The sequence below is a fragment of the Pipra filicauda genome, unplaced genomic scaffold (genome assembly GCF_003945595.2).
Source record: "Pipra filicauda isolate LSUMZ 115617 unplaced genomic scaffold, ASM394559v2 scaffold50_size3627746_pilon, whole genome shotgun sequence".
Taxonomy (NCBI): Eukaryota; Metazoa; Chordata; class Aves; order Passeriformes; family Pipridae; genus Pipra; species Pipra filicauda.
This window is the reverse complement of record NW_024104654.1, coordinates 3,001,733-3,073,821: the sequence shown is the minus strand read 5'-3', so window position 1 is coordinate 3,073,821 and position 72,089 is coordinate 3,001,733. Positions and strand designations below refer to the sequence as shown.

General features: G+C 39.8%; 1 protein-coding gene and 1 long non-coding RNA gene across 2 annotated transcripts; one reads left to right on the top strand and one right to left on the bottom strand.

Moving 5' to 3' along the window:
* Positions 1–29,527: 29,527 nt before the first annotated feature.
* On the bottom strand, positions 29,528–53,823 carry USP12 (ubiquitin specific peptidase 12). The gene is made up of 9 exons (XM_027727173.2): positions 53,756–53,823; positions 51,151–51,218; positions 48,001–48,214; positions 44,001–44,227; positions 38,886–38,962; positions 38,621–38,704; positions 36,016–36,213; positions 34,193–34,271; positions 29,528–32,165 (listed from the first exon to the last, which is right to left on the bottom strand). The coding sequence occupies exons 2-9, from the start codon at positions 51,178–51,180 to the stop codon at positions 32,064–32,066; spliced, it is 1,011 nt and encodes a 336-aa protein (XP_027582974.1). The 5' UTR covers positions 51,181–51,218; positions 53,756–53,823; the 3' UTR covers positions 29,528–32,063.
* Positions 53,824–64,552: 10,729 nt separating this feature from the next.
* LOC113991094 lies at positions 64,553–67,379 on the top strand. Its single transcript, XR_003541825.2, has 2 exons — positions 64,553–64,710; positions 66,326–67,379. It is a non-coding gene; the product is annotated as an uncharacterized LOC113991094 (long non-coding RNA).
* The last annotated feature ends 4,710 nt before the right edge of the window (positions 67,380–72,089 follow it).

Sequence of the window (72,089 nt, the reverse complement as noted above, 5' to 3'; positions counted from 1 at the left end):
TCTTGCCCTTAGGCATCGTGGTGGTCACAATAACTAAGCTGGGTACAGGCAGTAGAAACGCGTGCACCTCTTCATGTTGTGTACTGGGAGCACCTACAGTGCTCGCTTCCTGGGGGCAGAGAAAAGCGTACACATCTTTCTACACTCTACCCTCTGTTAATAAAAGTTACCAGTTGCATCGCCTCCTTACAGATCTGTATCAAGAGAAGAGCAAACCTGCTTTCCCCACACCCTCAGAAGTTCAGCACAGTGTAAATTATCTTCTAGCCTTCAGGAAGACCCCACAAAGACAAACATAGACATGTGCATAGCTGTCAGCGCCTTTGGTGCACACTAATGCCCTCTCTCCACTCGTCAGGAAGCTTGTTCTTCAAGATCTAAAGACAGCTCCAGGGACAGCTGGGGCAAAGTTTTGTATCCTTTGCATCCCCACTGGACACATGCTGCCTTTTCTTAGGCACCAGAGAAGCTACAGAGCAGAGAGCTGCTGGAAGTGAGCTTTGTTCTTGCATTCATAAAACAACTCTTAACTCCCCTAAGCTGTTCTTTCCTGGGCACACAGTACCTTTATATCTTATTGACTGTACAAAAACAACCCTTTACTGAACATATATATTTTATACCTTTAAGAATACTGCCTGTGATGTAGTTGGTAAAATGGAGCAGGACTACAAGTGAATTATGTTCTTTTCCCCTAATGAGTTAAATTTGCTCACTGCAAAATCCTGAGTACAGCTGAGGAAGATTACAGATAAATGCAACTAAAGTAATTCAGTCCCCAAAATTTAAAAGGTTTACAGGAATATGCACCCAGACTGCTGGCTGTTACTGACGAAAAGGCTTTTGTCAATAGTGTGTGGCTTTGTCCCATTAGTTCCAAGTTTCCTGCACAGAACTGTAATTTCTGCAAAGTGCAGGGATTTGTACTGGTGATAAAGCAGGGGGAGCTCAAAATTGTACTAGTCTTTCAAACATGCAAAAAACCCAATAGAGCCCTTTCCTGGTCTCATGAAAAAGTCACACCTTTCCACATTTTGAAGAATTACTGTAGATAGCGCTCTGATTGCAGCACACTTTTCTGCAGAGTCTCAGCCTCCTGGAGCCAGACAAACCCCTTTGATCAGCTCTGGCCTCACCAAAATGTGACCCTCAGCAGCCAGGATCAGGTGCTATGCAACCCCCTGTGCTCTCTGGAAGCTCCTAAAGGCTTTGATCAGCTCAGGCAAAAAGCAAGGCTGCCTGGTCCGGCTGACAGGCCTGGCTGGTGCTGATGCTGGGATTGCTCTCTGTTACACTGTGCTCGTGCTTGCCCATAATTCTATGCTTTACGTAGGTGGCACGTAAGGCAGGGGGCCATAAAATCTGGATGTATGGAGATGTGCCAAATCCAGCTGAAGCTTTACCAGGGTAATGATGGGAAATGAACATCCTTCTATTTCCTAACGCCTTTTTGGTAAATGCAAAAGAATAAATCTCTCAGCCTGAACAGCTTTATTACTAATCAGAATAGAGGAAACAAGCTTTTCAGAAGAGCAGACAGACTCTTGTGTTGGAGATAGATATCCATGTTCACTCCTTTCCACTCAGTGGAGGTGTCTCCTCTGTAACATGGCTGGTCCCCTTTCTTAGAATTGGTGCAGAGGATTTTATTAAGTTTCTGATACTGAGAAAAAGGAACCATTTTCTTCACTTATGCCCTCCTGGGAACAAAGAGGAACTTCCCTGAGTGACTGCATGATCATGCACGTATTGTAGACTCACAAACCCATAGGGTGGTTTGGTTTGGAAGGGATCTTTAAAGATTATCTATTCCATTTTCAGTAGCAAGGCTTCTGGGTTTGAACTCCTAATTCCACTTCTTTTTGGATTTTTTTACTGTGTTACTTTTGTGGGAGTTGAAGCAGATGCCTACCCTGAGAGTCACTGACCAGAAATGACACACAAGAGTCAGCAAGATACTGGCCAATCAAAATGATTGACAAGATGGTTCTGATTCCTCTTTGGTTTACATTATTTACAATTTAGGGGAGTAGGAATAGAACCACACCTAAATTCTTGAATTAATTCAAGTTTGAATGAACCTCTTGCTGAAGAAGTAAAGACTTCAGGAAAAGCTTACAGAGACCTGGGGGGAAAAAAAAAAGATAGAAAGAAACAAAAGAGGAAAACAAAAACAAAAAGAAAAAAATGGACTTAAACAAAGACCTCCACAAGAAGTCTTTTCTGTATGCATGAATCTTGTAAGATTTGAGACTGAGATTTCATGTGTTTGGCACAGTTCATTGAAGACTGGGGATCTCCTTGAACCGTTCCTTTTTACACAACTGCTCTTCAGTCCCAAATCCATGTTCTTGCAAATACCACATTCACATGACCTCATTATTATCCAAGGGAAATTCACCTGGTTGTTTCCTCCTCACCCTGTATCCCTTGGGCTGCCCACTCCCCCTTGGGTGATGGAAGCAGGAGTTGCTCCCTTTTCCCAAGAAGTCAAGAAGTACAAGTGAGCAGTCTTGCAATGCTCCATATCACTGAGCTCTGAACCACGGCCAGCTGGCTGCCTGTCAGCACACAATCCAAACACCGGCCAAGGCTGTGCTGGCTGCAATAAACCCTTCAGGGCTGCAAAACAGGTCAGAGATCTCAAAGAGTACAGCTCTGCTTTGATAATGATTAACAGGATGGTGGCAAAAGTCCCTGAGGCTTTGGCTGGCTCTGTGTGTGTGTGCAGACACACATGTGCATGTGTCAATGGGAAAGTTTATCTGTCCTAAGCCCAGAAAAGCCTTTGCAGAGGCAAAGCTTCTCTCCCAGTGGGTTGTTTGCTCAACCCATATTATGGCCCAGTATTCCTGATTTTCTCTGCACTGGCATAGAATTCCCTACTGGTGCATTTTAAACCAAAAGCAGAAACAAGCATAAGGAATAAGTTTAGCGTTTCTCTAACTTCTGTAATAAACAAATATGTAAGACCAGATTCTAGTCTCTGGTTCATGAGTGTAAATCTGAAATTGGAGACAACTGGAGTTTTTGTTTGGACCCCATGAGAGTAGAATCTGCAATACTGATCTGAATGGACAGAATATAATCTTGAGTGTTGTGTTCTGTGCCAGTGAATGTCCTTCCAGCCAGTGGTGTCTGTTAAATTGTTACTTTCCAAAGTAAAATAACTTTCTGATTACCTGTGCATTTTTTTTCCTTGTTCCTAATTTCGACTTGTTATTTTTTAGAATCATAAATTATATGTGGAGATTTTTTCACATGTTTCATGAAGATGGACAATTGTCGTTACAAAGAATAACACTCATCATGAGATCTGAATCATCAGAAGTACCTATTGTCACTTTCTCTAGGCTTCATTATATTAAAAAAATTGTTCCAAAAGGTGAAACACTGGGGCTGGGTGATGGGAGCATGGTAGAGATGCTCCTTCTACCCTTCCTGGTTTCCCTTTGGCCGAAGGGAGCAAGGGGACCCCGCAAGGACACTGCTGTTATTCACGATGAGCTCTCTTCTGAGTGGTCAGGACCACTTTGACTGCTTTTTGCAGTTGAAATTTCCCAAGCATGGTCATAACAGACAGTCTGCAAGCTACACCAGACTCCTGCTGCCAGCCCTGGGCTCCTCACTGCTGGGGCACCTAAAGCAGCCAGCAAAGTGGCAGCAAGCCTTGCAGAGGGGCAGAGAGCTCTGCGAGGAATGCCAAATCAGGTCCCTTGTAATCCAGGGCTGTTTCCTTCCTTTGTCAGGATCAACAGGCAATCTGATTTTTAAATGACTTTCCCCTTTCCCAATCCAGTGTTAATAGAAAAGCAAATGGATAAACTGTAAATGGAGACCACAAAACTCCTGAGTAAAAGCAGATAACACTTCTTGACCTTCCCACTCATAAAGCTGCATTACTTCCTCCTCTACAATGAAGATTAGTTGTTATATAGTATTTACATTACTTTATAAGGCTCCATCCTCAAAGCCTTTATTCAGCTACATAAGGCTCTGCCAGAGCCCAGGTGTGGATTTGCAGAGGCAGTGGGAGTTGTGGCCTCCAGTTAACACAGCCAGCTCTGGTTCATGCTCTCCCTCATGTGCTCCCTGGAAATAAATGCCCAGCTCTCAAACAATGATTGGTGGGCTGGGAGAATTCAGACCTGTGAAAGGCCACTTCATCTAGCTTAGGCAAGGTGCATGGGGTGAAGAGAACGGCAGCTGAACCCAGTTTCAGCATCAGAATATTTTTATGTGCATTGTTAAAGTTCTTTTTGTATGCATATGAAAGAGGAAGACCAGAGCTAAAGGAACAATCACTGGCATTAGGACTCCAGCTCTCCAGGTGCTTACACCAGCTGACAAAAAACAATGCTTCTGAAAACAAGGGCTGATGGTGATGTAACATGGGAAGGAAAAAAAAGCTTTCCAAATGAATGCAATGCAGCCCTTCCCTTTGTTCTGTGCTCATCAGTTGCAGAAATATAAGGAAATTTCTTTATTCTGGAGAATTAAATTAAACACTGTAATAGTTTCCCCCTTTAAATAACCATTCTACTAGAGACCTGCTTTTTTTTTTTAGCTCTACCTACTAGTTTATCTCTGAGGAGATAAACATTTTAATTTGATTTATGATGTTACTTAGATTAATTAGCTAGTGATTACATGGCACGCTAAATATGTAGAGTACTATAAATGCTCATACCTTTTGTAGAAGTCATTGCATGCTGCTCAGATCACCTTTGGGGTATTTGTTATGAAAGGTTACAATGTTCTGGACTCCCTTCTTTCCTTTGCTGAGGCTCAAACAGCTGTTTCAAAGACCCTTCGCTGACCTCTTCGCATTATCCAAGAATAACACAGGAAAAAATGTAACAGTGCCTTAGAGAGACTCTGTCCCATGTTCACCCATCTGACTTCTCTCCCCAGCCTTCCAGGAAGCTCTGAGAAGAACCTGCAGGCCCTATCGAATTGTTTCTTTCAGTTACTTGCTAATTTCTGCTTCACTATTAAAATAGTCTTGATGATGACACCTGGCAGCTATGCCTTCAAATAAAAATGGCTCTAGGACCTTTCTGAAAGCCAGGTTTTAAACCCTGCAGTATCTGGTGCTAGGGAGCTATGAGTAACAGCTTCTTCCTTCCTTCCATAGCAGTGCTTGTGTTTTCCTTTGCTGCCTGTATTTCAGCCTCTTCATTTGCTTCTTAGCAACATATTTTCAAGACAACAGTGCCTACACTTTTGTCTCTAAGCCTCAATATTCATTACATAAAGACGCAACCACACAGTTTTTGGTTCAGCTGATCTTGCTATTGCAGTAAAGGAAGCAGCCAAGGAGGAAGTAACAGCACACCAAGGTGCCAGAAGGGAGAGAAACATGTGGCCAAGGACCAGAAAGAGTGTCCCTAGCTTGTCTGATTCCTACCAGCCACCTACAGTGGTGACCTTTTCCTCTGCCTTCCTTGAAGTCAGTCCACTGGGGCTCTGGGGAAGGGCTTGCCCTGCAAGACAAGGATCCTGCAGTGCATGAAGAGAAGCAATCCCACCTGGAGTACAGCTAGGCTCTGCCCAGAGCAAACATCTGCAATGAGTCATAAAAATCACTCCCAAAGAAAGCCCTTCTCCTCTTCAAATGCTCAGATGACCTAGACCTGTGTTTTACAGTCTTTTCCCTTCTTATGTACACTGTCTAGCTGCACAGCAGGCAATACAGACCTCTTCTGGCAAGACAGAGACTTGAAATGGATTGAAATGTGTTCAGGCAGGGTATGTACTCACCATTCTTGAGGCCTGTGCTACCCACAGAGCTGGGCAGGCAACCTTAGGGAAAGTGTTAGAGGAAGGTGCTGTGATGGCTTGGTCTGTAGTTCATTAATGCTGGTGTCACCAGCACATGGGGTCTGCAAAAGCACCCTGAGCAGCAGATGCCACTTCTAGCTCTAGGAGGGGAGAGAGGGGCTACGATTTGTGTCAATTTTTACAGTTATATGTTTCAATGATGACCATTAAAGAGGAAAGTCACTCCTCCAAAGACCATGCTAAGAATCTGCGAGAACGCCATGTTAGGATTCGGGCTGCCACATCATATGAACAGTGAGACCAGACTCTACTTCACACACCTGGAGACTTTTCCTTTTATAACCCAGACCCTACTGTGAATTTAAGACAAGCACTTACCTGTACCTGCCAGCACAGGCTCTTTGCATTTCATTGCACACACCTGGATACTACAGTGGCTTAGTTCTTTCACTCAAGTAGATCTCCATTGCTTGGTTCAAGGGAGACCCCAAAATGTGGTTTGTCAGTCTAAGGATATGCCCAACCCCTCTCATGTTTAAAACATTTCCCTCCAGGGATTTAGCAGGCATTCTGCTGTTTTCAGTATAGAGAATTTTGCATTCGTTATCAGCTATTTGAGGCTGCGGCAGGATGCCATGTCTCTGTAGGGATGAGAATTTCCTCGCTCTCTGGTCACTCAGATTTTCCACCCTTCCACACTCTGGTGTCCACTATGTCCTGTCTGCTCTGAAACCCCTCTCCCATCTACAGGCCCATGCTATGTGCACCTCAGTGCCATGGGGCACATACACCTCCAAAGATTTCTCTTGGGCTTAATCATTGCCATACCTTGGCTTACTTAGCATTTACACAGCGTTATTGACAGGTGACAGGGCATATTACTTTATGGCTCAAAAGATATGGAGAAAGCTGACAGAGGTGATCAAAGGTACAGCAAGTACCTTCTGTGTGTGGATAAAAACTAGTAGAGATAACTCCTTAGCCCCCCAAAAAGACAGGAGGTTATACCAGCAGGTTATAAATTACAAACAACATGAAGAAGAAGGAACCACCCATCTAATACAGGAGCTGAGGCAACTCACACAAAATCAGCAGGCTCCAATTTCAAGAAAAACAAAATGAGATTTATTTTTATACAGTGCAGAATGTATGCAGTTGCACAATATTTAAATCTGTGATGCTCCCTGTGAGAGGACTTTATGGTAAGGTAAATGTGCATGGGTTCACATATGTTTGGACATCCTCAAGGAGGTGAAAACCACTGAGGTGTCTTAGGCCCCCTAGCCATGGATTACACGGATGTGGTAGAACAGATTTCTTGGAAACTTCTCAATATACTTGCTTTGTCCTTCTATTTTCTCTTGAGCCACTTCTGTTCATTTTCTCCATTGGAAATGGGCATCAGTACAATTTCACCTAAATAGCCTCCTTCTCTCTTCAGCCATCTGCTGGGGAGAGGGTGCTGGGCTGGCTTGGTGCAGCTGCTCCTATGATCTCACCGTCATCCTTGTGCCATCCTGGTTTAGTGACTAGCAGTGCTTTTCCAAGTACTTTGAGAACTGCTCAAGAACCGAATCAGGTAACTCCCATCATACTCCAACTGCTGGATTTACACACAACTAATTGCAAATAATCACACAGTTTAACATGGAACTGAGTTGCTCTCTTGGAGCTGCTCTCCTGCCAAGGGTCTGGCAGTGCTTCTTGAACTGATGATGCTGAGAAGGAATGCAACCCCCTCAACCTTCCCTTCCACCTCCTCACCCCAGGAAAAGGAAGGGTGAGTTTCTGACTTTGCCATTTCATCTTTGCCACTCCATCACCTGTTTTTCTCATCCATATTGCTTTTCAAAAGAGCTAGGCAACAATGACAGACATGGCAGAGGTGGTAGCCAGAGGTAGGTAGCAGGTTTTAGAAGCAAATGATCAGTGATTGGTATTGGGAAAGATAAAACTGCTCTAACTCTTCCCAGTTGACTCATCACCACAGAGTTGAGTGCTGTTTTCTTTCTTTCCCATTTCCCCTGAAAGCTAACATCTCATTACAGCACCAGCAAAATCAGCAACCCTTTAGTATTTTTACCCTCATAGCAACCCCTGAGCACAAAGTTTTCAATCATTATGGCCACTTGAATCTGGCCTCTGGTCCTGGCTTTACAGTCCCGCTGTTTAATACAAGTGATCAGATGTAATCGCTGTGGTGCCAAAGCAATACCAGCACAGCTCTCACTGCAGCTGCACAGCAAATGATTGCAAAACCGTATAGCAAAAGCAAGGATGAATGCTCTGAATAAAAAGAGGGGTCGTGTGGCAGCAGCTACAGCACAGCTGGGAGCATGGAGGCTTACTATATATCATGGAGAATTGGGCAGGAGGATGAGAGATGGTATAAGAAGGTGGTGAGATGTGCCGTGTGCTGGGTGACCAAGAGGGATGAGGCTGGAGCACAGATTGCCATGGTAGTACAGTTTAGGGAGGCCTTGGCTGCAATCAGTCCCCCAGCATGACAAGGTGCCTCAGCATGAATGCTGAATGCTTTGGTTGGACTGTGGTGGGCAAGGATGTGCTGAGCCGGACAGAGCCCAGACCTCTCTGAAGGGGTGTAACAGCCCATTAGCCATTGGTGGTGGTATGGGACACAGCCTGGGCTGTAAAACAGCTCTTACTCATTCACTTGGGCATTATGTGGACACCTCAGCAGCAGAGATACACAGCTATGGAGCTGGGTTTTCTTCCCTTAGGATTTGGTTATGATTTGCAACACTGGCCACCCAGCAGCCCACATGCACTGGCCAACAGAGCCATCAGCATCATTGCCTTGTTGCAGGATGCTGCTGCTTTCTGTTCCTCTGGACCAATAAGCTGCTTTTCACCCCAGCTGAGCTGGGGTTAACCCAGCAAAGGAGGCAAAGTGGTGGTAAGGCAGATTAGGAACTGCCTCGGGAGCTGTGCTCAGTCCTGTGTCTCCAGAAGCCTGCTTGCCTACAGACCTGCCTTGAGACTGACTTCAGCATCAATGGCAATAAAGCCTGACTCCAGCTCTGCTTTCGTCTGGATGGTTCACAAGAGCTCTCACTTGTGCGGATTCCTTGGTGTCTGGCAAACCACAAGGTCAGCTACAGATGTTTGCTCAGAAAAGTTACTGAAGAGGGTCCTTGTCTCCATCTGGCTACATCCACTTTCATGACATTTATACAGACATAATTTTCTTTGAAAGCTCTGTCCCACTGCCAGGTCAGACTGAACTCGAACAACATTTACAGTCAATGTGGAGGGGACATTGCCAGCTCAACCTCCCTGCGTGCTCAAACCAAACAAGGCAATAAGCAGTTACCAACAATTAACTTCCCATCTTGGAAGACATGTGGAGAGAAGCCCAATATGGGTCTACTCTGATTAGATATCATTCCATGGGGTCATTTATAGGACAAGGGGTAACAGTTTTAAATTAAAAGAGGGTACATTATAAGAGGCTAGATATAAGCAAGAAATTCTTTATTATGAGGGTGGTGAGGCACTGGAACAAGCTGCCTAAATATCTGAGTGCACATCCCCTTCATTCCCTGAGATATTAGTTTTAGAAGGATGGCCAGGTGCAAAGGACAGGGTTGGAGATGTCACACACTCCAATGGCTCCTGTGGAGAAGGCCCTGGCCTCACTAACTCCTACCCAGCCTGGTGCACAGTGAGGCTTTTCTGCAGAGCAAGTTGCTTTTGAAAATAAGACACTTTTACCCAAAGTACTGATAACTACAGGGAAATTGTAGAATACCTACGTAGATCATAATAAGTCAGTTTGAAAATTTTCACCTTTGAAAACCAGGAGAGACAAGATTCTGTCAGCAGGCAGACAAGCCATTCTGTCCAGGCAGACAAATTACACTAATTAATCTCCTTCAGCATATTATATTTGATCTTTAATTGATAAAAAGCAGAAATCTTCACACTTTTTTTTTTCAGAAAGGGACATTTTATTTATCAACATATACAAAAAAATCCAACCCCACTTCTTTCAACTTGACTTCGACTTCAGGAAATCATGATCATGCTGGGAACTTCTCTGATAATTCTATCAGTGCCTGGAAACCAAATACCCTGGGGCCTTAAAAATGCCATCATCAGACGGGCTAAACAGGTAGGCAGACATTCATGAACCAGAGAGCCGGCAGGATGCATTGGGTAGAAAAGTCTTTAAAAGAGATTCTCTTTAATAAAAGACAATTATAACAATATGTGACCATAGCAACAGTGAAGCTGGATGTAGAATGGAAGAGGTAAATATTTCCTTTAGCAGTTGGATGTCTCTCCTGTCTTCCATTGAAATTACGTGCTGAAAGGCTAACATCAAAGACTTGTTCAGCAAATTGTTATCTCCAAACGCTCTGCATACACACAACTCCCCTGAGCCTTGGAAAAACCTTTTTTTTTTTTCATTTTACAATGCAAATGCCGTTTCATGGGACGCACTTGAATTAGTTTGTAGAGACCAAGCCTGGAAAATCTACAGAACAGCAAGGTTCCCTCCCACTGAATCCCCTTTGGCAGTGATGCGGATCTCCCCGTCATCCCCGAGGAGATCCCTGCCGTTCACTCCTTCAAGTAGTTTGGCCCCTCTAAGATGTTGTTAAAGAGTAAGGTTATGAAAAGAGGGACAGAGAATTCTTTGAGAAATAAACAACATAGCTGCCTGTTTTTCTTTGTGCTGCATTTGTTCCTCTTGGAGTGACAGAGGGCACAAGAGTTTCTCTTCCTTGTGAGATCTAGAGCCACCAGCCAAGAGTCTGGGTCCACCACGGCCACACAAGCAGAGAAAAACTGTCCCACTGGCAAAATGAGGTCCTGATGGTCTTTTATTTCAGTATTTACTCTTCCCTTTTGATTCCCTGTGTGGAGTATTTCCAGGTGACCCTGTGTGAGTCAATAAATAATATATCATCCCTTGATGAAAAAAAACTGGCTATGTCAAAGGCGCCTTTCAGTCTGAGGCTGGCTGTAGTTTATCTCTTACCTTCAACTGGCAGTTTAGAAACATTACGACAATCAGATAACCAGAAATGAATAAGCACTTCGATGGTTCAATATCTCACTCCACAAGTGACAATAAAAAGCTCATAACTTTTCCAATGGCATATTTGTATGTGCAGCAGGCAGAGCAGGCACAGTTTCAGAGTCTGCTGACGCCAGAGAGGTGGTATGCACTGCCCACCTCCGGGTCACACGTCTGCTGCTTAAAGAAGAAACCACAAGCACAGTTCTCCACAACATGTTTAGGACTTAACTGTAGAGCTTCAGACCATGCTTCTATACAGCCCAAGGTTATTTTTCCAGGGAGCTCATCAGGCTGCAGACAAAAAGCACTCCCTTTGTCTTAACATTTTGCAGGTAGAAAAAATGAACATGTTGTACAGATGTGGCAGGACAAGGTTAGAATCCACAATTTGTGAACCCTTCCTGATGTCCCGAGCTTGTCCCTCTATCTGACAAGCCTGAATTCCAATGGGACACACAGCAGAAGCTTTATAAAGCCTCAAGGAAAATGCATGTCTGTTTCTAATGGAAAAGGGAGGTGGTGAGATACAATAGGCTGCATCCCTGATATAAACAAGGGAACAGATCTGCAACAGCTCTGCAGTGGTGATTTTTATTTGCCTCTGAGTGCAAACGTGATGTATACAGACAGCAAGACTGGAAGCAGAAAAAGTGGTCATCTCACTGCTCTCCAAGACGCCTCCCCCAGAATTGCACAGGATGTGACTTCAGCCAGTTTTTCTGGTGGTAGAACTTCGTTGATGCCGGAGGAACCTTTTGGCTGCGTTATTGCTCATTCCATGCTAATCCTCCACTGAGCCACCTGTATGGAAGGAAACACTGTGCATGTTCTGAAAGCAGAGACATTGTTTTCCAAGATATTTTCGAGGTTTTCAGCCCTTTTTAGTCTTGAGGGGTGGGAGAGGCTGGTAACTGCTTGAGAGGCAATAGACCGCAGATCCAGGGAGGAATGAGCAAGCAGCAATGCAGGGCTTAATTGCCCACTGGGGGTTAAACCAGGACACCCCATAGAGCGTGCCAGGATGGGGTTCATTCACCAGTGTTTGCCGGAGCGGGGAGGGCGCGGCGGGCGGTGCCGGCAGCGCCAGGCGCCTCTGGGCTCCATCAGGTGGCGCTGCGGCACCGCCGGGAGCCGCTTTCCTGGGACGGGGAGAGGCGGACACCGCGCACACCCCGAACTGCGGCTCCCGCGTCGCCTGTATCCACAGCTAATGCGAACCCTCAGCTTTTGCCGAAAGGGAGAAGGGTGAAGGAGACAGAAGGAAAAAAAAAAAAAGGAATTGGGAAAATGTGACCGAAAGGAGAGGTCAGAAAATGTTTCCCAAAAGTACGGGCTGTTGCCAAGGCTAGGTGGGCACGGGGAAGCTGCAGGAAGGGCAAGAGCTGGAATTTTTGAAGAGGGGTTTCCTAGGGATTGAGGAGGGAGGGGAGGAAGCGAGTGGCTACTGTTGGTAGATCTGCCCTCTGCCAAAACTGTGATGCTTCTTTGGCAGAATGAAGTGCCAGGGTGTGGTGGTCTATAAGGATTGTGATACTCTTCTGTCACCCTGGGCAGAGGTCCCCATGCACCCATCTAGGCTGCACTGGCACAAAATTAGACCAACACAACTGCAAGTGGGAGTGCTTGAGAGCATCCATTTTTCATTCTCAGGAACTGGGAGTCTTTTCTTTGAAATTGCAAAATCTTGTTGGAGAGAAGGACCATAGACGTCTTCCTGCCAGTGCTGAATTATTCTTAGTGAACATTCTTATAGCTTTATTTAGTTATATGGTATATGGCAAATAAAACAAATACACTGTCTTATCCATCTTCCAGAAAACTCTGTGGATATACAGCTTAAACCCTCACAAACATTTTTTGTTCTCTTTGAGATGATTTGGGCTAAAGTTTAAGCAAAACAAGAACAAAAAACAGTAGGCTCATAGGTCGCAGTCAGTTTGGACTTTTAATATTGGCAGTAGACTGCTACTGTTTAAGTTCAGTCTTGTGCAATAACTCTAGCTGACATACAGTAATATCTCTAAAAACATTCAGCATTACAAATACAACCAAGAGAAGAACAAGCAATAAAAGAAATCAATCATACTCTGACTGGCAGGTTGGTGCTTCTCTGGGGACTCATCTATTAGCATAGAGATTGCCCTTTACATAGCATGTGATGTACCCCAGACTTTGAAAAGCCTGAGAATAAGTGGACTTAAAATTGATAAATTGAGGCTAGCAATCAGAATTTGAAAAGTGATGTGAGAAGTCAGAGCATGGGACAGAGTCTTCCTGGACAAACAGTCTCAAGCTGATGACTTGAATGACTTACAGAAAGGATGAAGAGCTTGCCAGCTGTGACAGGAGGGGATGTTCTGTAAGACTTTGCTCCTGGAGCCTCTTGGGTTAGCCGATTAAAGCATAGGGTTACTCAAGTGAGGAATAAAATATGAAAGGATTGTTCCTACTCTCTGAGAATGGAGAGGAGACTGCATGGGTGGTAGCATTTCCCAGGTGCTCTCAGCGTTCTCAGCAATATCTACTCTGTCATTGCCGAGAGTTTGTAGGACAGCAGTGTGTACACTCCACTCCCTCCTCTGTCCCTTCCTTCCCTCTCCAGAGCACAGACAAGCAGTAATTCCCTTCCACTGAAGCCCAGGTACCTCACACAAGCTTTCTTTGGGTATGTGGCAGCTGACTGCAAGGCTTTGTGGCCAAAAAGCTGCTGCAGAATCCACAGGGATGCCCATGTGCCAGTGCTCGTGCATCCAGACTGCTAACCCCACACCTTCTCCACCAGCTGATGGCAGAGATGTTGCTGGTTGCAGAGGAATGTGGAGACCTGCCAGTGCTGGGTCCTGTTCCAGGTTTTAAGAAAGGAGTGTGCTGTACTGGTTACAGGATGTTCCTCATCTGCTTATCCCCTCTGAGCTAATTTGACCTCTTCTGCCCCTGCTGTCTCCAGTCTGTCTTCTAAGGCCTGCCACCTCCTCCCCACATACCTTTTATCCTTGAATGAACTTAATTCTGTTTGGCATTCAAACAAAGACACTTCCTTTCCCTCCTTGCTTCTCTGTGCCGATGGGAAAAGTATCAAAAGCAGAGGGCTGAGAGGCTTTCTAGCCTCTGTTCTGTGGCAGACAGGAGCTGAAATAAACTGTTACTGAGAAAGTTCTTCTGTGACATTGATCTGTGGAGGAAGCATAGGTCATTGTTCCCTAGAGATGGCCAGTATGCAGGATGGGCAGCACACCATGGATGTGCCAGGGCAAAGCAGGCTCAGTGCTGGCATAAAGCATCTGCAGAGATGCAGAATTTGGAGAAGTCTCTGGGGAACACATGAGATATGAGAAAGCAGAGGCTGATAAATTTCAAAAGCATTGATGACCTGTGGTGTTTTGAGACCAGAATATCCACTATTATGTCCTGCGATATATAAAACAGTGATCTGCAAAACATTTCCGCCTAATTTAGTTCTTGGAAATAGCTGAAACACCACAATCCTGTTACTAACAACGAGCTCAAGGCAGACTACTTGCATGGGAAAACTCAGTTCAAATGGTGCCTACTTGGCAAAATTGTGAAGCCAAAATCACAGGGATGCCATAAATGAAAGCCTAAGCTACAGGTGGTACCAAGTGGAGCATGTTTTGAAGTGATAGCTACAAGTCTACTGGATAAGCTGGAATCAGTAACAGCAATTCTTTAAATTTAAAAATCCAAAAATTAAATCATGTTTTATTTATTGTCATCAAAAAAGCACATTTCCCCAAGCTGAGTCACCCCAGCATGACTGTCCCTCTGACTAAAAAGGTTCTCACGCCACAGTCCCTGCTCCACTGATCTTTCTGCTGCCTTGCTCATTACTGCTTCATCCTTTGCCGGCTTTCATGTGTGAGGATGACTGAAGCAAGGCAATGATCTGCCTGCATTTAACACTGAACGTGGTGTGCTTTGAGGAGGTTCTTATCAGTCAGATGAGCTGCGCCCAGATTTTCTGGGTGTGACTGAGAAAGAAACAATAGAAAGAAAATAAACGTAGTGCCAGCCTATGTCTGGATGCTTCTCCAAGATGAAATGCATCATGGTTAATGACTTCAACCAAGGAGACAGGGCAGAGTGACATTGCTCCATATGCATCAGTGTAGTTTACTTATCTTCCTCTTGCTCATTCATGGAGAGGTGCTCCCCAGCTCAGGACAGCTCCCCAACTCCACTAACCCCATCTCCTAGGAAAAGGTGATTCACTCAGTGGATGCGGGAAAGGCTGTGGAGCAGGACCTACCTTTCAAAAACCCATGCTGGCTTAGCCTGATCCCCTCATTTTCCTGCATATGCTGCGTGATGGCACTCAGGATGATCTGCTCCATGACTTTCCCCAGCACCAATGTCAGGTTGACAGGTCCCTTCTAACCCAAATCATTCTGAGACTATGATTCTGTGAAAGTGACTCAGTGAGCACTTCCTGCTTTCTCAGAACCTGAGAAGGGCAGTGGCACTGGGTATATCTGTGGGATACTGAAAAGTACTGAGAGGCACAAGGAGGAATAGGAGCTGCCAGGAGCTATTAGCATAGACAGCCCTCAATGTGATGGCTGCTGACTTCTCAAGAACCTGAATGTCCTTTACCTTGAGTGGGTTTAGTACATGTTTTTGCATAACAAATTTTCCCAAACGACCTCTCAGGGTATTTGCTGTCAGACCTGAGTGTGGTGGGCTGAGTGCTCTTTAATAGGACCAGCTTTTTAAGGGATAAGATGTACTTTCAACTAATTGCCTCTGTGTTCAGGTTCTCATTTACCAACTTCCTGAGCAGTGGCCTTAGCAGGAGGGCAGAAGTACTTGCTGGAGCTTTCAGGAAAATGATACAGAGAACAGACTGAAAGTTCCCATCATAGAGAACAATCTGTTTAAAATAACATTACTAACTACACTTTATTAGTTGGTAGACATGAGTTTTCTGAATAAATAGCATATGTAAAGCTACTGCTTATACCAAATCCACAGCATGAAGTGTTTATACAAGTGTTGTGTTTTGACACAAAATATATGACTGAAGGTTGTCAGTGGCTACTGGAAGTGTATCCTTTTCTGAAGACAGATAAACCTTCTTGTTCTTTTTCACCATCTTTTCCCCCATGTAGTGGAAGCATCAGTAGCAGTTAAGGATACAGACACTGAGGGCTGCCTGAAGTATTGGAAAATGCTGACTGGTGCAATGGCTGGTTATTGAGCGTGCTCTGTCCTTGTATGAATTAATAGCATTTTTTCATACAAGAGAGAAGTGTGCATCTTGCCTGTTGTGCAATCCCAGGCACTCACGTTTGTTTTCTTAAGGTTGTGGAGGTACGGAAAGGCTGCATCTCACATCCTTCATGGGACCTGTGTCTGTTTGTCTGTGGGAAGACTCCTGTGTGGGGGCTGCATTCCCTGGCTGCTTGTGCATCCCTTACCTTCTCCCTGTGGGCTCATCTTGTGGGGCGATGGGAGGCAGCAGCATGGTCATAAAGGTGGCTCTGGTTCCCAGGACCTGGGAGAGCCTCATGGGAGGTTTTCCTTTCCCTGAGGGGATGAGGGAGAAGGTGGTGTGGGATGAAGAGAGATGTGTCCTACCAACAGCTCCTGGAAATCCCAGCCCTTGCCCACTGAAGGCTATTCCCCATCCTCAACTCCCTCAAATATGTTCCCCAGCATCTCCCTCACACTCCTACCTCCCTACTGCCTGCCTGTTGCCTGCAATAGAAATGGGTTTGCCTGTGCAGCTTTGAGCAGCTCTTGCATTTCCAAAGCTGCTGAGAAATGATTTCTTACTGAATAGATGTGCTTATGAAAGCAAAACTATTACCTGGACCCTCGAGAGCTGAGAGACACATGCACAGTTTAAAGTCCACTGGCTTGCGCATGATATACTTTGCACCCCTAAAGAATGTGACTTTAAGCTTATTTCTGAACCCAGGAAGCCCAAAGGAATATTTTCTCAAAGGAATATATTCTCAAAATATCTACATGCCCCTCCATCCTGGTCTTTGCTAATTCCCTTTCATTCTGCTGGTGAAAATCATTATTTAAAATGCAGTTCAAAAAAACCTCTAAACAGATGAATGGAAGAAAAAACTACCCATGATGTCAGCAAAATAGATACTAATAGACAGATATCAAAGGGATACTGCCTTCAGCTACACACTTGAAATACTGCTGACGTCAATCTGGAGCACATTTTAGCCTCCTATGCTTTGCCTTTAGGAGGCTGAAGTACATTACATATAATTGGTTCCACCTACATAGAATTTGTTGAGGAGAAAAGCAACAAGATTGCAGGTTCTCACCATGTCTGTAAGCACAAGACATATTCCTGACACCCCAGCAGCAATCCTGCGCCCACAGGGGAGTACTGCCACAACTTCCAGCTGCCACCTCCTGATCCTTCTCCACCTGAACTGCAGACAGGGAGCGGTTATCGTATGTGCACAAGAGAGACCACAGTCCCAATACTGACATACCACAAAGAGCAGATGATAAGGGGAACATGATGTTTTAGCAGTGCCTGTAGTGACAGAACAAGGAGGATTGGCTTTAAACTGAAAGAGAAGAGATTCAGGTTAGATATTAGGCATAAATTCTTTACTGTTGAGGGTGATGAAGCACTGGCTCAGGTTTCTCAGAGAAGTTGTGGATGCCCCATCCCTGGAAGTGTTCAAGCATGAAACCCTTCCCTGTCATTCATGGTTAAGTCTCTCCCAGACTGGGAGACTCAATTAGCCAGGACAGGCTCAGGCCCTTGAGGAGCCACTGGCTGGCAGGGAGGGTCCAATACAGCAGCAGCCAAAGGCCAGAAGCCTCCTGAGCATCACCAGTGCCTCAAGGACAGATCTCATATGCTGAATGGCTGCAGTGCAACCCAGCACCTCTGTGCAGCCCTGCATTTGGCAGGTGTGCCTTCCTTCTGGAAACACAGAAGATGGGAGTGTGATCTAGAAAAGTGAGGATTTCCTAAAGCAAAGCAGTCACTTTACCTCTTTCCATGATCTCAGCAATAAATAGTCTGCAACCTTTGCAACATGGCCTGCCAAAACCACAGGATTCCCCCTGAGATGGAAGACAGGGATGGGGAGCAAAATGAAGCCATTATATTCCAAGGGGAAATGTTTAGTGACTTAGACCTGCTACACCATTTAGGCACAAGTCTATCGGGCTGGCCAGGATTCATCCAAGGGCACTGAGTGGCCTGGCTGAAGTGTTCACTGAGCCACTTTCCAACAGAGCGACCAATTAGATATTAGGAAGAAGTTCTTTGCTGTGAGGCTGATGGGGTGCTGGAGCAGGTTGTCCAGAGAAGTTGTGGATGCCCCATCCCCAAAAGAGTTCAAGGCCAGGTTGGATAGAGCTTGGAGCAAACTGGTATAGTGGAAGGTGTCGCTGCCCATGGCAAGGGGTTGAAATGAGGTAGTCTTTAAGGTCCCTTCCTACCCAAACTATTCTACAATTCTGTGATTTACCAGCAGCCCTGGCTAACTGGGGAGGCCCCAGTTGACTGGAGGTCAGCAAGTGTGATGCTCATCTAAAAGAAGGGCCAGAAAAAGGATGCAGAGAACTACAGGCCTGTCAGCCTGAGCTTCGTGCTAGGGAAGGTCATGGAGCAGATCATTTTGAGTGCCATCACACAGCATGCACAGGACAACCAGGGGATCAGGCTCAATCAACATGGGTTTGTGAAAGGCAGGTCCTGCTCAACTAACCTGGTCTCTTTTTATGACAAGGTGACTTGCTTAGTGGATAAGGGAAAGGCTGCGGATGTTGTCTGCTCTAACTTCAGTAAGGTCTTTGTTTTCCACAGCATTCTCCTGGAAAAACTGGCTATTCATTGTTTAGATGGGTCCACTGGGTAAAAACCTGTCTGGGTGGCCAGACCCAGAGAGTGGTGGGGAATGGAAATAAATCCAGCTGTGGCTGGTCACTAGAGGGGTTCCCCAAGGCTCAGTACAGGGGGCAGAGCCCTGTTTAATGTCCTCATCAAAAAGCAAACCAAAAGGCTGCTAAAGGTAGAACCAATGTCCACTATCTTCATTCTCCCTACAAATTACAAAGTACAGTTTGCTTGTCTCTGCTTGAATTAATAGCAGGTAATTAGCACATCCCTACAGTGATACTGCTCAGGCACCAGCTGGGGGAATAAATTACAGCTTGGGAGCTAATTTCCCAAACAAGCCATGGCAGGCACACAGCATCGGCCGGGGCTGGATTCTAGCCAAGTGAGGAAGTGGCACTACTGCCATCAGCTGTGGGGAAATAACAAGTGCAATTTTCAGTAACTTAATAAAAAAGATAGCAATATATTTTCTTGTTTCAGTGTAACTGGAATGAGTCCTCTTGACTTTGCCAGAGACTTCTTAGATGTGCAACAGCTTGAAGAGAATGGGTTTTGCCATAATTTTATGTGATTACAACCGAATGTCACTTTATTTATTCATCAAGGGGGATTTGGAAGGGGAGAAATACGACATTTTAAATTATCACTGGGGACAGAGGTGCTGACAACTGTGCTCAGATTTTTAGAGCCTAATTAGCAGCATGCTGGAACTGCACCTCCTCTCATTACTCTTGATTATGTTTTGTAAAGAATTAGTGCGATGTTTATAAAACACTTCCCCCAGAGTTTGTTTCCGCAGGTTTTTGTGTTGCTGCCAAGCTGTTCACCTCCCCTGGGGTGACAAGAGCTCATATATTGACAAGGAAAAGGAAGGAGGGTACCGGGGAGCCATGCCCCCCAAGGCGGCAGCTACCTGTCCTGGGGGAGCCACTGGAGAGGCAGCTGCCACCGAAGGAGGGGATCAGCATCATCCCACCAGCAACCCCTGCTCAGCAAGTGGCTGGGAAATTCCATCTTTCTTAATCAAAAACCAATGTGTAAAACTGGCATGTTGTTTGGATGGATGGCTAACAACTTACTCTCCATCAGAAGCACAAAAGCACAACTTCTCAGGGGTCCATCCTGCAGCCGCTCATTACTTGTTAACAGAAAACCAGAAATTCTCAGGGCTGGTTGTACACTCTTTGAGGGGCAGAAAGCAGTCCTCCTGCAAGCTCGGTTTGTTATTGCAGTACTGATGAGACAGACCTGCTGCTAAATCCAACAGCAGTAAGACAGCTGTAAACAGAAAGCTATTGCAACACAGAGGTTGTTTTATTGCAGCTTTTCCTCCTTTCCTTACCCAGAAACTGTGGGGTTTCAAGGTGATGCAGTTTAGGCAAGCTGCCCTGTTGAGAGGCTGGGGGTCATGGCAGGGCAGCTGGAGCACCGCACCACACAGCTGCCTCCCTGGGACACCCCCAATGCCCTCCACCTCCACTACCACGGTTTAATCACAGCATCAGGAACCCCTGATGTGCCCACTATGCAGGACAGAAAATTAAAACGGCAATGCATTACATGCAGCTGAGAATAAGAAATCTCTTGGCAGATAGAAATCTCCACAATCAACAAAGAAGGAAAAAAAAATTAGAAATAGTACTGAACTAAATTTATCACAAAAAAAAGTTGCTTCCATCACTATCGCAGGGAATACAAGTATAAATCTGAGTTCAAGAGTAATGAATACCTCTTATTTGAGTGTCTAATACCCTCCATAAATAACGATTGCTATGATTGACCTTCCCCAGCATATAGGGCCCCAGCCCCACTGGACTCATGCTGCATAAACAGGTAGCAATAGCCTGGCCCCCCAACAATTTCAGGATAACACAGTAACTCACTGAGACCTATAAATGGATATGAACGGTGCAAAATTAAACTTAGAAAATGAGAGAAGATAGGATATTATTAGCAGCAGGCACAGTACATCAGATAGTTTTGCAGGTGTTTCAAGGATAATTTTTCTTAAGAAGGAGATCATGAACTGAAATCACTGCTTTTAGTTTACAAATTACTAAACTTTAAGCAGAACACTCGTATTATGTGTAAATGGAAATGAAGGATAAGGTATTGTGACTCTGTCAGGAAAATTAAGCTGATGTGGTTGTCCAAGCCAGAGTGCAGATAGAGATGAGAAGCAGACCACTGCTGTCTCTGTGAAGTCTCTGTGAAGCTCACATGCTATCTCATATGACTAATTTCTTTTTATACCAAACTCAGTAGAAGTTAACCATCCAATCTCTTGCTCTGTTAGCTCAAATGCCAGGGTTTTTGGACAGAAACAAAGTCCTTCTAGATACTGATAAATTATCAGCACAGTAAACCACATCTGCTTCTCCCTGTTGCCTCTCATTGAAATCCAGAAAGCTACAGACAAAGTCAAGCATGCAAAGGGTTGAACTGGGAGGAAGGCAGTCTTAGTCCAGCCTCCTAGTGCATACACATATCACCCAAATGCTTAGGCTGAAGCCACTCTATCCTGGGGAGAACTTAAACAATCACAGCAGTCTCAAGATATTTATGTTGTCTGAAACCCTCATGACTACCCTGTAGTGCTTCTAAAACCTGGGCTTCCCATAAACTCACCCGATGAGCTGGCAGGCAAGCAAAACCATATTGCTGTCTTCACTCTGCAGCTGTTTCACCACAAATTGGTGAGTTACATTCCCACAAATTGTTTCAGTTATCACAAATCATTGATCTGTAACAAAATTATCTTTGCTGGAAAATTCCTACCCCGTGTGTCTCTGACACAAGGCAAGTGCAAAATAGGAGCAGAACCTCTTCGGAAAGTGCTGTACCCCATTAGTGGATTTCACCCTGGTCCTTGGTGGATTGGTGATCTCAATTCCATCAACTCTCAGAGAGAGAAGGATGGACTTTGAGGAAGTTGAGAGACGTTCTGTTGTTGCTCTGAAGACCAGGAACAGCATGACAGATTTGAGCCAGTATCCTACTGGAAGTTAGCACAGGGCTCAGAGTGCCAGGATGTTATGTTTACTGTGACAAGTGCTGCTTGATAGGTGGCCCACTGCATGCTCAACTGCATGCAAGCTGGAACTACTTCAAAGCTCCCTTCTGCAGTCCCACTGTTTCCCAAGCAAATTGCTGGGTTTCATTTTTGACATGGAAAGAGAAATATGTTTCAACAGAACTAGATTCTCTTTTCCACAAAGCTGCTCCTGCAGCCCTGCTTTTAAAAGCGTGTATCACTGACATGAATGCAATTTCTTTTCCTCACAACAGCACTCTAAACCAAAAAATCCCTAATATACCATTAGTCATCAACAAAATTCCTGATGACATATCGTACATGGCACTGCCTTGGGAGGACTGGTTTAACAGGAGTGTTTGAATTCTGTAGCACAGTCCAATGTTTGTCCTTCTACAGTACAGCCAGAGCCAGTCTTGGAGTCCAGGTCGCAGGAAATCCTAATGGGACCACCTGCTTTTTTCAGTCATAACTGAAGCTGACCTCGTGTATTATGCACAGTGGCCAGTATTCCTCTTTGCCTATCAGTTCTAATCCAGCAACAGGAACACCAGATTTAGATCTTATTCTCAGGGCACAACAGAGGCATAGGGATAGGTGCATATTTTTATCCACTAACCAAAGCACAACTTACAAAATAAAAAATCCAAACCCTTCAATTAGTTTGCCATTCTGTAGCTCAGAATTGCACTCTATTAGTCAACATCATCATCAATATTTATTCCAGTAGTTTATGAAAAACATACACAGTTTTACAGAATTGCATGTATATGTCTATATAACTTTGTGATTTTGTTTATCACTGGGGGGGGTTATTCTTCTCAAATACTTGGATGCTTATCAAAACCAATGAACTTCAGGTCAACAGTAAAAGCAAACAGACGAAGCACAACTCTCTATGGCTCATTAGTTCAGTTTTGAAGACTTAAAATTCTATATGAAATAAATAGGCTATTACTGACCTGTGGATGAACTTCACTCAGTTTTTGTTTGAAACTCATATAAAGGCCTCCAAATTTATTGTGAATGTTTTCTCCAAGCCCCAAATGGTACCTGAAGGAGACTAGATTAAATTCTGGAGAAAGAATTGTCCAATTAGCTGAGCACAGTAAAGTTATGAGCAAAGACTGCTTTCCAAAGACCCTTTAAAGTTGAACTTCTCTCCCACACTTAGTATGTCAAAGCTCCTGATGTTGATATTAAGTCTTTTTGCATGAATAGCATTAGTCATCCATAAACACAAACCTGTGCTCACATAGGTTTGAATATGCTATGCTGTTATGCCACACTTAGAACACTCCTAATACTTTGACCATTGTTATTACTAGCTTCAGTGATTTAAAGAAAATAAGGATTTTATAACGCAAAAATTTATTTTCAGTCTTGTGGCCCTGTAGATTTTCATCACCTTCCACAAGATGGATTCTTTACCTTATGTGAATCTACTGAAAATTTATATTAATAAGTTAGGCCAAAATTGTCCACTCTGTATAAAAAGTTAGGCTTCCAAATGTCTACTAGGCACCCACATTGTAATGATCTTTTCATTTCAGGAGACTTTTACTGTTAACACTGAAAAAATATTCATAAGACAAGTAGGATTTTAAATCGTATTGAGATGATTAGTTTCAGGCACTTTCATTTCAACAGTTTTTGGGTTTTAATATGTAGTCTGATTTCCAGTATAAAAGGAGCAGTTTGAAAACATCCACATTTAGATACTACACTTTAAGCATCTGCATGTCTACATTCAGCTTACGTTTGCATGAATATGTCAAAATGTTTTTTAATTCCTCCTCACACTTTGGGAGGAACATTCAAGAACTGACAGATTTGGGGGAAAACCCCCTCAAGCTGGCCAATAGCAAGAGTCAGTGTTTTACATTATCATTACCTTGACATCCACAACAGAGCAATCTGCCAAATAAATGGAATCTAATGTGACAGCTGACTTCTAATCTCCACATCTTCCTTACTATAATTAAAAAAATAACAGCAACAATGGGAAACCAGCCATGATACAAGGAGACTTAGAACTTTAATTCACCAAATTCAATCACCTGTAAGAACGATTCCAGGAAATCAATCACAAAATATAAAAATAATTTTCAGTGAAAAACATCTTGAGTCTCAAAATTTCTGTAGACCTTGCCAGCAGAATGGGAAAAATGTTTCATTGCTTTTCATTTCATGAGAAAAGATAAGTTATCTGCATTGAATCAGCATCTTCAAGACAGTGCTCAGAGATGTTGTTTTCTGTGGGTCTGTATGCTCTTAAGGAGCACTTGGAAGGTTTCTTCTCTCAGATATTCAAGACCAAAAACTTTCAAGCACTCCTTGCTTCCACATGAATTACTACTCCTTTACACTACATGATCTGTTGTCCTTATCAACAAAAAAACATAACTCCTATTAAATTTAACAATTGGATTTTTGTAACTTTTCTGCATGCTCACCCCTACAGTCTTACACAAACCTTGAGGGAACTAAACAAAAAATGCAGTGTTGCTCTTAGTACTTATGTAAACAGCCATGCAACATCAGGAAATGTTTTCTATCCATGCCCTGCCAGCAATGGAAATTGGAGTCAGATCATGGTTTAATGATAATCTCCATGAGCAGATGCTAAATGCCCCTCGGTTAAAACCCACCAAACAGAGCAAGTTAGAACAAGGATGTCTTGACTATGAAAACCACCGAGGATATGCTCAGTCCTTGAAGCTGCTGTGCCTGTTGCACACTAGAGGAAGAGCAGGCAACTAGCTTATGCAGCTTTCTACACAAGCATACCACTAATTTTGCAAGGAACGTTTTATAAGATGGAATTTTTATCTACACTTTGCGTAGGTGGCTGCAACACTAGAATACAGCAGAACAAGTGGCAGGCAAGCCATGGTCCTCCTGAGATTTGTGGCAGCTCTTTGAAACACATTTTCTTGATGGGAAACACTGAAGTGGGATTGGATTACTCAGGAGTCAGCATCTCCACATAAACCCAAGATTTACCTTTTTTGGGGTGACACATGGCAGCTGTGTTTTCACATTATTCCTTCTCAGTTTCCAAAATGGAAGTTGGTATTTGTGCAGTTAAAGAAAAATATTGACGTGCTGTTATTATTATCCCAGGTATGTTCCTTATGGAAATCTTCAGTTGAACAAACAGCTATGTCTTCTCATGGATGTAGATGTATCTGATGTAGAATGTAAACACCAGGAGATGCCGGTTTTTGGACACACAAGCTCACAGTGCAAGCCAATGATCAGTATAATACACACTGCTTCACCAGCCAGTCTGGTGGGATGGTCATTGTTCTAAGAGATTTCAAGGCTCTGACGCTTTTTTCATCTCACTCTAATCCTTATTAAACTTTCAGTATGCTGTTGTTTTTTAAAGTTATCAAACTTGCCCAGAAGCAACATTCCACTGTTTCACATTCTTTAACAATTTCTATTACTCACTGAAGCACAAAATTATCATGCATTCTACTTTTTTTTAAATGCCCAAGTTATTTTTTAACCTGCTTTTTTCCCCACAAATACATATTACCTTGCACACAATCCCATAATTAATAAAGGCAAAAGACATCTTAGGAACTATAGTAAGTTTTGTCTCTTTTCTCCTCTGGTGAGTTATGAATTTTTCTATATGCAAAATATGAAAAAAAGAGGGTAATTGGTGTTGTGGTATACGTATGGAACATACTTCTTGATCTAGCCTGCAGTGCCTCCCCCTAATACTCTGCAGTTCAGTGAAAGTTACTGGAATTATTTTGCAAGATAAAAAAAGAATGAATACACAGTCTATACACATTGAAATTGTATCTTCAAAGTGGTCTATCTCCCTTTTACCCAAAAAAAAGGGAACGAAAAAGAGCAGTGGCCAGTCTCAGAGACCTGCATATGCACAGCAAGTATGGTCCTGCTGAACATGATTTTTCTCCTGATGTTCACTGAAGGTTCTTGATGGCTGCTCTGCAAAATCTGGGTCCTGCTAGAATACACTGGGATTGGCAATCACAGTGAGATCTCCTTAGTATCTAGCTCCTAATGGCTCTTCTCATAACGTGCTTCTCATTCTGAGAGACCTCTGTGTGACATCACCATATCTTCACACTGAACCATAAACAAACTCAAAAATAGTCTAAAGTCATCTTCTGTAAAACAAACATTTCATTTTTAAAATATGTTTCTGATTATGTAACAATCTTAGGGAGAAACACTGCATGCCTTTTACAGTCTGCTTAAAAAGAAGAGGAAAAGGGTACACCAAGGTCATATTTGTTCAATCCCGTGATTCCAATTTTTTTAAAAATTTTTAATATAGAAGAGTATTTTCACCACAGAGGCATGAAGATTAGAAAACAAAAAGCTTCAGGTATTTCTGATGCAAAAATCTTAAACTAAACTACTGAAATACAACTCAGTAGTTTAGCAAACATTGTCTGAGGGTGCGTACCAGTAATCTTCCTTGACACGGAAGATGCAGAGAAGACTGATGTGACATAACATTAGGATAATCAGCCTCTAGAAACACAAAGGAATGTGCATGCATGAAAGTAGGTAACTTGAGCTGAATGTCGTTAGCACATCTCGTCAGAGCTGATTAAAGCAGCCATTACAATGAAGAGACAGTCAGTGAAATAGAGTTGAAGTAATGTAACAATCACACCTCAAAGCAGTTGATGTCTATCAACCTGCCTTACGATGTGATGACATACAAATTCAGCTGATACTTGACAGCAGAGATTTTGAGTCATCCCTCGATATTGAATCACTTAATAACAGAGCATGCTAATAAAATATTTGGAGATCTTCAGTATTTGTTTTCTAAAATCAGTAATGGAAAATACAAAAATGAGTCCAAGTGAATAGTCAAAAATTCTTTGTAGATCTGACCATTAAAAGATTACATTCCCTGTGATTCACATATACACATAAATTGTTTCTGGAGGAGCACTCATCAATATAATCATATCCACTTAACAAATCTGTGTTCAGATGTAAATTTCAAATATAGACTATAGACTAAATAGCAAATTAAACACACTCACACAAAGGCATGAAAAAGCCTAAAATGGCAGGATGTTTTGAGTGCCTCCTAAATTCTCCAGATACCATAAATCTGCATTAAATGTAGTATTTTGTCTTTTGGGAGGATGCTGCTTTCATATCTAGTGTGTTAATAAATTATTGTAAAGCTACTTCTTTCGATTTCCAGACAGATTCCTGCTGTGCACTCTCTCTCCTGGATAATGTAAGCTGCAGAATGCAGATCAAGGACACGACTGATGATCCTTCTGTAATTAAAGCTCCCTAATGATGCCAACACAGGTTCTATAACAAAGAGCCAGGTACAAAGTACCTTGCTCTTTTCTGAGCCCTTACAATCTCTTATGCAAGCAGCAATCACAAGCCACTAGAGCAAAAGAATGTAATTTATTTGTACTTTCATGAAGAAACTAGAAGCTATTACTCAGTTCATTTCAAAACTAGTGATGTCTGCAAATAATCTTCCTTATATATCCAATGCATTCTTACTAAAGTTACCCCCCCCAAAAATTTTTAATATAGACCAAAGAAAAGTTCATTTCTGCCTCACCATGCTCTATCATTAAAATTGGAAACAATGGATTCCAGAGACCTCTGTATTTAAAAGATGAAGCTTGTGTTTGTTTGCATGGTAGTTGACTTGCATAGTTCATTTATAGCAATCAGTAGCAAAGCTGCTGCAAAGTGAACAACCCTTGAATAGAGATTATGTAGAATATTAATTTCGGTAATAATTGAGTAGTTGGGAGTCTGACATGTAAAGAGACTAATGTATTATACATCTCACATTGTGAGAGGTTAGAGGACGTTGAAGCCTTACAAGGCCAGAAACATAAAATGTGCATACTGCATTATCAAGAGAGAAAAAACCCCTTGAATTTCTAGGACTTAAGATCAACACAGACAAATATGGGGGGGGAAAGTGGACATTTTACACAGTAAAGCCACTCTTTGAAAGCAAACAAGCCATACCTGGATTGTTTAAACTTCCAGAAAAGTCACAAAAGTATCTTCAATGTAATACTGCAGCGCACAGATAATTAACATGCATGACAATTAACTGCATTGAAGTTTTCTTCTCTTACAGGTAAAGGTAACTGAAGAAATACATGGACTGCTGGGTTCATCTATGGATACAATTTCAAATAAATGCTCTCAGACAACTTTAAAAAACCCAAACAAACCCAAAAATGAAAACAAAAAACCAAAATCACAAACCCAACCACCACCCAACCCTTTTTGGCATCCTCAGTTGTTAATGCATTTTCAACACTTTTTCGAAGCCCCCACTCTCCATCTTTTCGGCCCAAACTGAATTTTGTCACTGAACAAAGTCAGCAGTTAAACAGAAAAAAAGATGTCACCTCTTCACGTGTATAAGTGGACAAAGCTTTGTGCATAAGAGAATTCATCCCTCTTCTTTTATAATCCACATTGTGGAGGTACAGTATGCTAAGGGACAACTATTAGTTTCGAATGAACAGTTAGAGAGCTCGAAAGAAGTAGTTACGGGGAGTTTATGACATAACTGTGCACAGCTAAGATCTTTCTGGTAAGGGCAAGTGGAAATTCCTGTAGGAAAAGGTAAGAAGAAACAAAGCTACATAAGTTCTGGTAAACGAAGACTGAAGATTTCATGTATTAAAATTTCTTTTACTTACAAGGATGACCCCGATAATAAGACTATACATTATCACCTTAACCTACAGCTGAGAGACCAGACCAAATAGTGCACGATAATGTTCCTTTAATTTTAATAAGGGAATTAGGAAAGTAACTAGAGGCCTCAGATATTTCAGGTTTTAAACTTTACAAACATCACCCCCCAAAAAAGTAGCTAAGCAATACAGACTTTCATCTGTATATGATCCAAAAACTGCACATGTAAGAGTGCTTGTCAAACACTGAGACAGAGAACAATGGGGAACAAGGCAGGATGTCAAGCTTCAAGCTGCTGCTCTAAAAGGATGCAGATCTTCTGTGGATCTTGTGTTATATCCGGCAGTCCTGTGCAGATGTCAAAGACTGGCAGAGTATCTGAGGTGGCACCAAATCCCTACGTGTCACCTAAGCAGATGCAATCTGATTTATGACTAACTTCTGAAAACACAATTAATTTTAACCCTTCATACAAGTAGCTGAACACCTAAAAGTCACCATTTCTATGCAAAGAAAGGCCATGGATGTGGTCGTCAAAACACAAATATGTCAAGGTCTGAACTGTGTACTCCAAGTGAGGAATGATACCAAATTATACATGGATACCGTAACCAGCTGCACCTTCTTCTTCTGATGCTGGACTCCTGTTCTTCAGTCTCTCTCTATGGTAGTGCGGGAAACACTCCTATTTTTCTTTTCTTCTGTTTTTCCTCCCACATGGTGGTGATCCAGGAAATCCCTTAGGTAATTTGGAGGCATATTTTGTAGCAAGATACACTTTTTTTTTAAGGAAACAGAAGTCCAGAAAGAACAGTATTTTGAAACACTCCCTTCTTCTCTATCTCAGAAACCAATGACTTACTAAAAAACTAACCCCAGAGACTCACATCACCCAAAATATGGCTGCCATTGAACGGTTTTCGTAACAACATATTGAGTACGATACATAATGCAGAGTATATAAACACACTTCACTTTCCATAGCTCAGGGCAGTCAGCTTAATGCAGGAAGTTCCAGATACTTTTTCAGTTTGAAAACACTGCAAAGCACAAAAGGCAGCTGACTGACTGACCATTAGGGCTCCACAAAGGATACAGTGCGTATCTTTAGAGAACATACTTTATTTAATAGAAGTTTTTTGCTCCAATATACAAAATAAAGGACTGTAGTCCCAATTAACATTTACATAGTTACACAGCAAATAATTCCACCATTTACAACAACTGATAACCTTCCCACACTCCTCACTGTATTACAGTCAAGAAAAATTCCTATAATGTTTTACATACCAATCAGTTATATTTCATATTTCTCCGTCTCTTTTAACTTTTTTTTAACTTGCAGTTTCTGATATCAGTTAAATTAAGAACTTACAAGTATTTCAGCTGCACTAAAAGAAAAATGAAATACATAATTTGGAATACTATCTCAAAATCCTATATAAAATAAAAGTCATTATCTTATAAAAATACATAGCAGGATTAAAACCAGTGAAACAAGAAAGATGTTTTAAATTTTGTTAGAGTATAAAATATTTAACAACTAGCCTCAGTTTCTAACTACATTAAAACAAACAAAAAAAAGAAGGAAAAAGAAGACAAACCATTTTAAATTAGCAAAAAGTAATATGACAGTTCTTTTGCAATACTGTACCTTAAGTATGCAAAGGAATTCATCCTTCTAACATGCACCGTTATCCAACTGATTTACCCCCTTAACCCTTTTTCTACTGAAAGCCGAAAAAAGGTTTTAACGTTATTTGAATCCTTCAAGAAAATTCAATCATATTTTTCTGCATCTCCCACAATATTTAGGCTTTACTTTACAATGCTGGTAGATTAATCATGGTACATTATCTTCTATAAAAGAATTCTAGCCAAACCAAGGCATTAGAAACTCTGCATCTTACAAAAGCAATTTGTTACAGTATGACAGTTGCTAAATAGCCCAATTTATTTAGTGACCCTGTTAAAGATTTGTTCAACCGAGTGAATAGGTGAAGTCATTTCCTGAGCTAAAAGATACAGGTAAGTAAATAGTCAGTTATAGCAGCAGACAGGAGACATTCTTTTTAAAAGTTGTAACAGTATCAATAAAATAATGTTAGAAAATTACAGTAATGTAAAAATCACTAGCTGAAGAGGGAGTGACAAGGACATCCAAGACCTGATTGCCATAATCTGGAATGCACATCCTATGACCTTCCAGAAATTACATTCAGCTACTGTCAGACAATGTACTCCTAAGTGAAGAATGTCAAATCACAACAGTTCACATTTCTTACAGATCAGGTGTTTTGTCAAGATTTAATTGTTAATGCTGTTTCACAAACCTAAAGCAAGGTAAACTGCCTAGTTTCTGAAATTTTCACTCTACAAGTCTTAAGTATAATTACTTTTAAAGGAATGTGGTATCTTCAGGCTCATGAAATTCCAAGCCTATTTCTTCTTATTACTCAGACGTAATTTAATGTTAACAGAAGCTGATCCATTTTTTGGAGAAGAAATAATATTCTTAAAATTGTTTACTTTGATCCAAATCACTCTAATTTACTTAGCATATGAACCATCAAAGAACTATAAAGACCAGTATACCACCACTGCACCACCATTTTCTTACAATATGCATTCTTAAAAGTCTTCTATGTCATAACTTGATCACTTTTTTTCATTCATTAATGAAAAGAGGATATTCTAATTTTATTAAATAAAGTACCTCAGTTAGATACCAGTTCCTCCAGAAGGAAATCTCTCTCCTGTGTTATTAATTTTTTTCAGATATTGTAGGCATTGTCTTTACAATTTATATTGGCTCTTCTTAAACATAGTTATACTTAAACATAATTAGTTTTAATTCAAATTAATATATAAATTTCCAATACTCATTAGAAAAAAGGACAGTACACAAGATCCTAAGTTACAATAATTTATAAATAAAAATAAACTATTACAAACTAAATCCTTCCCCATAGGGAGATTAAAAGCCATAATCTTGACTGATTGTTCCCGATCATACATTATAAATAATGTAAGCTTCTTCAGAGAAGCAAAACATACTTGCCTCCCTGACACCAGTTTACACCTTCAGTTAAACTACTACCATCAAGAAGGCAATTGTGTTGGGCCCAGATATATCTTCTTGCTTACATGTTAACCCTCTGATCCTAACCTTTTCAAACTTAAGCACAGGAAACTAACTTCATAAAGAATCCTTTACCTTTTATACATAAACTGTGTATAAAACACAGATTTCTTGTGCTCCTACTGCACCAATCTGGCAGTGCAGTTAGAACCTGATTCAAACTCCAATGAAGTCCGTGAAAGGTTCTCCGTGGCTTCAATGGGCTTTGAACTAGGATCACAGAGACAGTATTATCCAAATGAAAGCTCCTGCAAGAGTGGCTGGTATCTCTCTTTTTGCTTATGGGATGCAGTGGAGATGTGTAGTCAGCATGATACCTGAGCAAATAAAATGAAAATGATACGAAAGTTTTAAGAACCCCAAACTCTTTGCTTAGTTGTGTGCAAACTGTGCTATTGCCCCTAGAGATCTCTGCTTTCTGTCTCTTCAGTGCTTGCTCCATTCCAGGATAGAGAGGATGTGAGACACAAAAATCTCTTTTCTGTACAGTTCCCCCTCAGTCCCGAGACTGATAGAAGAGGATGTAACCAGACTCAGAGTTCTTTGAGATGTCTGATGTCAACCCGTAGAATTCTTCAATAGCTTGTGCATCAATTTTCTGTATGTAAAAAAAAAAAACCAAAAATTTTAAAGTAGGAATATCTTGCATAATATACACATAAAATTAAGTTCCTCCCTAAAATAATAAAATCCAAATAATTCTTAAACTTTTTATGTTTTGGCTTCCCCTCTGCCACCAACTGCACAGAGAGCAGCAGCTATATATGTTTTATATATACATTTTTAAGTATTAAGTGACCTTACTGTAAGTGCAATCTTTACGTGCATTGCTTGCACAAATTTCACACAGAGAAATTTTAGAGACAACAATATCCCACTGAGACTTTTTATCAATATGAAGAATGCAAATACAAACTACCATTTCTAACTCTAAGCAGCATAATCCAAACAAGTGCAGAGGAGAATAAAAAGGCGGCAGAGAATGAAGGCTAACTTTTTCTATGTTTTTTGCACAGACTGTTTGCTTGTGATACTGTTAGCTTAGAAAGCCTCCTATAACCAAGATTTAGAGTGAAAAATGGAAAACTTCTGTTGAGAAGGTGAAGAGTGTTGTCTGGTTCTGTTATTTTCAGCTATAAAAGAAACTGAAAGCAAGCTCTCTCTTGCCACATTTTAAATAAAAGGCAATTGGGGTACAAACTATAAAAAGATGAAGAGATAAGTTTTCTTTCACTTAGCTAGATTTTACTTAATCTCATTCCCATCACTTGAAATAAAACCTCTCTCAAGAAGGAGTGAACTACTTCAACTTGATGAACTATGGGTCTAAATGTTAATGAGATGGTTTAGACTTAAGAACAAAAGGATTCTTTCCTTTCTCTTCAGATCAGTTATGAGAAAGAAATATACATTACTGCCAGGTGTTACTGATTTGGAACTACAGAGATTGTCCCTGATGTTTCTATGCAGGGCTAAGGGTTGGACTTGATAATCTCGTGGGTCCCTTCCAACTCAGCAGTGACTGTAAATGATGTGATATGCTACAGCCCTCTCTCTTTTCACTGGAGGAAAGTGAACTTTTGACCTTATCAAGACATTCCAATTTACTGTGTATCTTGCTAGGAAGCAGAGGCAATCCTTTTACTTTCCCAACAGCTTTGTGTATTTCAGTGTTTGTCTTTTCCCACGTGAAAGACTGTCCATAATGTGGCATGAGAGAACTCTTCCATACCTTTGACTCATGCTGACAATTAACAATGTAAGTCAAATACCTGTTTCTTTTTTTTTTAATTATGTGGTTCTTATGTATTGTAAGGAAAATGGAAACGATTAATTTTATAGATTTAATTAATACAAATAAAGTCATGAAAAGTACTTGGACAGCACAATCATACTTCTGTTCATGCACAAGCACAGAAAAGGGAAAAAAAGGAAGATGACAGAACAATACTCTCAGTAAAGAATAAAAGATAACTGATGAAACAGAAAGTCAAAATGGGTGAAGGGAATTCTGCTATTCCAAATTAGGTTTTTTTCTTTTTTTTCCTATTAAGAATAATTCCTTAAAGCATGGCTAATATTAGCAAGTATACCACCAAAAGCAAAAGGCTCCTGCTTCAGGGGTTAACTTTTAAATTTTAGGGTAAAATCTCAAAAATCTGCCTATTTTATATTTGTTGTACCTTTATTCTAAACAATCTGGGATACTTGATAAAACAGACTAACAGACTAATCTATTCCATTAAATAATAAGCTCCTAGAAAGTATGAACAAAGGACTTGCTACAACAAATTGTCCTCAGAAAAAACTGCAGTAAAACTAATTTATCTGTATCTTCATTTGACATGCCTTCTGGCCACAGAATAGCTTATTAAACAAAGGTGGAAGATCGTGGTCATAAACAAAGGCGGAAGATCGTGGTCATAAACAAAGGCGCTTCTTTTAAGTGTAAAACCCTAACTGCAATTCAAAGAATTGTACAGTCAAATTGTAAGGCACAGCTCTGCACTCACAGTTATTGCTCATTTAGATTGGGTTGAAACCTCTTCTCATTAGCATTCCCAGTCATTTTACTTTAAGTAAGCATATACACGAGGGGGTTACAAGCAATTTGGTTGGGCTTACCTCAACAATATCATCATCAAAAAGCAACCAAAAATCATGACTCTTCACTATTGCAATATAATGTCCTCTGTTAGGGCCACTGTAAAACAAAATTAGAAAAGAACACAGACAATAACACATATGTATGTAGAAATGTATTTAATTTAATTGTTTTTTTTTCTTGTAGAAAAGCAATACTTAACAGTAATTAAAATGGTTACCACTACAATTTCTGTTTGGATTTTCTCCCCCCCTCCTTTTTTTTTACTGTCCACTTACATTATCTTCATAAGGTCTTACTTACCTTTATATTTAATACTGTGCTAAAAAAAGGATTATAATTTCAAATGAAGAATAAGCAGCACAGGTATTGAAAATACAAATGAAATTTTAAAAAAGAGACAAGAGAAGTGAAATCAAGAAAACATTCAAGTATTTCATAGAGAACAGATCCCAAACTATTTCTGATCTTCAGAAAGAAAAAGCCATAGAACTGTTCCTCATCTACATGAATCTCTTTATCTGGTCCACTGTAAGCAAAAACTGAATTAAAGTGGCAGTTTAGAAGTCTCAAGAAGCATAGCAATGAGAAGGGCTCCAAATTAAAACTATTATAATGCTCAGCTCTTCCGTTATGGCAGACAAGGAATTTCTCCACAGCTGTGATAGAAAAAAAATCCACCAAAACTTTAGTGTCTTATTTCTCATCAGGTTTCAAGTAAGGAAATCATACACTTTCTGAAACAGCTGAACCTTACAACTGATAGTGGACAACTAGTCAAAGCAGTTCTGGAACTGCCCCAACCGGCTAACAGCGCTCATACAATTTTTATGTCCAGATCAGGGAGGGAAGGTTGCCATCTCTGAGGGACATGCCTGTGTACCAAATCACTAACACAACAAAACCATGGTTCATCTCCTGCCATGGCTCTGAGAATGGAGAAGTTCCCAAGACTGCAGCTCGAGTGAGGGAGACAGATAATGGTCAGAACAGTCAGAAAGAATTTTCCTTAAAATCCAGAACAAGAGTGTCCCAGGAAACTAGGGGACAAAGGCTTGTTTTCCAAAACTGTCCACAACTGGCCAATTTGAGGTCTAATTATCTTTACTCTCTGCTCACTGCGAGAAAACTGATGAACTGGAGCAAACCACCCAAAGATGTAGTGAAATCAGCATTCCCAGTCATGAAACTGAGCCCAGTGCAACCTAACCTAATGTCAGTTAGCCCTGCTTTGAGCTTTAAGTGGTTCACCTCACAATATAAATTATTCTGTGATTCTACATGTCCAACTGTAATTTTCAACTTTGGGGCTTTCATCTACTCAAATAAGCAGCTTGTAGAGCAGCCTGATTTTAAGCCTTGAAGCCACAAGAACATTTGTTGAATATAACAAAATCAAATACAAACCTAGCAGTCATATTTTGAAAGCAATGAAACAAATTAATCAACAAAACTCATAATATATGGATATATTTCAGAAAATGTTGCTTTAGCTTTAAGAAAAATACCCACCCTAAAGGAAATGCTTGATAAACTAACAGTGCTTTCCTTCCTAAGGAACTTCTTCTTTTAGAATCTGTTTTTTTAAACATAATTAAGTTCATACAAAGATCTGTGATGTGAAATACAGTTATCACTTTTCACAATGAACTGTCACAGCAACAAAGACATATGTTCTGTAAGGACTGGTAGCTTCTCCCCACAACACTTTTTTTCCTAAGAAACTTTTCTTTTACGAGTTCTTTAAATGCTATTGATTTATAGGATACTGGGTGCTTGGTGTTGTTTCTTTAAACATAGTTAGGCTCATACAAAAATCCCTTGCTTAAAACAGAGTTATTACCTTCCACAATGAACTACCACAGCAACAAGGTCATACATTCTGTCAGGATTGGTGGCATCTCCTGAGGTGTTAAATAAACGAAGCTCTAAAGGAAAAACTACTCTATAAGAGAGTTTTGTATATCGATGGAGCTGATCCATGTATTTAAATCTCTTCAAATGGAGAGCTAGAATCATAGGCAGCTTTTTTACTTTCATCCTGAAAAAAAAGAACCAAACAAAAAAACCAACTGTATTTTTAATATTCATCCAAAACATTCAGTCAGTATCAACAAATAGGAAACCTATTGTACTGAAGTCTTAAAAATTCTGCAAGCATTAAAAGAAACTCAAATAATCAGCTGTTTAAAAATAAGTCCTGTGTTGCTAAACTAAAGGGGAATTTTTAACAAATGAGAGAACTGAAAATATATTTAAAACAATGAACTACAATATATAAGAACAGCCGTGATGAACTCACATAATAATTTAGATCACATAGCACAGAATTCAATTTTTAAATGCATCTACCCATAGCTTTCCTGAGTTCCCAAAAGCAAAACCTAGATCCCACTTGCTATACAGTGGAGGTATTGCAACAGAGTTGTTTCAGCTGTTCCAGCTGAATTTCTCAGTAAACCAGCCAAGTCAAACAAGCTTTTTAAAATAAGCTTTGTTACACCACTTTGTCACATAAGTATTACCCAAATCTTCCTATCAAGCCATTCATTTTAAATTGCCAAGGGATACAAATAGCCCAGTGTTATACAGCTACCTCCTACTACCCAAACAAGATAAGGCTGTGCTCTAGCACAATAATTTTGTACAAATGTTGCAGCAATGTTTTACAGCAGTCAAAGCCAGAAAGTGATAATCTAGTTTTACTGAGGGCTCACTGGCCCCTTTCCCTAGTTTGAGGTATTGAGATCTCACATCAGTGCCTACAAATGCTCCTCAGCCAACCATAGCTGGCCTGGCAGCAAACACAGACTTCCACCCTTTGGGCAATAAATTTGCCCATACTAACAGAATCTCCAAGTTGAGTGCTCTGCTTCTTGGCACAGCCTACTGCCTTAGATCAGCACAGTGATGAATTTTTCCAAGTGCTTTCCGCCCCGACACATAGCTCAAAAGTCTCAACAATACAGCCCCAGTTTGAGACATGTCTACTAAGACCACATTTTCAGAATGTCAGGAAGTATGTCTGTACAAGACAATTCTTTTTCAAAAGACAGTGGACTGTGAACAAATCCTTGAAAACTCACCTTTCTTCCCTTTTTCTCATTAAACTTAGACTGAAAACAACCCATAGGAAACCCTGCTAGACTCAAATTTTCTCCATGCCCACAAGAGAACTACGAAATAAAAACGACTGGAGAGGGGCAGAAAGATGACAGAAGCAACTATTTTTAGGGAGAGTTACTTTTTATTATATTATGACTATAATTTCTGCTCTAGTCCTTTTTTTCAAAATTAAATCCTCTCCTTATAATGCAACTGTTTTTGATAATAGGAGCTCTTTCAATGGTGAAGAAATTTGGTACACCATCTTTGCTAGTTGAGAAGACACCAACACAGATAAACTGTGTTATAGAGATACAAGAAAAATATGACTGTAGTGAAACTAAACTTAAGCTTCACATGAAAACCAAAATATAAACAATCAAAGCTGTGTTTTGCCAAGGAAGTGCCTACAGTACAGGTTTATGTCAACCCAACTTATACTGGTCAGGGATCACATTATCCACCACACAGAAAAAGAATTAAAGCAACAGAAAACAACAGGCCAGACCTGGATTCCCAACCTAATAGACACCGATTTGTAAGCTTAGGTAGCATGTTAAGGCAGACTTGGGAGATGAGATATGCAAAAGCTGTGTGTTGAATCTATGGTAAACCAAATAACCAGTATCAGGGGTATAACCAGCAGAGCATGTCAGTGTTCCCACTCCTTCAATCAAATACTTTCTCAGATAATAAATACCACACGGTGCACAAAATGAGAGATTTTTCAAATGTGTGAACAAGACTAGAAGAATTATTAGGCAAACAAGAATTGTTTTTAAACATAATGAATTTCAGGCTTCCATGGAGCTTCTGATGATTTTCAGGAGCACTGTCAAGCAGAAGTTTAGCACGACTAACTAAACACTTTTAAGAAATCAGAAACTCAGCTAACAAAAATAGTTACAAAAAGCGCTATCAAAATGATTCTTTCAGCAACTGGAAAAAAATATTTTATTTTCAAGACAAAATCAGGTTTAAAAAGTCACATACAATCCACGACTTTTCATCATTGCCAGTAGTCTTTGTTTAGTCACTGGCAGTTGAACTTGGCTTTTTAATTCATTTTTGGTCTTATTACCATTCTTTCTCTCATTTGTAAAATAAATAATGATCAAAGGAGTGCCCAAATACTTTACATGGATTCTCATTACTCATGGAAATAGACACATTGAATTCTAGCAAGAGGAATGCAACCAAGTTATTCTTAAGTGGAAGAAGAGTGAGGAAAATTAAGGGAAAAAGGATGTTCTCTCCCTGAGACATACACATACAAAAGGAAATACAAGAGTATTTTCATGAAATGCATGGGTTATTTTTTTCCTTCCCTAAGTGTGATGTACCTTTTATGCGCTTCTTGCTTACTGCGACATTCTTCACAGTAGTACTTGTATTCACTGCACAGAGTTTCTGTATTGCTGAAACCCCTGAAAAAAAAAAAGCTATAAATGCTAGTTTCTTATATGAGTTATTCCAATAAATGCACAATATAAACAGAATTTTATACACTTAAATCTATGTAAGATAGAAATGTGAGCTTCTAGTTTTATGTCCTGCTTTCCAGGTAACAGGTAAATACAAATTACAAAAATTCAGATTTTTGTCTACCTTAAACAGTGAGTGATTGAAGTATTCTGCTCCACATCAACTGAAAGGTCTAAGAAGTCTTCATCTTTGCTGCTTACCTGAATGAAAAGAAGAACCAGCAGAACACTGTTAAAACAAGTTATACTGATTTACCTGTTTTTCAGTGTACCATTTTCTATTGATGGAATTAATCTTCTACCTTATAACATCCTTTTAAAATTTTTGCAAGTGGCTTTTCTATTTCAGAGATTTGCTAGATCTCTGCTTCTGATTTTGTTCAGGAAGAGGGAAGTGTATATGTGTCTGTGGGTGTATATCATACTGTGATTTCAGCTCAACAATATTAATACCAAGTTTCTTCTACACCTCACTCTTTTCGAAAGAACAGAATCCCTGGGATTCTTCTATTTAGAGCACTTCCCTCCAATTGAAAGTTATGTATTTGCATATCATAGTGTACCTAACAAAGAGCACAAATATTTTGAAGCCTGCTCCTGGCTAGATTCATACTCTGAAATGAACAGCAGACAGTAAATTTGGTGAATGAGAGCTTGGGGCTTGGTCTGATAGAGGCAGAATAATGCATAGTCAGTTCTCTAAAAAATGCAAGAGTAACAATTAAGCAAACCCGAAAATTCTAGAAGAAGAAAATAAATTCCACCACAAATCCTGACAAACGATGAACAAAATCCACAGCTGCTCTGAAAACCAACTATGTTATTAAAGTTTCAGGAAATAGTGATCTGCAACCTTAACTTTTGTCTGCTAGCGTGTCCTCTCTGTGTCTAGAGATACTCAGTGTCACTGATGAAATGTCTTCTGCCTAGGTACAAAAATAAATGCTTTTAGAAAAGATGCCTGGCTGCAATTTCTTGATTGAAAGCAGGAAAATGAAACAGCTACAGGAGAACTAATGTAAGTTGATCTTTAAAACATACAGGGCTTATGTTCCCTTTTCAATTCAGAATAAAAAAAATTGGAAAGTTGTTCTCTGATTATCAAGAGATGAGACACAGAGCTCCTAAGGTGACATACATGGAAAAAAAAAAGGATAAAAGCAGATGGTCAAGATAACCATTTTTGAGAATTGATACCATAGGGCAAATCCAAAAACTTAAGAAATTAGGTTGAAAGCTTCTGTTAATATCTGTGAGAGGACTGGCCAAGGATTCTTCCCACTGTTCTGTACCTTGTTTTTCCAAGAGTAAGTGTGCATGTAAAAAAATGCCAGTATGCCAGTACACATCTTATCTACTGTATCATTCAGTGCTATGTTTATACTTCTGGACAGATCACAAAACATATATGGAAAACTTCCAATATATTTAGAGTGGAAAAAAAAAAGCCACCTGCATCTTCAGTGTGCTGCACGTTTCCTGTCTTCAGGGATGTACTATGGTTTAGTTGTGTGGACAAATCTTCAAAATATGCCACGGCAAACCACTTTTGGAATTATCGAACCTGAATTTGTAACACTAAGAACTCTGGTGGGAATCATCTTAGCCTAGGGATTAAGAACGGCTCAGAAAAAAAAAATCAGTTATAGAAAAGACTCTTGCTGCTGCAGTCTTCAGCTAGGACAGATGGAATTAAGGAGTCATGTGATCAGTGTTATTCAGACATGCAATTAGATAATTCTTCCTCTCTTGGTCTAATCAAAGAAAATTCCATGAAACAATACAGATTTCACAGGCAGTTTTATCCCATGCAGAAGCTGTAGGGGCAGAGAGAATATGGACAAGAAGAAAGAGATGTGTTGGACCTGGTTAAAAAGAGACTGGAACTGAAAACAGAAGTTTGCAAAAGGAGTATTTCCATTCTCTGTGATAAAAGTGCCTTAAAAAACCTCTCTTAGGTTAGCCAGTCCACTGTGCACTTGGGTCATGAAGAACCATTAAAGGCTTTATTCTAAGAATAGCCAAGTGGACTTTTTTTCCATTTATGTTGATAAATTATGATTTGCTTTCCTTAATTTTTAAGTTTCTTTGAACATTAGTATTTGAACAGATTTTTTTAACATTAAATCAAAAAGTTTTAATTTTAAAAAAAGAAGAGAAAAAAATATAAAAAAGCCATTCTCCACTCTTACTGGCCCCCCATTCACTCCTTCTGTAAAGGTGCTCTTTCAAATCCACATCACTAAGACTCAATCAACATCTAGACTACAATCACCAATGCTCAGTCATCTATAGAACTAAAAAAGATGGCCATGATCAGAAAACCTCATCACTTGCAGAATCAAGGCCTGATGTGTTCAAAAAGCCATCTGAGTATTCCTAACAGGAGCATTTGAGTAACAGTGAAGAATTCAGATGTTCCAGTGTTCTGGTTAAAGGGGGTGGTAGCTGTTCTCACATCAAGGACATGATCTGCACTCACAGAGCTCAGCTGTACTCTGATGGCCAAAGCTGCACAGAACAGAAAGCTCAGAAGGCTGACACTCCGAATCTGCTATTTCTTACAGTTTGGAATTTTACTAGCAATGTGAATCAGCTCACTTGCAATAGAGCTTTTGCAGCTGTAGACTCCCATGTGTGCTAAGACACAAAGTAGTTTTAAAAGAAGCTGAAACAAAGGACATTATCTTAGTTTTAAGAAAAAAGAGAGCAAAAGAAAACAGGGGCATAGTTAAGGTTTCTATAGTAAGAAAGAGCACTGAGATTTTCCTTATTGCCTCCTCTCAGTCCCAAATGGAATTGAGCCAAAGATTTTTATGCATTGAAGAGTTGTTTGGACACAAGAGCAAGACCATCACCTGGAGAAAAACATTACTGATACTGCTTTTGACCCAAGACAATTTCCTGGTTTTGTCTGTAGAAGTACTGGCCACATTTAGCTGTTTCAAATTTAATCTTAATGAAGTCGATTACATTATTTTCTGGCTTACTGTTATTACTCCTTAAACTGTGAGAAAAATCTGTAAAACCAATTAACTTCTAAATAATTTTTAGCAATTAGCCACAAAATTTCCATTCACTTCAACATACTGCCTCTATCAAGGAAGGGTGAAAGCATTATAACAAGAAATCACATTAAAAGCATGTAAAGACAACTTACAGTCTCTTTTGTAACATATTCATTTAATAGCATGCCTTGTTCCACAAGACAAAACTTTGTTAAAGCATTGCATCTATGTTCCTTATATTCCACTGTCCATACTTAAATAGAAGATAAATCTTTAGCCAGTTATTTTTTATGTTTAAGATGGGCTAATGAACAATGCTTCCTGGAAAGATGCTCTTTTCTATAATCAGGACAATTAAAATTAGAATAAAATTTTGCCATGCTCATTTAAGGAACATTGAGTAGGTTTGGCCAGTTGGAATATAATCACTGTCACTTTGAGCAAAGATATATTATGCTTTACATATTTAAGTATGCACTAAATTCCAAATTTAAATTTAAAATATGCTAAGGTTATTGTCTTATCATTAATAAGCACTAATTCATCCACTTTTGCTATGTAATCTTCTACAAGAGCTATATCCAAGTACTCCTGACATTTTAAGTTATATTTCTAAACACAGAAAGAATCTAAGTGCCAACAGCTCTTAATAAACATTAAGAAACCCCATATATTCACTGTATTTGACAATAAGACACCAGTCACAATAATATTACTTATTTAGTGCGTCCAAAAGTGCTCATGTTCAGGTAGTTGTGTTTTAATTAGACACAAGCTGATATACTAAATAGACAGAAGCTGATAAAATAGCTTCCAGATTATTAGGGTTTGGAAAGGTCCTAATAATCTAAGACCCAATGTATATTAAAACACTGAATTTTAAGTTCAACTGTCCAAGGAGGCACAGTGGCAAACCTATATGGTGCATCTTGTTCAGCAATACCTAATAGAAAAACAGAACTAAGCAACGTTAGTAAAATTCTCAAAATTGTGACAGGCCTGATAACAAATAAAATATACTGGCAAAGACCATTTTAAAATTGCATTAAAGACTGTGCCTGGATAAAAATTCTGACAGCAGTAATTCATTATGCCACAGTGAAGAAAGGTAGTGATGTCAGTCATGTGAAAAGACTAAACTAAACTCACATTTCAAGAAGAAGAAAAAAAAACAGTTCAAGAACTAAAAGAGAAGCAATTGACAGTTGCCAAGAAATACGCATTAAGGAGGGAAAATCTACCATAAAGAAAATATGGTAGCTAGAAATCAGTACCTAAATTACTCAAAGTCTGCGGTTACATTACACATAACATTATGAAGCTATTTTCTTTGAAATAAAAGAGGGGGGGTATTTCTAGAAGACAGAAAAGATTACATGTGAAATATAGAGATTCGATGAATTCCTCCTTTCCAATGTCATGCCAAAATATGTGCATTACTAATTTAGTTAAAGAAAATAGGGATGAAGAGTCATAAAGAAACCACAGTTGTTCAGCTTTTTACAATCTCTAAGGCACAGACCATGACAGAATTACTGTAATTTTAAAATTGTGCTGCTTCTACTTTTTCCCAATGGTAAAATTCAATTATAAGTTTTTATGAAATACGTTCTTTCTCTTATTGTAGAACTTCTCAAAGAAAATTTTAGTATAGCATACTTGAAGAGTTTATTTCTCAGGGTGTAGTATTAGAAGAATTCCTCTGGACAGACATTTAGGAAAGAATTACTTTTCTTGCACATTAAATTGTGTTTTTTGAGAATCCCAATCTACTGTCTCAGTGCCAAAAGCCAACCATAGTACCTTGATTTCAATGGCTTTAAATTTAAAAATTAGAAATTGATGGAAACTGATTCAGAATACTTATTTATGGAATATATCACTAAGTATGATGTTAAGACATTAAAGTTGAGACGAATTTCACACCTTCAAATAGCAGGCTTTATTTCTCTAAATAGTGCATCAATTTAGAATATTCTTATCTGAATTTTGAAGTTATGATCACACTGACAAAAATCCAATTGGGCATTTCCCTAATATTGCCCAAATGTCTTTTCCTACAATTCAGCTGCTGAAATGTGCTCACTAACAAAGAAAAAAATAAAAATATTTATACGAATGTAAGATTACTAAGGAAAAAAACTCATCTACTCTGTTAGTCCATTGGGACAAATGAATCATGAAACATGAAGTAGTGAAATATGGTAGAATTAGTTTTATAACAGACTTACAGTTTCACATGTAAGACATCTGGTTTCATTAGTTAATGTTCCCTGAAAGATTTCATGAACCCAGGTTGGGTCTGGTGGGCTGTTATTTTCATTGTCGATGTTGCCATTGGGCAGGCGACCATTTTGCTTCTCTTGTTTTCTTTCCTCTTGCAGGATATCCGCAATTGTATTTAACAGATAGTTTAAGAACTCATGTGCATCCTGCTGCATGTAGTTATCAAAAAGCTCTACAAGATAAAACAAAAGATTTTTTTAATTAATCAGTCAGTGCTATACTACAAAAAAGGATTTTATTAGAGTCCAATTTCAAAACCATTCCTTTATTTCATTTCTTGAATCATTCATGACAATGCAACACCAACTCAAAATGCATACTTGACAAACTATGTCAAAAATATAGGGGGTGCAAAGAGGGAACAGAATTAACTCAGCTGATGAGAATTAAGAGAAGACTGAATCATTCTGCAAGAAAACTAGGGCACAATTCAACTACCTAAACACAGGCGTACATGTAGTGCCACCTGAAATGTCACAGTTCATCCTATCCAGCTTCCAGATGCCACTGGATCTCCTACAGGCACTATGCTATCTCTGCCAAGCTTAGGTCAATGTCTCGGATAACACCAGGCATCTCAAATAGCATCAGATGTTGACATTTCCCAGAAATTACCTGAGAACTTACAATAAGAGGTGTTTCATTATCTGTATGATGCTTCATTGTCCATATAAGAGGGACGAGGCCCTCTACAAACAGATAGGAGTGGCCTCATGTTCACAAGTCCTGGTTCTCATGGGGAACTTCAGCCACCCCAACATCTGTTGGAGGAACAACACAGCAGGGCACAGGCAATCCAGTAGGTTCCTGGAATGCATTGATGACAAATTCCTCCTCCAAGAGATAGAGGTGCCAATGAGGAAAGGTGCTATGCTGGACCTTGTTCCCAGCAACAAAGACGGACTGCTGGGAAATGTGAAGCTCAAGCGCAGTCTTGGCTGCATGACCATGAAATGGTGAAGTTCAAGATCCTCAGGGCAGCAAGGAGGGCACACAACAAGTTCTGGGCTTCAGGAGAGCAGACTTTGGCCTTTTCAGGGATTTGGGGGTAACCATGAGATAACCTCCTGGAGTGAAGAGGGGCCAAAAAGCTGGTTAATATTCAAGGATCACCTCCTCCGTGATGCTCCGGAATGATGCACCCCAACAAAGATGAATTCCAGCAAAAACTCCAGGAGGCCTGCATGGATGAACAAGGAGCTCCTGGACAAAGTACAACACCAAAAAACCAAAATCTACAGGTGGTCGGAGCAAGGACAGGTAGTCTGGGAGGAATACAGAGAAATTGTCTGAGCAGCCCAGGATCATCTTAGGAAAGCTAAAGCGTGATAGAATTAAACCTGGTCAGGGACATCAAGGGCAACAAAAAAAGCTGGAAGACCAGGAAAATGTAAGCCCTCTCTGGAAGGAAACAGAGAGTTGGTTACTGAGGATACGGAAAAGAAGGCTGAAGTACTCAATGACTTTTTTTGCCTTCCATGAAGGAGTGACTGCAACAGTCAACAAGGTAAGACCGACTGTTGTCATCTACATAGACTTCTGCAAGGTCTTTGACATGGTCCCATGCAACATCCTTATCTCCAAACTGGAGATGTGGATTTGAAGGGTGGACTACTTGGTGCATAAGGAATTGGCTGGCTGGATGCAGCCAGAGGTATGATCAATGGCTCTATGTCCAAACTGAGGCCAGTGATGAGTGGTGTCCCTCAAGGCTCTGTCTTGGGACCGGTGCTCTTCAATATCTTCACCAGTGACACAGGCAGTGGGATCAAGTGCACCCTCAGCAAGTTTGCAGAGGACATGAAGCTGAGCAGTACAGCTGACACAACAGCAGGAACGGATGCCATCCAGAGCAACCTGGGCAAGATTGAGAAGTGGGTCCATGAGAACCTCATGAAGTTCAACAGGTCCAAGTGCAAGGTGCTGCAGCTTGGTCAGGGCAATCCCAGACTGAAGTACAGACTGGGAGATGGACTTGAAGGTTCTTGTGGATGAAAAGCTGGGCATGAGCCAACACTGTGTGCGTGCAGCCCAGAAGGTAAACCACATCCTGGGCAGCATGGCCAGAATGTTGAGGGCAGTGATTCTCCCCCTCTACTCTGCCCTCATGAGACCTCACCTGGAGTGCTGTGTCCAGTTTTGGGGTCCTCAGCACAAGGAAGATATGTACCTGTTAGAACAGGTCTAGAGGAGGACCACAAAGACGATCAGAGGGCTGGAGCACCTCTCCTGGGAAAACAGGCTGAGAGAGTTGGGGTTCTTCAGAATGGAGAGAAAAAAAAGCTCCAGGGAGACCTCATTGTGGCTCTTAAGCAAGGTAGTATTTGCAGAAGTCATGTTATATTGGCCTAAATTTCCAGCCACAGCAAGAGGAAACAGGTTTAAAATTAGGACTTAGAGCAGTAAGTAGATCTGAAATACTGCTTCTGGAGACCGGTATATGTGACAACTTTATTACTGGTGAACTTGTTGGATAGATAACAATGGATTCACTACACTTTCCACTTCATGTCCTCAGTTTGCCAACATTTCTAAGCACAATATTTTTCAAATTAATTCAGTGGAAAGGGATAGTTTCACTGCGACGTACTTGCAATGTATAGCAATGACACAGATTAAAGCATAAATCTGATCTTTCTTACAAATCTACTCTCTTGATCGTGTTCAAACTGAAAACATAGGTAATTGCAGTCCCCTGGGATACCAACCTGAGAAATCCTCTGCTGGTAGTTCTCACATGAGGAATGAGACTAAGAAAACCATAAAGGTATTGTATCAGCTTGAGTAATAATTACTTATTTTCTCTCTGACCAGGAATTGTTACAAGGAAATTTACCTGCCAATTTAAAAAGCATTCTATATCACTGGCTAATATCATACAAGTCTGTTAAAGTGCAATTACTTCAACTTGCTTGCAGTCTAAGAATGTACTAAGAGACAAGCCTTCAGGACTGGAAAAATGAATGAAAAAGATACTCAGTGAAGGTTAAGTTTTGAAATGCATACAGGCACTCCATGGAAGTTCTACTGTCATTCACTTGATGACATCAAGGAGTAAACTTTAAATAGAAAAAAAAATCCTGAATTATTTTTGGAGTAGGGAAAACTTGATGCTAATCTAGATCATTTGGAGAGGTTAAGTAGCACAATAGGTCAGCCAAGAGTATGAACCATGTTGCTTACTTAATGAACTTAGTTTCACTAAGTTCAATCTAGCCAACTGTAAGGTCTTTATTTAATTGAGTAAATCAAGGCAGAACAAGAGTTACAAGTCTCTTGAGGTAAAACACTTCAGAGGTTCTTCACAGTGTTATATCACAGGCCTCTCAGGGCTATGAGCCCAGTCAGTAACCAATTAGCCTTCCAGACAGGAAACAAGAAACGTTAAAAATCTCTAGAAATCTCTTGAAATTTAGGATATCAATTACATTTCAAAAAAATTTTGCAAAAATTACTTAGTGATTTTAAAATTCATTAATCCCTTAAAAAGTAGTTCAAGCTATGTATTGCAAAAATTCTAAATTAATTTTAAAATGTGGGGGGTTTTAAGCCAGATTCTTGCAGGGAAGTCTTAACATCCTTGCCACACACTCGGTTTGGGAGACTGATTCCTGCATTCAAAAAAATTTCTTTTTAAACAAAGAGCAAGGGTTTTACAGTGAATTTTGATTATAAATCTAAAATTCACAGAGCAGCAAAACTAGCAAGCAAGTTCATAAGCAACCAGCAACAATACACTTTAGTTCTACATGAACAGAGAAAGATAAGGTTTCTCTCTCAAAATGGCTCCAGGGTTACACTTTTATTCTAGGGTCACCTCTTGTTTATACTGCAGCATCAAGAACACTTTCTCTGTGGAACAAATATGTAGGTATTTCACTATGTCAGCTTTAGAATTAAATCATAATTGCTATGATTATTACACAAGAAAAAGATAAAAGTTACCATTTTCTTTTCGCAATCTTGTTATAAATTTCTTGGGAGGTATTACTCCAACTTTTTTCTTCTGGGTGGCTATACTGTGGAAAAGATCAGCTAAGCATGTAAGGAGATTCTCTTTTTTTCTTGGTTGACTCTTGTATGCTAAGACTTTGTCTCGAAATGGTCGACAAAAATAAAGTGCCTGAAGAACTGAATTGCAGTAGCATGTATTCCCGAACTATAAAATAAGAGAGAGATCTATTAGTTTGCATTGTATTACTGTAGAGAGATAAAATTAAACCCAAAGTATAATAGAGTGCATAAGCAGGGGCCAACTTTCTGCAAGTCATTTCTTCCTGACTAAGGTAGTAAAGCATAATACTGTTTCACAAAGGACTACCTAGTACTCTGTATGTAAATACAAAAAAAACCTAGGCAAACTTGAACGATACTGTTTGTCTCACTTGTAAATTTAATTTATTGGTAATATTTTGCATCTACTTGGATCAAAATGTTCAACAAATACCCCCAATTTCACAATTCCCAAAATATGCTCAGGTAAAAATATCTGTCTATGACACATCTGCCACAACAGTAAAGAACAGGTACAGCATGACCTTGTACTGTGAAGAAATTCAGCTGTAAATGGAGAGCTTCTCATACACTTCAGAAAATGGATTCTTCAATCTTAATAGCTGTCATCAAAGTAAGAAATAACTGCTTTAACCTGTTCCTACATTTTCAGTTCTCATTTTAGGGTGACAGGATTGGTATTCGAGAGTTTTCTTAAACCAATGTGACATGGCTTGTTTAGGATTTAAACCTATGATAGCTGGTAGTTTCAAATCAAGGCTGCAAAGAAAAGAATGTCCAATTTGGATGTGTGCATTTTGAAGGAGGCAAGCTACTGAATTAAAAAGGAGCAAGAGGAGTCAGCAAGAAAAGCACCCGGAACCCCCTCTTTACCAGGACACTCCAGGTGGGACAACTCCAGGTGTTCCTCTTCCCCAGACTCCTTGGAGTTCTTAAGCATTTGAGTCTTGTGCTCACTGACACTGTCTCCAGCTCACCCTAACACTGTAAACCTCCCCATCATGTCTGTGAAGGCATCGTGAGCTGTTGATGGATAAAGTCGTTCTCATTTTATGCTGCCCTTCTCTAGTGAAACCTATTATTTAACACTCAAAGTGTGGAAAAAAAATCTTTATAAAGGCCCTCAGCAAGTAATCCAACCTTTCAGCTGCAGTCGTGCAACCTGCAAATTGAAGCACAAACCTACTACACACATTCTGTAAAATGTGAAAATAATGTTCATATTTACATTATATATAAAGATAGTAGCACACAGGAGTAGCAAATTCTGAGACTATATTGTGATGGGGAGACTTCTATAGCACAAAGTGCATTTACAGATATTTTAAGAGCAGATGCTTTCAATAGGAAAAAAGAACTAAAAGCTTTTATATCTTAGGGATAACAGGGAAGTAACTATTTTTTGCTCTCTCTCAACTAAGACAATGATAAACAAGAACACCATGTGATTTAATCACAAAACTTACAAGTTAATTGCTTTCCTTTATTTTAAATTAATGAAATATGAAGAACTACTTTCTAAATAACCAATACACACTCAAAGAATAAGTAAGAAGTGTATTTTAAAAAATATATTAAGATGTCATACGATATCCATATTAAAAAGTGAAGAAATTAACACTTATTATTTTTATTTATTAAAGCTAGGGGAATGCTTATATTAGCTTCCTTGTGGTCCAAATCTGCAATCAAGTAAGTCAATGAACTTAAGAGGAAAACCAGGGCTTTTTCCTTTAAAGGCAGCAGATGAAATCACACTATGTCAAAATATTTAATATTGTAAGCTATTTATAAGTTTATAATTAGAAATAGCCATCAAAAGAGAACTACATTAAAGTGTTCAGAAAGTTCTTAAAATTTAATCAAATTGGAAAAGTGCTAAAATTTCTACAGCAAGTGTCAAAAGATGAAAAGGAAGCAAATTAGAAATTTCATAAGATTCCAATTTTAAAAAGGAAGAGTCTGATGATAAATTAATTAGAATGGTAACCATGCAGTGAGAGATGACCAAAATATGAAGAACTCAGAATAGGAACAAAATTCAGATTAATTTAATATGAATGTATGTTAACCTACAAGCCTGTGAGTATGAAATAAAAGCAATCAGATTAAGTTCATAAAAGGTTTTCTTCAACCAAATTCATAGATAGTAGGCAATAGAAGACTGAAAACAAACTCCTGAAGAAAATGTAATTAGTTCACATTTATCTCTAAAGCATCAGTCTTTATTGCATCAACCTTCCAAATCTTTTTAAAATAAATGCTTCCAATGATTAAAAAGTTATAATGACACCTGTACTGAACAAGGGGGAAAAGGTAGGGAGGTTTCTAGACTAAGCAAATAGGGAATTTAATAAATTAATTAATGCTGGTCTTACCACCACTATTACTTTAGTTCACATCTTTGACTCCATTACAGAAAAACACTCAGCACCTTGATCCAGTCTCCCCACCACCCGCTAAACACCTATACTCTGTTTTCTGATTCTGGGTCTTCAATACTTGGCTCTGCTGCAAACCTGGCAAGGGACACTTTCCTTCCCCCCACTCCACAGCCAGCACTGCCTCAGTGGCACAACACTGGTGAGTGCAAGTGCTGAACTGTGTAACTTCGTGCCTCAAGTTTGCCTCACAATAGCAGCAGAAAACTGTAAGAAAGACCATCATCATAATTTTGTATCTTAAATTGTCAGCCTGTATGGGATACAGAAACTCCTCTATCTCATCTGGGGGAGAGGAGAGACCATGTACAGCATGGTTATTTTAACCAGTGTTTTCAACTAGTTTATTGCTTGCCTTCTTGTTTCTGTGAAGACCATCTTATGTTGTGCATGTCTAAGGAAAGTAAAAAAAAAGACCTTTTCTCCTTTCATCAGTTTGTGTTGTTCTTCTGTTCTGAATTCTGAGAAATCAGATTATTTCCTTTAACAAAAATACTGCATTCTCCCTGTTTTCCACAGAATTTTTTTTCCTTTTAAATTCTGAAATCAAGATCACAACACCCAAACCTTTGTGGAAATAATAGAAATGACACAATGGGGAAATTTGCAACAAACACACTGCACATCCACAAATGCTTACAGTCTTATAGTTTACTCTTCTGATGCACATACAACTGGGAAGAAACTTGGTTGTTGAACCCCACAAATCTACAAAAACAAACAAGAAGTTTACAAGAACTCAGATCTGGTTGGAACACTGTCTTTGTGCAGCTCTAGGGTTCCTCACAGCTCTGATGCACTGGCAGGTCTGGCAACTTCTAGCTGTTGCAATGGGCCACTCCAGTAAATAGGATTTCTCCAAAACACACAGATCCATTACAAGAGACAGAATAACCAACCTTTCTGCTCTAGAAGTCTGGTAAACTGGTAAAGAGCTACCAGAGTAGCTCTTCAAGATTAAAAATCTTATTTCATGCTCAGTGGATAAAATGCTTTAATTTGTGAAGCACATAAATTTGAATAGTTTACATTACTGCACTGTAGAGGAAAACAACAACGATAGGCAGACTTGATGTTCCTCACTGTCCCTTATGCATGGGACATAACACTATTAACACTTTCATCTTACCATATATCTTAAATAATTCCTGTTGATTTAGTAGATGGTATTGTCCTTTCAAGTCTTAACTGAATTTTCCTTTCCTATCAACCATCTGGTCTTCCATATGTTTCCCATAATTGCCCTTTCTTAAGTCTTCTTTTACCTCCTTAAGTTGTTCTTTCGGCACATCCTCAGAATAATCCCTAGATTCTGCCACAAGCTGGAAAAGAGAGAAGATAGTGCTCCTACTTCTCTTCTTTTACGCTACCTCTGGACAAATTGGCAGCCCTCTATTTCAGAATTGTCATCTTTACCTAAAATCCTTTTCTGTCTTCCAGACATCTCAAATGTCTAGCTATCACACAGTTAGAAGAGAGCTACTGACTTTCACATTATCTCCCTTTTTTCCATTACTGTGGAAAACTTACGACAAACAAAATCGATAAACAAGTTAGAAAAACTTAGCAGTAAATGTTAATGAGCCTCTAAGAGGTTCACTTCTTGCAGTTCCTATAAAACAATCAGAGAAATCAATGAAGGCAAAAGTTGTGATTTCTATCACTTCTCAATCTAACAGTACTCAATTTATTATGTAATTATCTAGTATTCATTCTCATTCTGTCATTCTTTCTAAATGGCCATTGGCCATAGTTTGTTATTTTTCCTTTTCCTGATAGATTTACATTCTGCAGGCTTATTACACATTATATTGTGTATATTGTGTATACATACTGTGCTAGTAAACACAACCCATAGAACAGATCTGAAAACCATTCAAGGAACAATATGACTGAATTTATTTAGCCAACTACTGTATCTGAAAAACAGCATCAGTGTACCATAAATGTAATGGGATCCCATTTTACTATTTGTTCCAATTCAAAGAATTTTGGTCCATAAACTTTTATTGTTTGAAGCTAAAATAAGCAACATTCCTGTAGTACACAGAAAGTTGAAAGCACTCTGAGATATCTTAGCTGCCTGTCTCTTACATGTATGGTTGAGGGCAATGACTTAAAGGCAGATATCCTTTTGAATTTCCTACTCCCTCTTGGGTACAGAAAGCCAGAATTTGTTGATAGTCATTATATATTCAGAAGATTATCCTCTATTGAAACTTTTCTTAAGGGTACAAACTATGTAAAACTTCAAGATTTGGTATACAACACCATTTCACTGTTTTAAGTCTTAAAACCTCTCAGGACTTGGACAAGAAATTAGGAAAACAGTTTATCTGTCAATAGAGTAACAGATTTGAGAAATCTGTTTGTGGAAAAATGGAAAGCCTAAGCTCTGCTGCAGAACTATCAAGTATTAACAGTTAAACTGATGTATTTCCTTTTTTGAGAGAAACAACATGTCATTCTGAGGGCATTTCAATTGTCATGAGAAAGGAAAAGAAATCACTAATTTAAGTCATGGTGTCTGAGAGGCATCTAAGTCAGCTTATCAGGAAGTATTTACTAACTTCACAGTTAGGACTGCAGACTCTTGAACAATGTCAGTGCTACAAGCCTGGAGGCAGAGACATATGTTACAGTAGCAGGACAACATCTAAATAATTATTTTCATTAAGAAAAGCAGGACAATGGCTCTTGTTAAATCAATTTTGTTTAAATATGTACTTTCTGAAGCCCCAATAAATAATTTAATAATTAAATAATAAAACTAACTGTTGAATCAAAGAATTTGTTATGTTTTTTCTACCATTGCTTTTTTGGGCTCAGTATTTTCTTTTTAACCTTAATACAAATAGCAGATATAAACATTTCAGATTAACAATAGTCTTTCACAATTCTTTTTTCTCGTAATCCACTTAGATTGGCATATTATGAACTACAAGCTACATATTTTAAATAGCTTTTTTTAAGACTTATACATTTTAACAGCCTACAATAGACTTGGTTTTAATATCCTACAATTTGTAAAATGGAATAAAATATTCAACACTGAGTTCATTTCAACAATTACTTCAGCAGCATATTTCAACAAATACACTGAATACTGAAAACGTATTTCAATAGTATGTATATTCAATGACTGTATCTTTCAGTGTTTCACTTATTCACTCAGTCGCAATCCTGCAATTTAACAAACCCACTCCTGGCATTTTGAAGCAATGAAGTTATGGTCTGAAACTTACATTAACCAAACCAAAATAGTGCTCATTGACTGGAAATTGTTCCGGACCAATCTCTTTCTCCAAAGCTGAGGCATTGGCGCCCTAGAAAAAAATCAAAAGTAGTAAAATATTAGTATTGTAACTACATACCCAGTGAATTTAACTAGTTGAGGAAAAAAAACAAAACCAGAAGTTTTCTGGCAAGGATAAACGACCAAAACCAACTAAACAACCAAAAAAAGAAACAAAAACAAAAACCAAACCTGCAAAACACCTGGCCACAACTAAAAAAATACCTTAGAGATGTTTCAAAAAATGTTTTGTTCAAAAACATCTGAAAATAAGTTACGGGTATTTCCAAATATGATGTTTTCAAAAACATCTCAAAGTTATATAATTTCCAAGTATTTTCATGCAATCACACTGCTTTAATATTCCATATTTATTATTTGCAGAGTTGAGCTTCTTTAATAACAATTGCATTAATACAGTATTGCAAAGCAGGTGATACAAGGCCAAATGGTGAGGTCCTCTTAGTAAGTGTAATTTTCATACTGTATAGCACATTTCAGAAAAAGTTAAGAGATGCAGATTGTTTATAAGAAACCAAAAGACTGGTCTGTTCCACTTACAGTGAAAATACAAAATGTTCAAAGTGATTTGCTAAACACCTTGAATGTTGTAAAATTAAAAGACAATGTAGTACAGCTAGTCATGGTATGCATTACAAATGCTGCAGCCTTTGCCCAACAGATCTGTCAGGTTTGATCTTCAAAACGAAGTCAGAGAAGGAAACTGTGGTTCCTACCAATGGCTGTTGACTGAACTTGTACAGTAAACACTGAGATTCAAAGGAAAGGTTTGTGTTTTTTTTTTTATTTAGAGACAGAAAAACCTCTACTCTGGAAAATTCAGAGAACAAAAAACCTAGCTTTCTATGAGCTCTTACGGTGACTGCTTTTAGAGAAAAGCAAACGTATCCAACTCTAAATCCCTTTTGTTGCAAAAAACAAAACTGATATATATCTCCTCTATCAAACTAATACATGATCATGAGTATTCCAGCAGGCCTAAGTGCAGCTAATGTAGCACATAATATACGGAAAAGAACCTTAAAAACAGGTGTGACTCCTTCCCAACAAGTTCTTTCTTTACACCAAGGCTATAGCAAATAGCCATTACACAGGACATTACAACAAGAGAATTAAATCAAAATCACAGACTGCATTAAAAGCAGCACACAGGATTTTATGGATTAATTACAGAGAGGGAGAAGGGGAACATAATTAAAATCAGAACTGTATCAAAATGTATAAAATTAAAATGAAACTATGATGTGGCATCTGCCATGATGTGATCATAGTACTGCAGAACTTATGCAATCTACCTCAGTGGTTCTGAAACTGGAAACGCATGGTCAAAGGCCCATTAGGAGATAATAGAGCAAAAGACAGTGTAACTTCACACCTGAGACAGTACAGCTCTGCTCCATTCACAGCACAGCCCTAGCTGTTTTCATCAGTCACATCTCCTCCAATTATCCAGTAAGATAAAGCCTCTCCTTTACTGGGGATGTAGCTGCAGAGCTTATTACTTCAGAAGCAGTTCTCAAATAGAGATGTTGGTGGTAAGGAAAAGGGTTACCCTCATTTAACATTAAATCACTCAATGACTTCTGAATATTTAGTTTTTGCAGCTTTATTGAAATGCATCTATGAGCTCTGGCAAGGGGGGTGTTATTTACAAATAAACTAGGAAAAAGAAGAAACTGTGAAGGCCTTTTATCCTATTGTTAAATTCTCTACTTCTTTAAAAATAAATAAATTCAAGAGTAGGCTCTTAGGAGACACTTCCTCTTTTCGAAGCTAGGGTGGAGTAGCTGCTTTATCTTTGGAAGGAAAATATTATGATATAAACTTTGATGTTTCTGTTTTGTACAGACCTGAACACTGTATTTAGTTTTCTAGCAAAATAAAGATCCTGACTTGGCAATAAGAAAGACATGCTAAGATACCCCAAAATTGTTATGGTTTGGCAATAATTCAAAGATGCTTCATTCAAGGCTTAGACTTTCACATGATCTCAAAGCATGGCATTACCTATGTTTGAATGCAGTTGTTTATGAATGTTAGTACAAACCAGCATGGATGTTTTACATTGATATAAAAAACCCTCAGGCTACTCAGACTTCCCTTCACAGCTCTCTTTCTGTCTGTCATTAAGGATGTTATTCCTCCCTCTAAAGTAATCATTTACACTGTGCACAGTGTGTTGGTTGCAGAGAGCAAAAGCACTGAAATAGTACAGTAAAATGCATGTTCACATCTGACCCATAAAAGCTATTTTAAAACCTAACTACACCTTGTTGCAAAATGCTTCCCAATCATGATTACAGTATACATTATCAGTCCCAGTCTCTTATTGACTCTTATGCAAATACAGATGCAGGGGGGAGCACTGAGACATCACCATTATGGTACTATATCACCTTTTGGACAAGAGGACAGAAGAGGTTTAAGGCAGAAGTGCAATGTATCTCTTTCCATCAGCCAAGATGGGTTTATTGGACTTGGGAATTGGACTTAGGATATTTCAGGCTGTGCTGTATGCTGCAGAGTATAGAATTTATTCCTCTGCCACTTGGCTGGTATGTGGGAAGACCACAAAATAAACATCTCTTTTTTGAGGGAGTCACTGAATAACACATACATGTTCAGTCCCCACACTGCAACCTGGCTTTGATATTATACATGGGATAGAAAGGAACATCATCAAATTTGGTTAGTACATCCACTTCCGATTTCCCATGTTGTCCTGAGTGGAAGCACACAAGGTCATTACCCAGAAATGGGAAGGAACAGAGGCACAAGATAAGTCCAAAAAGCTAATATTGGAATAGTACTGGGATTTACCAGTTTTTGCATCATATTAGTATAAAAGCTATACATCACCAAGCACTGCCTTACATTACCCCCCTTCTAGCACAGACATAATTGTACAGGCAGAGAGAACACTCATTTGTCATAGTTAACGCAATATGGCTTTACAAGGTAGAAAGTTCAAGCAACTAAGGTGTGTTTACAACGACACAATATGAAATCAAGATTTGTTTAACTTTTATTTTTTACTGAAAATTATCTTGGAAACAATGTTAAACTATCAGTGATTATAAAAGAATCTCCACAAACCCAGTGAAAGTTAGGTGTAAAGGTGAACTACTGTACATTTCATCCTGTGTTTAACTTCAAACTGATATGAGATAAATCATGAGTAACCTTAACTTAATCATGTTCAAATCAGTTGAACACTTACTGTTGATCCCCCCCTCAAGTTAAAAAAAAAAGCCATACTATTGGTTTTATCAAATATCCCCTTAAATGCAAATTTCTTAACGAAGGGATAAGAATCTGTGTTTGCCACAGAAGTCCCTTAATTAAGTTTCTCAATTTTTATTTTCAAAAGAGCTTGAGGTTTCTACAAATCAACACATTTAACATTAACCAAATGAGTGTTTGATTTTAGTTTAGTACAATCAAAGCCCAGAAAACACACTGGGATAGGAAAGTGTACTATCTTTGTATTGAGTATAGTTGGATTTTCCCAATTTTCAAGTTTCACAGATAAAAAAAACCCCACTTATATTGTACATTTCACTGGAAAACAGGGGAAAAAAGACAGCTCAGACATATGATGCTGGTTTTTGATTGTTTAGTTTTTCACTTGCTAAAACAATAATATCATTTAAATGCCATTTCCACTTTTATTATTGCCTTTTCTCACTGCCTCAGAGGCCACACTGTTGTGTTGTTACATGTCAAACGAGTACTCCTGAGACACACTAACAGCTAACATATGGATAAGCTAACTGGAGCCAATCTGTAAAGCAAATCATTTGGTGCTTAGGATCTGTCATACACCCTTTGGGTTTCAGAGGGGTTTTGCAGATTAGTTCTAGGCTGGCTTTGTGACTGAGCACCAGTTGCAGCTGAAGTACGTTGTTTGATTTAGTTCCCTCCAAAAGCTATCTAATTTGTGCTCTCTAAAACCACTCCTGAGACACAAACCAAAGCATAGTAACTTGGGATGCCTCCCTATATTAAAAATACTGTCTAAAACCATTAACAAGCAGGGAAACAATTGCAGTTTTAAAGTGTCCTACTGTGTCATTATCATTCAACCTAGCAAGCAGAATTTCTCTTACAAAGGCTTGATTCATAACCAGCCTAATGTGCTTGGAAGCTTACACTGATGTTAATCTTCTTGGTGTGCGATAGAGGGATTTGATCTATCCCTTTCTAGAATAAATATCAATTGATAATTTGGTGGGTCTTCTTTTCAGCAGTTTACTTAACAGCTTTATCCTCTAGTTTGATTGAGTTGTAAATTTCCCAAGTAAAACCAAAATTTCACATTTAAAACAAATTAACATAATTATTTATAATTTGCAAAAATAAATCTTGGTAAAGAAGCACTCACTTACTAGTGATTTCACTTTTTTTTTTTACTGTGGATTAGAACTTTACTAGTTGCCCATGCAACTAGTGAAGGTATACAGAATTTCATAGACTAATGCATTAATGAAGGCACTGTGATTGATGGAATCTTCTGTTAAAGAAGAAATGCATAACTCTACTCTTCCAGTTATGTTTTATCAGAATATGTGAATTCATACGTTTCTGTGTATTTATATGAATCAGGATTAAGAGCAAAGAGAACAGCTATATTAAATCAGTTTATATCTGTTGTTTCAACTACAACTAAAATGGAATCATAATTCATTTGATAGTGTTTCTAGCCAGGAAGCAGAAGTGAAATATGAGTGGGATTCAATAATCCTTGTTGTTCATTTCTTTGCAGAAGAACATGCGTTAGTAACATACAACTTGATAATTTAACTATGGAATACCTGGATAGTTTCAGTTAATATTTTTAAAATACTTACAAAATAGTGTTATATTATTAACTACTTTGTTAAAGGCATAGTCCTGTATATTATTATAATGTGAAGCTAAGACAAAAGGTTTTTCCTTGAGTACAAAGTGAAAACAACTGTGCCTGAGTAAGGAAAATTATAGCATAGCACAAAATTAATTTCTCTTCACATTTGGTATGTCTACTACACCAATTTTTTGAGCCTCACTGAGGCATGCTCACTGTGCATGCTCACTGAGCATGCACAACCTATTTGCCTTCAGACCAGCTAGATGTAGTCATACTTCTTTGTGTTTTCAATACTGAAGTTAAAGATAAGCTAATATTTCAGAAAAATTAAACTTACCTAACTACCCAAAATGCAGGGTGGGTGGGCAGAACAGCTTACTCAACTGCTGTTGTTGATAAACTGCATGCTGTGGTGTGTTTCAGATGCTCTTTTAACCCACATAATTCCAGTTTCAGAAAATAAATATATTTCTAACTTCCCATTTTCATGGAATCATAAAAAGAATTTGAGTTTATGAAAAATGGTAAAAATGTTTTCCAGTTCTGGTCTACGCTACAAAAAAGACCTAGATTTTTTTTGCTAACCCAAAAGATCAGATAGACCTTACTGAAATAAATAATTTGTCAAAAGCATTTAACTTTGGCAATCTTCCTAAGCTAGGAAAACAAAAGTTACCCCTTACACAGGGCTTTTATACACCTCTTCCCCTCAACAAATTTGAAAGAGAAAAGCAGACAATATCATTAATGAACAGACATCCTTTTACCACATTTTTACAGAATCATTCCTAGAAATTTTAATGCAAATTAATTGCTTTGGAAATGTAACAAGTAAATAAAAAGGACTACATAAATGACCAACCTAAATATTCAAGCCCCATCTAGTAATCGGATTAGTTGTTCCCACTGACACAGCTAAAAATTCTGCTGGCAAGACTAGAGTCCAAGTTTGCATTTCATTATTTCTTTGTGCTTAGGACTTGCAAGATGCATATAAGCATACACGCAGGTAAAAAGAAAAAGGAACATTTATATAAATAAAATTATCCAACTAAGTAATATCTCAACTAAATAATTCCCTGTGCTGGTATAAAGACTGCTTTACAGCTACACAACCTCAGGAATTTTTTCCTTTGTGTCTCATATTTGACATTTATTTTATATTAGAGTCAAATTCCTATTTTGGTGAAAATTTAAAACAAATTTGTCTAAATTAATTAGTATACTAGCACGTGTGACAAATCCTGTATTTTAAAGAGCAAATACACAGACTCATCCTTTTATTACCATATTGCAGCATGTTGCATCTACAGAAATGATGATGACAAATGTCTCAATCCTACTTGAATCTTAGTGTCATGTTTATCATGAAATATTCTCCTGATAAGAACTCCCACCAGATGAGTGAACCTCCCTAATGTGGTTTAAGCTCTTACCCCAACTGCCTAACAAATACTTCTCCAAAATTTCATATGCTTGCAATAGAACCACCACAAGGAAACACGTGCCTGAACACTCCAGTCCGCTGGTCACGGCAGATTCAGGTCATCATGCCAAAGTGAAATGCAGTGGCTGAGACACAGCACATGTTCCTTCTTGCCACTCGTGCTACATGAGCAAGTCAGACAGCTGGATAAAGGAATACCACAATACTGCTATTTATTCTGTGTTACTTTAGCCCTCTCCTCCTCTGCTTTCTTTTCTGTCACCTCCTCATTTTGAAGCTATGTTTTCCCACAACTTTTCTTTCCTTCATGTAACTCTCAATCCTCATTTCTTCCAGCATGAGTCCTCTGTATACTTTCCAGTGGAATCTGTTAACTTGATCATCAATTAATGTTTAAGTATTATAATTTGTGCTTCAGAGGAGACGGTGCAATTAGAAGGAACAGGATTGAGTACAGCATAGCCATTTCTGGCTGGCTGCAGACTCTGGCAAACATCAATTTACATTAAGTGCAGATTTCACAATCAGGATTGAAAACCCCATTGTAAACTAACGATTCCTTAAGCAGTAATAAAGCCCATATATGCATACTTATGTCACAGTTAGCTATAAAATTTTCATGTAATTTAGAGTTTTAATAAAGCCTCACTGCTATGACACCGTAGGTAAGTGCACTGCAACCTTCCCTCAGCTGGGTTCTTCCAGCGTCTCTTTCTGCTAAGCTGCCTTTTTCCACACAAGCGTGTTTGAACTTTAGTACCTCTGAAACCTTTTCACCCTTAAGTGTGACTGAAATGGGCAAAAAGGTACTACTGGTGACAGTACCCTTAGAGGAGACAGACAGGGAAAGGACAATAGCCAGCCATTCAGCATAACTCCATATGTCTTAATCCTTTCAAAAACAGAACAAAAATTTGGATTCTAAGACACAGACAGACTTCTCGGTCAGAACACACAGTTACATCCTGCAATCAACATCTAGGCACAAACTATGTACTTGATGTCAGTGTTGGGGGGCTGAGTTGGTCACTGAAGACAACCAGTGACACTGATCCGGTATACAAGATGCTGCTCTGGCAGATAGAGAAGGGAATACACTGACAAATACCTGAAACACAAAGAAGATTTTCACATCTAATGCTACAGCTTCTAGATTAGCCTTGCTTTTAAATATCATCACACTTTTTCAGGTTGTGCTAACACAGTCAACCACCTTCTAGTAGAAACATTGAAAAAACAAGTCCTACTACCATTACAACTTCCTTCAGTATGTCTGAGACTGACATCTTTGAGTCTTTTTGTAGCTTTTAAGCTACAAAGATAATTTATGTCTTCTCCTTGTTTCAGCTACTCTAAGACTTGATACCTTTCAACTGCTAACAAGTGTTTCCTGTTTTCCTGAAGCAAAAAGTTAGAAGTACTAGAAACAATCTGTACTTATGGTAAACATAAACTGGGACACATCTCTGTTGCAGTTAGCACAGGTTACTTTATGACTCCTCAGCCATGCATAAAAGCCCCACATATTCAGTCAGGTAAGACTTTGACTGCAGTTTCATGCATCGGTAAGGGTAAAAGACCAAGTTCTACTTTTACTGTAAAGAGATTAAAAATAATTTACAAAAAAAATCACACAATTTTAACCCCATCCATTTTGCAAAAAGAACAGTGGCTAAACCACTCAAGGGCAAAGGTACGTCCAGTGCTTTTCCACAATCTCCAGCCTTGTAATTACTACAGTACAAAAGACCATGGGAGTGGTGATGTAGAGCAAAGAATTTTAAGGAAACTTAAAGGGATACAACACTTGGACACAATCCTACAGAAAGAGCTCTGCCATCACTGGTATGAACACTAGAGTATAGATCAATAAACTAATGAAGCATACTAAGTAACCAATCCTGTAGACAGAATGTCCTTTTGGAAGATCATCCCTAAAAGACACCATAGATAACAAACTAAAAATTCTGGTTATTGACCTACACTGTACCCACACAACCTGCCAGTAGTGTAAAACATAGTATATTGCTTTCTAATATTCAGAGCTTGAACGACAAGGGTAAGATGCACAAAATATAACTGAGGCAGCAGAAGAAAAACTTGAATTTGGATTAAAAAAAAAGAAAACCAAGTTATGAAACACAGAACCACAATGGAAGAACTTCTTCGATACAGTTCTGGACTGCTCTGTTACACATTATAAGTCTACATGCCTACTAGGTTTGTGTAGGCACAAACTGTCTCGACAAAAATTGCCTCTTACTGGTTTTGTAGTAAGCAATCACAAGAAGAGAAGCAACAGCCCAAGAGTTTGTGTAAGGGGCATGTGAAAAGGCAAGAAAAACTTGAAAGAATTTTTAGGTAGTTGTCTGGCACTTTATCAAAGAGTGTGTTGACACAAAGAAGCGTCGACAGAAAAAAAAAATAGTATTACTCAGCACTTAGATTCCTTTACAGTTTTGCAAAATGTATGCCTAAACATGAGTATTTGACTCTTCCTAAAATTAGAAAGATTTGTCTTACCACAACCATACTGTTCAAACTACTCCACAGTAAACACCAAGTGCTCCTTCACACTATCTTTACTGATATATTTTTAAGCACAATCTTACATTAACTGTTGAAAAGCTTTTACAGCAGGTATCTTATACTAGGTGTCCCATATCATAGTACCATTAAAACTCATGGATCAGAAATGCCCAGTGACAATCTTATGCCTGGAGTTTATCCATCTCAGTGCACATAATAATGATTGGACAGATAATATCTAATTGCCATCAGAATCTTCAACTTTATGGATATAGACACTTTAGTCAGTCATAAGAATATTTTTAATTGAAAAATTTGTTTCAGGATTGACCTAAATCCCAGAGACACAACGTCATTTCTAATAAACATAATCTTAAACTGTCTGCTTGGCCAGTCCAGACCTACAGTTTTTAATGCAGTCCAGAAGCAGAGCAGCGAGGTCTCATACTCGACCTAAATCAAGAGGTCAGCACTGAATTTATATTGACGCAAAGGCTAGTAGTCAACTCTGGGTGAAAAGATGCCAGCTAGACCTGCAATAAAACGAGATTCACCCTAGCTAAGGGATCAATCACACTGATTCCTCAAAATCTAAAGTAAAACCTGACTACTTCAGATAATGAAAACTCCTGAAGTACATGGTACATTTCCTACAACATTTGGCCATATAAAGATGTTGGTATACAGCTGATTAATTCAAGAAGTCATACTTTTCAAGTCCAAACTAAAAGATGTGATCTCCCACGTCACAAAAATACACTACTCCAGCCACCAGCTACCACCTGAGCAATCCCATCCTATGGGCTTACAGACATTCATTTAAAATTCTCATGGGCCACCACTGAAATGTCTGTTTGAGATGCTAAGGCCTCTTCACAATGAGATTTATGAAAACCACAAAGCAGTTCCCAATAGTATAAAATGTAAGCACTTCCCAGTGCTTGATGTTATGAGGCATTATAACAGCAATTCAGCTTCTTTCCCCCAACCATCTCTTCTCTTCCCCCATGGCAATAGATTTGGGAACAAGAACTTTCATATGGTCATGGAACAGGTAGAAGAGAGCACAAATGCAAGACCTTCTGCTATGAGCCATCAACACATCTCTTCCATGACAACTAGTAACTTCTACTAAGGGATATTTCCTTCCTTAAGTTCATCATTCCTCCATCAGCGAATCTACTGAGCTCCCCATCCCTCTTTAAAATAACCCAAGAGAGCCTTATCACATCTGTACATCTGCTTATGGCTCTAATTTATCACGAGAGGGAGTAATGAAAAAGCAATCACTGGGAGAAGCCTCCTAGCAGGACTCGAATCGATGCAAACAAGCCGGATTACATGCCAACGCGAGGAGCCGACCCGGCGGGACGGGATGCTCGCACTTGTCCGGATAACTGGGGGAGCACTCGCCCGCCGATGGGCGATTCCTGCCCCAGCACAGGAGCATAGCGCTCGGAGAGCCGGGGACGCTGTGGAGTGTGCCGGGAGGAGGAGGGCGCTTCCAGAAACCCGACTGTGACCACCACACACCTACAAAACGCAGACCCGCACTGGAGGCGATGCCCTGGAGCTCTCGTCCCCTGCTCTGGGCGCACTCCGGGGAAGGCTGTGCTTGTTATCCCGCACTCCTACCCCGTCCAAAGCCGGGACCCCGCCTTCCCCCCCCTCCTCCCCCAGCCCAGCCCCCTCAGCGCCCGCATCCAGGCTGAGTCTCCCAAAGCCGATTAACCCCGCTCCGCTCCCGATCACCACCCACGGCAGCGCTCCCGCTCCGCGGACACCGCCCCTCGCCCCCGCAGCCCGCCCCCCGCACGCCTCCCGCCGCCACCGCCCGCGTCCCCACCCCCGGGACCCGGCAGGGCAGCGCAGCCCCGGTCCCGCACTCACTCACTCCCTCACCATGGTACAGATGGAGGCGATTTTGGAGACTGTCATTAGGATTTCCATCCGCCCAGCGCCATCTTCCGCCCAATCACAGTGCCGAGCCGAGCGGAGCCGGGCCGGGCCGTGCGGGATCAGGAGGGGAAGGCAAGGGAAGGGAAAGGAAAGCAGGAAGGTAGGCAGGCGGCGGGGGCAGCCCCCCCCGCCCCCGCCGGCGCGGGGCCCCCACGGCCGGGCGCGCAGCTCCCACCGCGCCGCGCAGCCCCGCTCCCTCCGCCCGCGACCCACCGGCTCCCGGGATCCCGCCCCGCCCGGCCCCGCCTCCCGCCGGGTCAGCGCCCGGCTCCCCGCCCGCCCCTCCGCCCCCGCCTCCGCTCCGCCCCGACCGTGCCGGGCATGCTCGATCGGCGGCGCCGGGGAAGGAGAGCTGATGGGTGTTCCTTGGTGGCGTGGGAGTTACAAAGTCACAGGCTCATGGAACTGTCACGGTGGTAAGATTATCCAGTCCAAGCGTCAGCTCAGCATTGCCACTGTAACCCGCAGTAACCCCTAAACCACTAAACACTATGACCCAGCGCCAGATTCAAACGCTTCTTAAACATCCCCAGGGGTGACTCCACCACCTCCCTGGTGGTATTCCAATGTCTGACCACAGAATCCCAGAATGGGTAAGGCTGGAAGGGACCACAGCAGGGTCCATACCTGGTATGGACCTCCCTGCTCAAGCAGAGTTGTCCTAGAGCACATTGCACAGGCTTGCATCCAGATGGTTCTTCAATAACTCTAGAGAGAGAGGCTCCACAGCCTCTCTGGGCAATCCATTCCAGCGTTTGCTCACTCACACAGTAAAGAAGTTCTTCCTGGTATTCAGGTGGAACTTCCTCTGCATCAGTTTCCGCCTGTTGCCTCTTGTCCTATTGCTTGGCACCACCGAGGAGAGCCTGGCTCCATCTTCTTGGCACCCCCCGTTTAGACACTTACAGACATTGATGAAGTCCCTTCTCAGTTTTCTCTTCTTGAGGCTGAACAGGCCCAACTCCCTCAGCCTTTCCTCATAAAAGAGATGCTCCAGTCCCTTGAAAAATTCTGTAGCCCTTCTGCAGGAGCATCATGTCTCTCTTGCACTGAGGAGCCCGAAACTGGACACGGTACTCCAGATACGGCCTGCCAGGCCAGAGCAGAGGGGCAGGATCACCTCCTTCAACCTGCTGGCAATACCTGCTGGCAAATACTGACCCCCCTAACAGTGAAAAATTTTTTCTAATATATAATCTGAATCTTGTCTCAGCTTTAGGCCATTTTCTCTCATTCTCTTGCTGTAGGCGTGGCAGAAGAGACCTTCACCTTTCAGGTAGTTGTAGGGAATGGTGAGGTCCCCCCTGAGCCTCCTCTTCTCTAGACTAAAAAGAGACTTGAAATCTAACAGGTGAGTGCTGGGCAAGCCCTGGCAGTGAGAGGGTTGGGGGGCAAGAGGGAAGTTGGTGCATGATGGCTTAATGCAAGCGGTGATCTGTGTCCAGGGAAAGAGTTCCTGTGTGGCCTGGAGAGGTGAGGAGCGTGAATAGGCATAACTCACAGCTAAACAATAAAAGCAAGTTAGGGAATGGCATTAAGGAAACTTTTGCTTCCTATCAACTCAGTCACTCATGCCAAGCTAACTTCCAAGTGACTTCTTGCATCCCAACAGCAGCTGGAAAAGCTGCCCCTCCAGGGTCACTCCCAGGAATATGGGGATGTGGAGGGGCATGTGCCTGTTAATTTCTCTCTTCTTTTTCTTGCTTTATTTCTAGATGACTGACCCACTGGTTTCTGAGAGTCTGTGATTTGCATGCCCCAGTCTTGGAAAATAAAGCTGATGTGTAGACTAGTCATACCAACTACTCGAGGGATCTGCTTGAGGAAGAGCTGAATCACGTGTTTGCTTGCAGACTGTAACAGAAATCTGGATAACTTGTTCAAGATGTTGATACCTGCATTAAAGAAGCATAAAGCTAGCCAAGATATGCACCAATCTGTCCTTTTTCATATAGAGGAAATGTCTAGCAGATTAAGATGCATTATTATTAAAAATATGTCAGTGCATATTCTGTGATCTTCAGAAGTAAAAGTTCTTTAGCAACTAAGTTAATGGAATAGGAACTTTTCCTTCAGCTGAAACATAAAGAATATGACTTTAGAAAGTATTACAACTAAACTCTATTGTAACTTGAAATATTTTGAGATATCATATAAAATTCTTTTATATGATGTCTGAGGCCTAGAGTTGTATGTTTCAGAATATAGTATCTGAGAAAATGAACACCTCTTGGATGACTTCATTCTGACTTTGTTGCCACAGAAACCATGGGGGAGGACAGCATCAGGGGAATGGGAAAGAATAGAAAAAAGTATTTGATTGGCCATTTATGAGCAAAAAAAAGCAAGCATGGGTATTTAGCTGGCTAGAAGAGTCAAACATTCATATATCCAGCAGTTCATTTACCGAAATACAGTGCTGACCATACATCTCCAAAACAATAATTCCTTACATTATTAATCAGACACACCACAGCAGATACTCCTCTATCATCCAGAGTAGACAAAATCTTTAAAACATGACACCAGAAAAATGAGACAGCGTGCTGTCTCCCTGAAGCAAAAAACAGGAAAAGCAATTGCACTACTGCAGAAACTGATATGGTTATCTGGGAGATAATTCAGTTTGGAACCAATTATGTGGCATCAAGTGGAACCATACAGGCCATAGAATACTGCAGGAAATCTTGAAAGGCACTTGAACGGAAAGTCAGAGATTGCCTAGAAGTTTCTTTCTGCCTGTAAATTAAAGAAAGAAGACAAAATATGCTTGTCGTGATGTGCTCTTTCTGTTTGTAGTTCCAAGGGAAAATTTAGATATTGTGGAGTATTGGACCGCATTTCAAAAAGAATGGGGAATAAGTGGCTATGCTGGCTTGTATCTGTCAGATGTGGGCTAATTGTGGCTGGAGACTAAGCAAAGCAGCTGGGAAGATGCTAAATTAGTAACCTACAGAGAGACTCATTTTGTTCTAAAATGCCATGCAAACTGAGGTGCTGTGTTATAAGCAAACTAAATTCATGCCATAGAACAAGAGGAAATGTAGAAACACTTTCTATACTCTCAACCACTGAACTAAAGTAAAATATGAGGAAATGCGGAAGAGAATCAGAAATTATCACTTAATTGTCATCATTAAGCCCCTTGGGGCATTGGAATTAACTAAGTATGCCAGATGTTTGATGAGCTAAAGGAAAAAAAAGGGTGGGTAGACCAGGATTGTGCATGTGTTTGGGTATGCTTGAAGAAACAGAGCTTTGAAAACAGAGTGAGTGTAATGCATATAGATCAGTAGGGTAACCAACCTTGCCTGAGAAAAGACATCAGTCATATCTTGTATCACTGAGGAGAGACAAGATCCACCTGACAAAAGGAATAGGACCACCTTTGCCAACTGGCCAGCCAACCTTCCAAGGAGAACTTTAATCGGGAACAAGGAGATCTCTTGATCACAGACCCTGGGTTTTGGGGGAATTTCGATCTCCCTGACATCCGCTGCAAGTACAACATTACATTAGAATGCAAGCAAACAAGGAGATTTCTGGAAGGCATCAAGGATAACTTATTGAGCCTGACTGAACCAACCAGGAGTGATTCCCATCTGGATCTGCTCTTCCGGAACTAGGGGTGTAGTAATCAATGGCTTGGTTATCAAAGCCCGGGCTGTAGTGACTGAAGAGTGGAGTACACGATCCTATGCGGACTGAGGAAGGAGAGCAGGAGACCACAGACCCTGGCTTTAGGGAAACAGATAAGTTTATTCAGGAAACTGGGAGATGGGATGCCCTGAACAGCAAAATGGAAGGGTGAAGTTGCTCAGGAGAGCTGGCAGGAGAGGGCAGGGATCCCAAGAGAAAAACAAATTGCTGAAAATGCTAATGCATCTATGAGAAAGCAAAACTGATGTGCTGTGAAGAGGCAGTGAGTAGCTAAATGGGAAATTAAATTCAGGCTGGGGTTATCATAAGATTTGTATTGCTTGGTAAATTCATCCCATTCAGATACAGTGTATTTTAATATAGACATAAGCAGAGTTACTTAAAAATACAGTAAGCAGGTCACATCTGCTGAGATGAGAGGATGTGTTGTGGAGAGCGGCAACTGAAAATTTCCAGTCTAATGCTATGGTATAAGCAAATAATGGAATCTTTGCCTAAAAAAAACAGAGATGTAGGAAGTAGAAAGAAAAATTATTTTCCTTTTATGTATGGCATTGAACAGATTTTTGTGGTAATACTGTGCTAGTCTCTGGTGTACTTGTCAAAAGAAAGCAGAGAAATTATTTGAGGCTGGAGAAAATTCTTTTCATGGAGAGACTTAAAGAGCACAATCTGCTTGGCTTATCAAAAAGAAGACTGGAAGGCAGCTACAGGGATCTTTAATCTTGAACAGTGAGAGGCATACCAAGAAAAATACATGTAAACTGAAATAAAACAGATTTTAATTATAAATTACAGACTTTTTTTAACAGTGGAAGACATTAATGGTTGGAATAGGCTGTCAAGAGAAATGGCACATCTAGTATCTCCTAAGGGCTTCAGTTAAAGAATTCTTCTTACAGAGCTACATTACTTGAGCAGATAGGAATGATTTCCTACCCTCGAAATCTCTCAGAGCACGTAGTTGTTATTACACAGTATTTGTACTACCATAACACCTAGAAACACGAGTCACAGGCCAGAGTGCTTCGCCTCCTGAGTCACTGTGTAAGACACTGAGAGAAAAGCTCATTCTATCTTCTAAAGAACTTACATTCCAAATGTACAGAGGCACCAATAGATACAGAGGAGCAAAGAGAAAATATAGCAAGTGTAAACTGCTGTTGCTCGTCCTGTGCCTCTCCTTGTTTCATAATCTTGTGGTTTGGCAAGCACCCAGCTTACACTAGGGTGCATGGGTAGGCTGGCTTTAGAAGTTGAAGAGTAGGCATGGTACAGGTATATTTGTGCCTCTGTCATATATCTGTGACTGTAGATGGTTTTGCTGACTCTGGGGCATGTCAGGTTTTCATTAATGTTTCTTGACAACAGAATAAGTCCCATGAGTCTATATACTCCTCTGCTAACCAATCAAACCACTAGCTGGCTGGACTATTGCTGCACTGTCTGAACGCAGACACACCACACCTGATGTTGGACTAATATACAGTATGACTGCAAGATCATAGTACAATAAGATCACAGGATAATTCAGTTGGGATGGAACCTCTGGAGGTCTCTCCTTCTCCTCCTAGCACAGTCAGATCTGAGGTCAGAGCAGGTTGCTTTGTGTATATAGCAGTTATGGACATGTTTTAGTGGTGGACTTGGCAATGCTGGGTAAATGCCTGGACTTGATTTTAAGAGTCTTTTCCAATCTACGTGGTTCTATGATACTATATACCTCTACTTGTTCTGGAACCTCGTCAATTTGGATCCAGACATAATAGTGGGGGCGGAGGGAAGGCGGCTTGGTCCTTACAAGAAAAACATCTGAATTCACCACTGGTATTTTTATTGACACATATCCCAGTAAAGCTTATCCACCATTCTCATGACAGATTAATCAGCCTTGCTATGGAAATACACTTTACTTTGTGGGCAACAGGGGTTCCAGGATTTATGCTATGAGGTAATAGAGAGTAAGACATAAAAGGCATTTTCTCCAACTTGTACTTCATAATTCCAAGAAAACCTGATGCTTCATCAAATTATACAGAATGAGAGCCTTAACACATTATGTGAGTAAAATTGGATCCTTCAGGGGAACAGAAGAGACAAACAGGAAATATATTTGGAAAATCATGTTATCAACTCATCTTGTGCTGACCGACAGATAGTGAAACATCTGTATTAATAAATTATATTTGTAATTACTTTGAGGGTACATTTTCAGAAAATACAACTATTTTCATAACAGTTGTACATGCTCTCTGGGAGCCATAACAGGGATGATGGTAGACTAACTGGATATACGAGGATCTGAGCAAGTAGTTATGCATTTTATTCATAGGTTCAAAAGCAGAAATTCAATCTTAGTTGTAATCATAAGCAAGACATTAATAAATTATTATCACAGGAAACTACACAAATTATAATATATAATGGTACAATAGATAAATATTGTTCTATTCCTTAGCACTTTTCTTCAGTAAATTTCATAATATTTTACAAAGAGGTGTGAGAAATAGTCACTATTAGACTAAATCCGTAAACAAAATAAATTAGGTGAGAGTTCTCTGACAGGGTAAAATTTGCTCATGATGATTTTCCCCTTACATCCATATTGGAAACCCAAAGCTTTCCTCAGTAGGGGTGTTGGGTTTTTGTTGGTTGGTGGTTTTGGTGGTTTTAGTTTGGTTGTTTTTTGGTTTTTTTAAGCAGAGGGTAGTATTTGTTTCTTGCAGAGTTCATACATGGAGATATTTTGATACTTTCATTTTCACAGCTCAGCTGATACTGGGCATCTGGCCATATATGTATAGCTGGCACGCAATTAACCTGTTATTCTACAGGTTGTATAATATTATATAATATTATAATATGTGTAATATTATACAGATTGTATAACAATCTTGGCATCTGAGAAGTTAAAAGACAAAATATGCGACTAAACTAAATAAAAATTTCTATAAATGTAAAATATACATCAGTTAAGAGACATGTCCAATAGACTGTAAAATATAAAAATCTAGTTGTGGTGAAAGTAACAGTAAATTTCTAAACTGTTATCACTGTTTGAGTCTTTAGACTCCTAGTAGAATGTGGAATTCTAACTGAAAATAAAGTTACAATTTGTAGAAAAATAGTCCATTTATAAAATGGTAACTCTTTTGAAAGATGTCATTGTATTCTGCAAGAGAAGTGTATATAGCTACGTCTCAGTGATCTTGTTATAAAAGGACATGGGCTAGGCTTGAAAACAGTATCTGTGTGCTTTTTCACATTGTTCTGAACAGAATCTTTTGGATAAATAGGGCCACAAGTATATGTACAAAGAGGGCTTTTTAATACTGTAATGAAATGCTTTCAATAATAGAAACTGTTCTTTAAAAATTAATGGCTTTGATTCTTGACACAGGCGCTAGAGAATCCATTGTTTCAGTAACTCTAGTTTCTCCTCATTGTGAAAACTTCAGAAGTCAGTGACAGTGCTCTAACACTAACTGAGAAAATCCATTATTAGAAGTGAGAAGTGCAAGACACTTCTTCAGTCTCTGTGTTCTCTGCTAGAATACCAAGCAACGCTTCCCACTGCAGTCAGCAAGATCATATTTTTGTGATCTGCACAGCAGTTTTCCAAAAGCCAGATTAGCTGTCATGTAATAACAACACTGACGCACAGTCTGATAACAGGCAGCCTCCAGGTGAAGAGTTTGTATCGTTACAGTCTCCCCCACTAATCAGTTCTCTACAGTACCAAGATATAAAGAAAGCTGAGGAGGAATATGTAAAACAGCATGCAGATAGTTATGCAGTAGAAAAAATTATCAATAAGAG

Excerpts from the sequence above, each read along its gene's own strand:
- USP12 (XM_027727173.2), bottom strand. The coding sequence starts at position 51,180 with ATGTGCATCAGAAGAGTAAACTATAAGACT. Across the intron at positions 38,963-44,000 it reads GATGTCTTACATGTGAAACT|GTAAGCAGCAAAGATGAAGA; the intron begins GTAAGTCTGTTA and ends CTTTTCATTCAG. Across the intron at positions 38,705-38,885 it reads TCAATCACTCACTGTTTAAG|GGGTTTCAGCAATACAGAAA; the intron begins GTAGACAAAAAT and ends TTTTTTTTTCAG.